The sequence below is a fragment of the Cyprinus carpio genome, chromosome B2 (genome assembly GCF_018340385.1).
Source record: "Cyprinus carpio isolate SPL01 chromosome B2, ASM1834038v1, whole genome shotgun sequence".
NCBI classification, from domain to species: domain Eukaryota; kingdom Metazoa; phylum Chordata; class Actinopteri; order Cypriniformes; family Cyprinidae; genus Cyprinus; species Cyprinus carpio.
In genome coordinates, this window is record NC_056598.1 from 21,360,004 (window position 1) to 21,420,850 (window position 60,847).

At 36.4% G+C, this 60,847-nt stretch overlaps 6 protein-coding genes across 7 annotated transcripts; 3 read left to right on the forward strand and 3 right to left on the reverse strand.

Moving 5' to 3' along the window:
- Positions 1-1,450: 1,450 nt before the first annotated feature.
- Positions 1,451-22,566, forward strand: LOC109056921 (protein FAM163A-like). The gene is made up of 4 exons (XM_042718594.1): positions 1,451-1,936; positions 18,558-18,657; positions 18,782-18,896; positions 20,803-22,566. Exons 3-4 carry the CDS (start codon positions 18,804-18,806, stop codon positions 21,160-21,162), a joined length of 453 nt encoding a protein of 150 aa, XP_042574528.1. The 5' UTR covers positions 1,451-1,936; positions 18,558-18,657; positions 18,782-18,803; the 3' UTR covers positions 21,163-22,566.
- A 1,723-nt stretch (positions 22,567-24,289) lies between these two features.
- Positions 24,290-28,627, forward strand: LOC109056920 (rab GTPase-activating protein 1-like). The gene is made up of 8 exons (XM_019074112.2): positions 24,290-24,773; positions 25,722-25,790; positions 25,935-26,045; positions 26,151-26,255; positions 26,338-26,421; positions 26,508-26,579; positions 26,672-26,863; positions 28,277-28,627. Exons 1-8 carry the CDS (start codon positions 24,663-24,665, stop codon positions 28,493-28,495), a joined length of 963 nt encoding a protein of 320 aa, XP_018929657.1. The 5' UTR covers positions 24,290-24,662; the 3' UTR covers positions 28,496-28,627.
- Positions 28,628-29,347: 720 nt separating this feature from the next.
- Positions 29,348-32,949, reverse strand: LOC109056909 (interferon-induced protein 44-like). Of its 2 annotated transcripts, none has more exons than XM_042718595.1 (8): positions 32,436-32,949; positions 31,745-32,228; positions 31,599-31,650; positions 31,169-31,364; positions 30,899-31,051; positions 30,544-30,715; positions 29,886-29,986; positions 29,348-29,794 (listed from the first exon to the last, which is right to left on the reverse strand). In XM_042718595.1, exons 2-8 carry the CDS (start codon positions 32,220-32,222, stop codon positions 29,618-29,620), a joined length of 1,329 nt encoding a protein of 442 aa, XP_042574529.1. In that variant the 5' UTR covers positions 32,223-32,228; positions 32,436-32,949; the 3' UTR covers positions 29,348-29,617. The 2 variants fall into 2 exon arrangements, with proteins under 2 accessions (XP_042574529.1, XP_042574530.1); XM_042718596.1 differs by lacking the exon at positions 32,436-32,949 and having other exon boundaries at positions 31,745-31,830; positions 31,923-32,054.
- A 251-nt stretch (positions 32,950-33,200) lies between these two features.
- Positions 33,201-41,695, reverse strand: LOC109056917 (microtubule-associated protein 1S-like). The gene is made up of 7 exons (XM_019074109.2): positions 41,498-41,695; positions 39,887-39,988; positions 38,640-38,722; positions 38,175-38,315; positions 34,842-37,962; positions 34,553-34,758; positions 33,201-34,382 (listed from the first exon to the last, which is right to left on the reverse strand). The coding sequence occupies exons 1-7, from the start codon at positions 41,643-41,645 to the stop codon at positions 34,224-34,226; spliced, it is 3,960 nt and encodes a 1,319-aa protein (XP_018929654.2). The 5' UTR covers positions 41,646-41,695; the 3' UTR covers positions 33,201-34,223.
- A 259-nt stretch (positions 41,696-41,954) lies between these two features.
- Positions 41,955-43,242, reverse strand: LOC109056919 (cocaine- and amphetamine-regulated transcript protein-like). Its single transcript, XM_042719315.1, has 3 exons — positions 42,756-43,242; positions 42,561-42,644; positions 41,955-42,176 (listed from the first exon to the last, which is right to left on the reverse strand). Exons 1-3 carry the CDS (start codon positions 42,882-42,884, stop codon positions 42,069-42,071), a joined length of 321 nt encoding a protein of 106 aa, XP_042575249.1. The 5' UTR covers positions 42,885-43,242; the 3' UTR covers positions 41,955-42,068.
- Positions 43,243-45,119: 1,877 nt separating this feature from the next.
- LOC109056907 (growth arrest and DNA damage-inducible protein GADD45 beta-like) lies at positions 45,120-46,983 on the forward strand. The gene is made up of 4 exons (XM_019074094.2): positions 45,120-45,341; positions 45,458-45,559; positions 45,665-45,890; positions 46,333-46,983. Exons 1-4 carry the CDS (start codon positions 45,289-45,291, stop codon positions 46,435-46,437), a joined length of 486 nt encoding a protein of 161 aa, XP_018929639.1. The 5' UTR covers positions 45,120-45,288; the 3' UTR covers positions 46,438-46,983.
- Positions 46,984-60,847: the final 13,864 nt, after the last annotated feature.

The window sequence follows — 60,847 nt, forward strand, 5'->3', positions numbered from 1 at the left end:
ATATAAAAGGTAAGATAGAGATGGTTCTTTAAAGAACCTTTGATTCAATGGTTCTTTGTGGAACCAAAAATGGTTCTTCTATGGCATCACTTTGAAGAACCTTTTAAGCACCTTAATTTTTAAGAGTGTAACATACTACAATTTGTAAGTAATGTACCCAGCACTGATTATCATTTATACAAAAAAATAATAATAATAAAAATAAAAAAAAAATCTATAAACTCTACAAATGTCTACAAAAATGGTAAAATCATTTTTTTTTTTTTTTGTGTTATATACTGTTATGTGTTTTAAGAGTCTTGTTTAAGACCTTGACATGCTTATCGAGGTGGCATTTTAATGAAATAATTTCTTCATGTCTAAAGACATAGTGTAATGCAGTCAGGAAGGAGGGAATGGCATTCCCGTGTTGTGTGTAATATTTAATTAGAAAGATGTCAAATAACAAGTATGGCAGCTTTGCACTAAAGCACTTTCCCTACATTACATGCATTGACACAGATGAGTTGAGCAGGCTCTAATCTCCTTCATTCAGCATTGCTACAGATCCCCTCTGCTGGTACTATTCTAATTTATGTAACAAATCCCTGCTAGCCCTCATAATTAAATCTGTCAATGATGTGGCACCTTGCTGTGTGTGTGAGCACACATGAATGTGCATGCATGCATATAAGAGAGGAAGAGTCTGTGATGGGATTTGCATATGTGCATGTGATTGTGTCTTCATTTACGTCAAACACCATTAATCTTTCCACATTAGTTTTGCTTGTTGCCAAAAACAAATTGAGAAATACTTAAAGGGACAGTTCAGTTTTGTCCAGTCATGTAATATGAAATATGCAATAAAGAATCAGTAGATCATCACGGTCTGTTTTAAATAAGTATTCTTAAAAAGTAAATTATAAAGATCTATCTGCCAGTTTCTTGCAACAACACTGATACATGAAAAAGTCTGTTAAAGTTAATATGTAATATAATATGTTATATATAATTATATTGTTGTTTTTATATATAGTTATTTTGAGATAGATAGATAGATAGATAGATAGATAGATAGATAGATAGATAGATAGATAGATAGATAGATAGATAGATAGATAGATAGATAGATAGATAGATAGATAGATAGATAGATATTAATGGTTTGATTTTCATCAACATAAAACATAATTTACAAAGCAGACAAAGTCAACAAATATATCCCTAGATAAGAAAAAAAAATCCTACAAAAAAAAAAAGATAAATTCATATATGCAGCATGAAGAATGTGTTATGTAAATTTTCAAGAGTCAACTGTCAGTTTAAAAAAAAATAATTTCATTCAAGCTTCCTAATTTCCTAACTATTATAAACTCACAAGCACGTTTCTAAAAGATAAAGCCAAGTGTCATGTGAACGCTGTCACTTTTCTTTCTATATTCTATGGACGGTGGTCATGTGAAACATGACGCACGCTCATAGGCTGACGCTTTGCTCTCCTTTAACGCCTGTAAAGGTGTGGGTTCAATTCCTGACCCTTTCCGCGCGTGCAGCATCATCTCCTCGCAGGCTGTTGCATCCTCCTGAGGGACCGTCGGCGCACTTCACTGCACACTACATACCGGTCTCTGATTCGCAATCTGGGTAATGCCCCTCATTCATTTGCGTGCTCGGATGTGTTATATTGTGTCTCACAGGCACAGCATACACGCGGCTGTACGCAGGGATACTACGGAATTACAGCCGCAACAAATGATGTGACAGCCATCCGTTCAGACAGATAAAGCTCGCTGTGCAGTGGACGCTGCATTTCTGCTAACGAAGCAAAGCCTCAGACGAGCCTTTCCCAGATGAACAGATACAGTAGTGTTCACTACTGACAAGCATCAGTCATTTGGAATAATACACTGCACGCTGCATTACAAACATTCCGGGAGGAGGAGAAGCAGGTTTTAAGGTAACTGATGTGTCCTTCTATATGAGTAGACATGCACGTGTGCTGAAATGGTCTGATTTGGATTTTGCAGTGTAATGGAAGTGTTCAAGTGCCAATAAAGTCTGTAAATGTGTCAGGTTATGGATCTTGGTGCATGCTTTGTTTGCATGAATATATCTTACATATAGTAGTAAGTAAGCATGCAACAGCAATGAAAGTGAGGACACTAAACCATAGGACACAATACATTTATAAAGGTGGGAGAATCCAAAAATATGTTGATGCTGGCACCAATTTTTATTATTATTATTTTATTGGCCTATATATATATATATATATATATATATATATATATATATATATATATATATATATATATATATATATATATATAGCATATACGCATACGCCCACTCAAACACAGTGTGGTTAAACTATCCTGGATTAAGATATTTATTTTTTTAAATTTCTAAACAATAAATAAATAAATGTTCTATGTATATAAAGTATGATCCCAGATTAAGATATTTAAATTGCATTTAATTGAATTTGTTTATTTTTTTTTATCTATCTTTGTTTTTATACATAATGGCTAATTCAGCCAGATTGATCAGAGATGTTTGGAGCAGCTTTTCAACTGTTTGTTTTGCTGGATTTACATGGCAAGCTCTCCAGCAGTGTGCACTTGGCAGATGTACTGCTTGAGGGAGCATGTTTGTTTGAGTCAAGCTATGGTAAACCACGCAGTCTGAAGTTTTTAAAGCCTCACTGTGAGTCGCCTTGACAGTGGAGAGCCCATCGAGGGCTTTTTTGGGAACAATTCTTGTCTGTTGCAAGAAATGCAGTTGAAAGCTAAAGGGCGATGACACGTGTACAGGAACATGACATAATACTAATATACTATGGTTAAAAGGGAAAATGGTGGAAGATTGTTAGCTGTTTACTGTAGTATTTAGAGGAATACTTCACCCAAAAATTAAAACTTGCTGACCTTCAGGCCATTCATGATGTAGATGAGTTTGTTTCTTCATCAGAACAGATTTGGAGTGATCACTTTTTTTAATCTAATTAATGGCTTGTGAAGTGAAAAACTGCATGTTTGTATAAGAAACAAATCCATCAAGGCATTTTAACTTCAAACTATCAGTTCTGACCAAAATATGAGCCCAAATTCCATAACATTCGCTCTCACATCTAAATCCACTGATATATTTGTTTTGAACTGTTTTGGACTGTTTTTGCTTGTAACAATGCTTGATTTGTGCATATTTCACTCCTGACTGAGACAAGATCACTTTTTCCCTGGAGAAAGCAATATTGTGGATAAAGGACTCACATTTTAGCTGGAAGCAAAGGTTTAAAGTAAAAAGCAATGATGGATTTATTACAGACACTTTTCACAATATGTTAACTGATGAACTGGAGTCATGTGAATTACTTGTGGATTATTGTGATGTTTTTATCAGCTAATTGGACTCTCATTCTAACGGCACCCATTCACCACAGAGGATCTATTGGTAAGCAAGTGTTGTAATGCTAAATTCCTCCAAATCTGTTCCGATGAAGACACAAACTCATTTACATTTTGGATGGGCTGAAGGTGAGTATTTTCAGCAAATTTTCATTTTTGGGTGAACTTTTCCATTAACAGGACTGTAAGCTTCCATAGACAATAAAGGAGACATATGACCCCTAATGTTCAGATTAGATGGCAATTGAGATGGTTTTCCAGTGGCAGATTCCTAATGGTATAAATGGACAGGATTGCATTTATGCTTTTTGACAAAGAAAAACGAATGATGATATTCCTCTTCTCTCTGTTCATTTTTTAAATCCATGCAACTGCCCCAGATTTCGACATAAATATATTCTCTCCATACACAGCAGAGATGAGTGCTTTTTGAAGAGAATGGGGTGAAAAATCCTTCCTTCACTACCTAGCTAAATGGCCCGGTGATGGAAAAATATTGTTACAGGAATGATATTTGAATAATTGAAAAGGGCTGACTTAAAATTGCAGACTTGCCTTGATTTCAAGTGCAAAGTTAGAGGCTTCCTCACCGAAATATTCATGCCATTATTTAAGAGTGGATAAATCAGGAGAAGGGATTCATTCGAAAATGATCAGAGCTGCTGCCTCTCCATTTCACAGAGCGAGAACCGGCTCTCGTGGCTGCGGAGGAGAGATTCACTTTAATAATGAAGAAGGACGTTCACCTTACTATCTCCCCAACGTGTTGTTATAAGTGACATCATAGATCAGGCCAACAAGCTGTGTCAAGAGAAGCCTCTCAGCATTGTGATTGCGGCGGTTTCTGTTTGTTGCTGACTTATGTAGCACACATCAAAAACAAATTACAATGTGTTTATGGTGAACAGAGCACTGAGTCATCTGCTCTGTATTGCTTGAGTTATCCAAAGTGAAAGCTTTAATACTTACTGCTGAGTTGGACGTGTGCATGCTTCATTGCGTTGGCATTTGCACTTTGTATGACTTGTAAACAGTGATTTAAAAAGTTCTCTTTCTACTGAATTGACCCATTAGCATGCCACCTAATGTACTGAAGGTTGGTTTTGAATTTTTGTCAGTGGTCATGACTGAAATGTGGGAATAAGCAAAAATGCATTTAAATGTTTGTTATTTTACTATTAATTTTACGTGACTGATTTCTTGTCCTGAAATTGTTGTCTGCTTATATATGTTAAGTCGGGACAAATGTATAGCACTTTTCATGATGTTAATGTTTATATCTTAATATCTTTATGGCTTATTGTCGCATTTATCAGATTGGAGCTGGGTGATAATATTTTACATTTTAGAATGATACAAGCAATCAAGCTTATATCTGTAAGCAATTCAAGCAAATATATATGCATTTTTGCCATTACCTATTTATTGGAAAAAATCAGCTTAATATAGTATATAGTAATTTATTTTTTTCCCGTTTGATATAAAAATATATTTTGGCAATTTTAATTCAGTTTTGTTGCCACAACACTGCTAAATCAACTATTACATAAAACTTTGTGTTGCTATTATTTTTAGAAGTTCTCATCTCCAAACACAACTGATATTTATAAAATATTTATGGAATAAAAACAAATATTTATATATGTGGCCCTGGACCACAAAACCAGTCATAAGTAGCACGGGTAAATTTGTAGCAATAGCCAAAAATACATTGTATGGTTCAAAATTATAGATTTTTTTATGCCATAAATCATTAGGATGTTAAATAAAGATTGTGTTCCATGAAAATATTTTGTAAATTTCCTGCCATAAATATATCAAAACTTAATTTTGGATAAGTAATATGCATTGCTAAGAACTTCATTTGGACAACTTTAAAGGTGATTTTCTTAATATAGAGATTTTTTTTGGACCCTTAGATTCCAGATTTTCAGAGTTCTCAGTTATATCCTTACAAACCATACATCAATGGAAAGTTTATTTATTCAGCTTTCCGGTGATGTATAAATCTAATTTTCAAATAATTGACCCTTATGACTTATGACTAATTTTGTGGTCCAGGGTCACATATAAAGAAATCATATATATATATAATGTAAAAAAATCTTTTTTTTATTATATTATTATTAGTTTTAGTTAAGAGTCTTTTAGTCTTCTTTACTCTAGCATTTGAACAGATTGTCTGTCCCCCTAAACCATGAGCCTCATGTCCATCAATATTCTTTTTAAAAATCACCCTACAATTTGTGATTGTCTCTCTTTGTGCTTTAAATAAACGCCAGTGAATTAAGTGGGGTAGCGGCAATTGCTGAATAAGAACCCAGTCAGCAGCTGCTTTATAGCCTGACATCTGAAGCTGTCTCTTGATTTGTCCTTGGGGCAGGATGTGCATGCTGGCTGTCCATAAATCAGGCAACAGAGACCCGCTGGCATATACAGGCCCAGCTGGAGAGAGAGGCTAAAACTAAAGCTGCAACATAGGTTTGGAGGTTTCATTTGAGTGTTTGAGGTTTCATTTGAGGTTTCATTTCATCATGAAAAATTCTAAAATGTTGTGTTTTTATGTCAATTTTGCCCATATCTACTGATTGGCTTCATCACTCTGTCTCCTCTCCACCAATAAGCTGGTGTGCGGTGGGCGTTCTGGCGCAATATGGCTGCCGTCGCATCATCCAGGTGGATGCTGCACACTGGTGGTGGTTGAGGAGATACCCCCTTCTATGTAAAGCGCTTTGAGTGCCAAGAAAAGCGCTATATAAATGTAAGGAATTATTAATTATTATTATTAATCAGTTTCTCAGTCAGCCATCTCCAAAACTCTCACTGTTACCAGAGACATGGGATTTGATTTGATTTGATTTAAGTCAGTGACTACTGTGATTCCTTTAAACAGTTCCTTAAATATCTCTCATTGACTGTGTCAGAGCCCACTGAGCTGATCTGAGTGCTTCTATACATCAGGTAGTGTATGCATGTATGGTGCTTCTTACAACTGTCAGTTAGTTAATTGATATTATTAACTGTCACTTATCCAAAACAACTTACAAGACAGTATTCCCAGAGCAATCTGGTGTTAAAGGGATAGTTCAATCAAAAATAAATATTATTTCTTCCTATTTTCTCATCCCCTCATGTCATGACTTTCTTCAGTGGAAAATAAGAGAAGATATTTTGAAAAATGTCTCAGTGATTTTTCATCCATACAATCAGTGGGGTCCAATATTTATTTATTTGTAAAAGTCATGCAGGGTTCAAATGACATGAGGGTGTTTAAATGATGGCGGAATGTTCATTTATTTGACAGATAGAATCAGTTATGGCATGTTACATTTACAATTTACATTGTCATTTAGTAGACGCTTTTATCCAAAATAACTTACAAATCAACAAAAGAGCAATGATGCTATAACAAGTGCTATAACAAGTCTCAGTAAGCTTAACGTATACACGTAGCAAGGTTTTTTTATTATATAATAAATAAAAAGAAAACTGATAGAATGGATAGAGAATAGGGGAAGCTAGTGTTATATAATAAATAATAAAAAAAGATTGTATAATAAATAAAAAGAAAAGGAATAGAATAGAATAGAATAGAATAGAATAGAATAGAATAGAATAGAATAGAAAAGAAAAATAATAAAGAAGCTAGTGTAATCTTGCTGCCGCATTCTGGATTAATTGTAAAGGTTTGCTAGAACTGGCTGGAAGACCTGCCAAGAGAGCATTGCAATAGTCCAGCCTGGACAGAACAAGAGCTTGAACTAGGAATTGTGCAGCATGTTCCGAAAGAAAGGGCCTGATCTTCTTGATGTTGAATAAAGCAAATCTGCAGAACTGGGCAGTTTTAGCAATGTGGTCTGAGAAAGTCAGCTGATCATCAATCACAACTCCAAGGTTTCTGGCTGTTTTTGAAGGAGTTATGGTTGATGTACCTTAATGGATGATGAAATTGTGATGAAACAATGGGTTTGCTGGAACCACAAGCAGTTCTGTCTTGGCAAGGCTGAGTTGAAGGTGATGGTCCTTCATCCAGCAAGAAATGTCTGTTAGAAAAGCTGAGATGCGCGCAGCTATCGTCGGATCATCAGGATGGAATGAGAGGTAGAGTTGAGTGTCATCAGCATAGCAGTGATATGAAAAGCCATGTTTCTGAATGACAGACCAAAGTGATGGCACTGGTGATGCCATGTAGACAGAGAAGAGAAGTGGTCTGAGAACTGAGCCCTGAGGCACCCCATTAGTTAGATATTGTGACTTGGACACCTCATCTCTCCAAGATACCTTGAAGGACTTATCTGAGAGGTAAGACTCAAACCACTGGAGTGCGGTTCCTGAGTTGCCCTTTGCCAATAGGGTTGACAGGAGGATCTGGTGGTTAACCGTATCAAAAGCATTGGACAGATCCAGCAAGATAAGTATTGAAGATTTGGATTCCACTCTTGCCAGTCTTAGGGCTTCAGCAACAGAGAGCAAGGCAGTCTTTGATTGAATGTCCACTTCTGAAACCAGACTGGTTACTGTCGAGGAGGTTGTTCTGTGTGAGAAAGGAAGAGACTTGGTTGAACACAGCTCGTTCAAGTGTTTTTACAATGAAAGGCAGAAGAGAAACCAGTCTGTAGTACTCTAAAAGAGATAGGTTAAGGGTGGGTTTCTTAAGAAGTGGGCTTATATGAGCCTATAATGTTAATGATATCCCATGTTAATGGGAGTTGTATCCCACAATGATATAAAAGGACTATTATTATTAATTTATTTGCTGTTCTGGTCTAAAAGTCTGGTAACAATCCACAGTTTTTAAAAAAGAAAGAAAAACACCACAGTGACCTGTGATAACAAAAATACATTAATATAAAACCTCAGCTCCCAAAGAGAAACTGAATATGATCACTCTAAATCCTTTAAGAAAGCAGCCCACTGTAGGAGAATTGAAGAAGGATTATGAGAAAATTTACACTGAATGGGATTTGATTTCTGTCTCTTTTTATTCTCTTATTATACCCAGTGGTTTAAGTGTATGTTATAAAGGCTAGAACTGCAATTAGAGTAAATGAAAGCTCGGACTGTTCCAGTAATGGCCCTTAGAGCTGTCCATAGAGAGTGCAATCTCAGCTCTTTGCGAGATGTTTTCTATTAGCGCCACACTGCTGTGCTTGTTTTGTTGCAAAGCTGGCGTAATCATAAGGCAGGAAAATGAGAATGTTGAGGGAAATTAGCTGTTTAATAGTCACATAGTGTTCAACGTGTCAGAACTTGTCAAACAGGGGTTCGTTCAGTGCTAGTCATTTATATTTAGCGTTTTCTTAACCATGGGACATTTATTTTGTCATGTTTAGCTTGCTCAGTGACATGAACCGTCTTGCTGCCACTTTAAATAGTGATATATGAGGTTATTTACACTGACAAAACAACACTGCCACACTGAAAAGACCACCATAGTTGCTCACCAGCATACTGTATTTTGTTTCGGATGCTGGTGCCCAGCATAGAATGCTGATTTGTGATTTTCCTAGCAGGCATCTTAGCTTTACCAACAAAACTACCATGACATAAACCAGCCTGGAAATTCATATTGCAGGCTGGTCTTTTTAGCAGGTTTTCCATTTTAGCATTAGCTTAGCTAATCTTTAGCATTTTATTAATGTTCTTTCTGTTTATGGTGCTCTTCAGTTTGCAAGGAGCACATGATGACACTTTTCTGAGCATTTTCTGATTTCCTGTTTCCCTTTGAGGAGTTTTGAACATCTAGGACTTTGGAGACATTAATGTGACCTCTTCACACTAGATACTAAATTAAGTTCAGTGTTGTTTTGCTGTCATGTTTGATGTGATTTGACTTTACTTTTCACATTGCAGACATATTTGTGTCGTAAACATTTGGAACGCCCAGAGCTATATTGGGCCTGGTGTGCGGTCGAACAGATAAGAGGTCAGACAGAGCTTCCAGATAAAAAGTCCATAACTTTTCTGGAGCAAAGGCAGGGAGGACAGATGCCACACTCTAATTGAGCTCTTAGGGGAAGTGTCATCATGTGCTCCTTTAAAAAGAAGCAGAGGGGAAGCTAAGGAAGTAAGAAGAGTCTTATTTTTGGCAAGGAGAGAAAAGCAGAAATTAGACAAGACAACTGAGCAGGTGAGAGGAAGTGAGCAGGTGGTAAGCAGGTCTAAAGATCTAAAGATGTCTGTGTTATAAAATATTATATCCTAAATGTTTGGTTCAGTAAGATTTAGTTTAAAGGGCACCTATTATGCAAAATTCACTTTTATAATTGTTTAAACATAAACGTGTGTTGGCAGTGTTTGTACACAATCAACCTATAATGATGAAGTCCACATGCTCTTGTCGGTGCCAATAGCCTAGTGGGCAAGCCAAGTGTGTCGACATATAGTGCTGTTGCACTATGGGTGTCCCCCCACACACACACAGACACACACACACACACACACACACACACACACACACACCCACACACTTCACTTCCTGTCTGCTCACCAATGTTGTATCATAACAAAAAGCAAAAAAAAATAAATAATACATCTTAAAAAATAAAAATAATCATTTTTTTAATTCCCATAAATCATAAGCAGTGTCTCAGAACAAGCCGTTTGCAGAATCCGTAAAATGTGAAATCACATTTTACAAGCCCTGCCCACCACTGTTGATGGACACTGCCATGTTTATCTTCACACTAGAGCATTAAAAGCTGCATTAAAGTAAGAAATGTCTTTTTATTACATGCATAGATGTTATTCAGTTAAAAGCAGTGATTGATTTTCTGGTTTTATTTTATTGTTTGGGTCATAATAACAGCGGAGACAGCAGTATAGGTACTGTATATTACGCTGCTGTCACTTAAAGGCACAATATGTAATTTTTTGCCACTAGAGGGTGCGTATTCAAAATAAACAAAGAGTGTGGAATCATGGGAGTTGTGGTCTTCATCCCCACAGCCGACACAATCCTTCAGGACTCGGGCAGAAATCATGCTTGTGGATGGGATAATGATTTATTAACGTAGTAGAATGAAGCAGGGTGAGAAGTGAAAAGAGGCAGCTGAATGAGTGCGACACGGCTCAAATGCAGCGGAGCTTTTATTATGCCACAGTTGACCGCTTCCGCTCCTTCCGGTCATGCGTATGTGGGGAAAAAAGCAGCATGTTTTATCACGCAAGATACATTTGAAAGTTCTGTTACAATGCTACTCTGTGTGGTCATCGCCTGTCTAATAAAACGCACAACATATAAAAGCGTCTTTGGTGTTTCCATGTTTTCTACAAATGTTTCATTTTATTTATTTATTTTTCTCTACAAAACAAAACCGGAAATCGAGTGTCTATAACGTCATTGGCAGGTGACACAATGCCACTATGGACACAGTCCGTGTCGCTAATTAAAATAGCTTATTTCTCTGGATTTAAACATTCTTCGGAACATTTGGGATAATGTAAGTTCACAAGTCAGCAAAATATATAACACTGTTCTAGTGGTTTCTGGATATTTTCATTTAAAAAAATCTTACATATTGTGCCTTTAATACACAGATCTAATATAAACATGTAATCTTTCCCAGACATAACCAACTGTGTTTTTGTAACTTATGCATGCTTTTAACATAAACTTGTATAGGGTTGTGCGATATTGAAGAAAAATGCGATATGCTATACCTTGTTAAAAAAATGCGATATTCAATATGCGATATGATATTGCTTAAAGTGTGTAAAATCAATTTCAAATATATTTTAAAATATTTAAAAATGAAAATTATATAACCAATTTGTTTCACATTCTTTCTTGGAAAAAAAAGAATCACTTTAACTTCTGAAAGTGACCAGCAGTGTTTAAGCATTACATAAAAAGTAATGTTACAAATCAGAAAATGTCATTTTAACATTAGTGTGAAATATATATATATATATATATATATATATATATATATGTATGTATATTAATGACACTAATTTTATACCATTGTAACTTTGCTTTCCATACACTTCAAGTACTTCTTCATTTACCACAGCATAAACTATAGTCAGAGAAAGTTCAAACATGATTAAAGGCAAGTGTAAACAGTAGTATTTAGGTACAGAAATTTAATAATTAAGTGTAAAATAACACTGCATAGTGTTCACTGTATGAATTAAATTTAGATTAATCTTTGTTATAGCTGTTTTGTTGTTTGATTAACATTAGTGACATATTCAGCAGCACATATTTATAGGCCGCTGTCCCTTTAAATCCTTCTGCACAGATCCAGTATAATGATACACATCCGATTTCTTTCTCAGCTGTTTACATTCATTTAAAACATAACCGACTGCGTTTACGAGAATGGTCATCGAGACGAGTACTATTGATATAATTCAGCAAGAGAGACGGCAAAGAGTTGTTTTCTGCAACTTATTGCACTTTACTCTTTTTTACATCAAGCAATTCTCTGTTTGATTTAAGTAGCCTATTATTAAAATGATTTAGATATCGCACGCCCTTGCAATATGCATATTGCGATATTTACATTTGCAATATTTCGATAATTTTGATATATTGTGCAGCCCAAAACTTGTATGTATTTGACAGTTTAAGCGCAATAAGACATGAAAAATAACTCAAAATAGTCATTTTCAAAATGATGTAATAGATGATCTAGGGATGTGCGATATGACGATTTTTGATCGTGGATGATAAAAATGTCTTCACGATCTGCTTTTGAAGAAATATCGTAGTATTGTGCTACAGCGCACATTCTATCAGCTGCAGTTCTGGCACCTCCGTCATATACTGTACAACGCCACATGCATTCACATCAGTGTTGACTCAGCGGTAGCGTTACTCTCACAGGAGTTACGCTCTCATTATTTTGTTTTTTTTGAAAAGGTTTTGGATTTAAGGTAGCAGTTAATTAAACTGTTTTAATAATATTGATACCAATCAGTAATCAGCTCACGCCAAGGTATAAAGAACAGCAGAACCTACCTCCGTTCATTGACAGTTTTCAGCATCCCTCCTCCACCCCATTTCTCCTCACTTATAGATCCATCTACTCTTACCACAACCGGGGGGAGTACTCTGGGTTCGGGCCACATCCCGAGCTCGGAGCCCTCCACCCGGACAGCACGCCAAATACGCATGAACTTACAGTATTAATATACGTAGATGTGAACTCGTGAATTGCTTTTAAATGTTTCATTCGCGCACTGGTCTGACCTGTGCTTTTTCTGAACGCTGCATACACCCGAAGCGCACGCGCTAAAGCCTGTAAAACAGTGCCTGATTATTGAACTAAGTTATCTTTTACGCTAATACTGTCAAAACACACAAGGTTTGCATGTAGACTCAGTTGGATATGAATAAAATGAAAGTAAACAGTTGAGAGAAAATGTATGCTTGCCTGTATATTAGATGCGTGCAGGTCTTAAAGTGACAGTAGGCCTATTAAACATGCAATCGACTGTCATTAGGGATAGTTCACCCTAAAATGTCATTTCTGTCATTATTTACTCGCTGTCACGTTGTCCCAAACCTGTATTAATTTCTTTCTTGTGCTGAAAACAAAAGAAGATATTTTGAAGAATGACTATAGGAGAACAGCTGACTATGGAAGTCACTGTGGACCTGTTTGGTTTTCCACGTTCCTCAGAATAGCATATATGTTCAGCAGAAGAAAGAAACTCATTCAGGTTTAAAACAACATTTGAGTGAGTAAATGGTGGTATAAAAATAAAACACTATGACAGAATTGACAGACAGCTGACAGAATTTTTATTTTTGGGTGAACTATTCCTTTAACGTTAATAAAACAGCAAAACACAAAGAGAAAAATCACTCGCTGCTCTTGACTGAAGAAATTTAATACAGTTGCTTTAGGAATCCGTTTATATAGGGTTTTATTTTTATATTTTTTCATTCAATTTCTTGAATGCTCCTGCTAAATACACCTATTGTGCCTGAAAATAAAACTGTTTTATTTGTATATTATGTGTAGTTGTAATGTGTATCTTTTTCATTCTTTTATCTTTGTTATTAAAAATAAGAACAAAGATTTTTGTTGATAAGAACTAAATATCTGCCATTCTTTTTTTTTTTTTGTTACCTTGAAAGGCTTTGTCTTTACAAAAGGGATATTAGTTTGGGCTGTAATGATCAGACAACTTGCAAAATAGTAAAACCAAAATGAGAAAGAATCGTGATAAAATCGTAAATCGTGATATTTCAACAACAACAACAAAAAAAAAGTGTGATTTTTTTTTTTTCATATCGCCTACCCCTAAGATGATCTGTGGGGTATTTAAGGCCTACATCTTGTAAAAAAAAAAAAAGAGCATAATATGTGCCCTTTAAAAGAAATTAATACTTTTATTCAGTAAGTGACAAAAAGCATAATGTTTCAAAAAATTTTCAAATAATGCTGATCATTTAAACTTTCTGTTTATCAAAGAATCCTGAATATATCTAAAAAATATTAAAAAACACAATTTTCAACATTGATAATAATAATAATAATAATAGATTATTCTGGAGGACCAAATCAGCATATTAGAATGATTTCTGAAGGATCATGTGACGCTTATAATTCAGCTTGTATCATCACAGGAATCAATTACATTTAAAAATATATTCAAATACAAAACAACATTTTTCCAATACCAAAACACATTTTTATAGTATATGTTCAGCGTCAGATGTGTTTGGCAGTGTGAAGATGGCTGGCGTGTGCTGATGATGCTCAGAAATATAGTGGTAACTAGTAATGAAGGAGGAAAGGGAGTAAAAGGAAAGGAACGATAGAATGGATGAAGGAGAGGGGTGTTGGGGTATTTGGGGAGAAGAGGGTCAGCAGCCCTAGGTACCATGGCAACGGAGATATACGAGCATCTGTCTATTGATCTGCAGACTCATTGGTGTAATAGAGTGAGCCAGGTGATAAACGAGCATGCTGACAAGGTCTGCGCCAGGTCACACTTCCTTTTGCAGCACATCTCCGTCAGCATCTCCTCACATACCTACATAATATACATGGGATCTCATATTATGCACGTTTCATGAATAAACTAAGGAAAACTTACAACAGACAATCTCTCAAACATGTTTGTGGGATGGGGAAGCCGTCATCAGATTGTGAGTCTGAGCTAAACTCAAAAACACTGAAATGTAATCTGCCAAATGAATGTTATGGTAGTTCTATTATCACAGTGTTCATTGTGCCCAGTGGTGTCTTTTTCTTTTCACTGTGAATAATTGATTATCCATTTACAAAAAATCTCTCCAGGGACTTGAGGACCAATTTAATGCATAGCTTAATTTAATGGCTCTCCTTTTTTGGCTTCAGTGTACACTGCAGTCAGTCTGGTTTTATCTGTAATATGGTTGTGCAGTATGTATGGTCAGAGACACATTGGGTGTAGGAAGAAAAAGACAAGCCATAAATAGGAAAATGAATGGTATTACTCTATAATGTGGCTGTAGGGAAGGAAGTCACATCTAGCTTTTAGTTAAAAAATCACCTGATCACCTTATTGGTAAAATCTTCACAGGGAGTGAATTCAGAGTAGCATAATATTCTTACTGGTGTTGTGAAGTTTATTTTACAGATCTTTGAATCTTGTTTGGCAAACTGTAACAATCTGCATTGAAGTCATTTTGTTTGAGCAGTAAATTTAGAAGCAATTTACACATTTAAAGTAAAATGTTAAATTTTCAAAAGCCAAATTCCTCCAAATGCATTCATGTTCACGAATGTTGCTTATGCAGTTTCCACAAGACCAGTGAATGAAAAAATCGGACCAAAACACTCAGGAGTTTACAGAGTTAGTTATGTTGCTTTAATGTGACAAATAAATGAAAGGTTGTGCATGAGCATGAAAATTAACAAATCATTCTCATAGACAATTCAAGTCACAAAATGAACTAAACGTTCTTGAAAGACCCACCACTAATTCTTTTAGATATGATTTTGGAAGCACTTAGCATATTAGGAACCATTCACACAGGAAACAGAAAAATGTGAAACGCAAACAGTGGAATAGGAGAAAAACAAGGTCTTGATATGTATTTTTTAAGTTTAACTTAGTTTAACTTGAACAGCGCAAACTTGAAACTTAACATTAAAGACATAAGTGTGGTCATATTAGATAAGACTATTAAGTAGGCTTATCATTTATGGGTAAATAAGGTACAAAGATGTACCTTAGGGTACCATCCCAGTGACAGCTTTTGCACCTTTTTTGTTTTAGTGTACAAACACGGTTAGCTGCATCTTGCGTTTTTATTGTTTGAATTGAAAATAACAAAGGACATTGTTTTCATACGTTGCAGTGTTTGTCTTGTTGCAATTGCTTTAAGATAATATATGAATAAAACTAAAATAACCCTCTCAAGGCAGGCGTTGCTGATTTGCAACAGTTAAAAACAAACTACCTTATTACTCCAGATACATATTTTATGAGTTTTTTTTACTCAGAAGTACCACTGCAGGACATGGTTGTCCATGGTTGTCCATTAGCAACAAACAGTTTCCCACTTGCTCACCAGATGGCAGTGTAGTCTCCCTTCATGTCTGTTTCCATGGGTTCCCTGAAACTGATTTTCTTGGCATCAATTTCGTGTAAGTATCACTATCAACCTCCATTAATTTGAAACTAAAACTGCATAAGAAGAATCATAAGTGTATATAGACACAGTAAATGCCAATTAGTAGATTTGATCTCTTATGGATTTTTCCCCTGGTGCAGCTCTATTTCAACGTAGCAGATTTGCAACGTGTGCCCAGATAGGTACCACTGGATATCACATGCTTTATCTACTAGTTTGCCTATATTTTGAGCAACAGTTTATACTAGGGTTATTTTCCTATCACCAGTGTTTACGTATTACTTTGAGGTGTCACTGAGGGTATATCATATGGAAAATGTAATAATTTGGAGTGAAGTTACAAAAAATCAGAGGCAGATTTGATCAAAAGCAATGGCACAATACCATGTTCATTTGACTGTGCAGTGAGGAAAACTGATGTAGCCTAAATTCCATGGCACTTTTATTAGTACAGATCATTGTGTCAAAGCATTTTTTGGCAAACTACCTTACAGAATACTCTCTATGCAGGATTTGCAGTGTGTTATGGCAGGCAGGCGAAAGTTTTACTCAGCCACGGAAGTCATTGAGTACATTTGCCTTCCTGATGGTGCTTTATCTGACACAGAATCCATTCCAGACGATTAAATTGCTGATCCAGATTTTGAGGAATCTCCTGAAGCATACGAGTAGACTTAGCAGACATGTTTGCAGCTCTCTATGGCATTGACATCTGCCCACGTCGTTGGTATCTGCGCATCTTGTACTACTTGATTGACCTATCACTGGTCAATGGTTGGCTCCTCTATCGCCGTCATCTCAACCAGAAGCAGGAGAAGAAGTGTATGCCACTTCTTGACTTCTGTGTTCAAGTTGCAGATGCCCTCATCAAGGTTGGCAAACAGGCTGACTTGAACAGTAGGAAAAGAGGACGACCGTCATTGGAAGATGATCCAACGTCCCAGTTCAAGCTGCCCCACCTCCACCTCCACTTCAGAGGATCTCTGCACCATCAGTTGATGTCAGATTAGACCGATGCGATCATTTCCTCATTCATGCTGAGAAACGTGGACGATGCAGACTGTGCAAGAATGGCTACACGCAAATGGCCTGCCTGAAGTGCAAAGTACTTCTGTGCTTTACAAAAGACAAAAACTCGTCAGTGTCTAATTACCACACTGGGCCAATGTTGCAAATCTGCAACATCCCAGAACGTCTTGCATGTGAAGGTCTCTCTAAAAAAAAAGTCAGGATTCTATTGTACTACCCCATATGATAATTTTCCCCAAATATCAGATTTTTCCTGTTACTAAAACTTAATTTGAGCCCGAGAGGGATAATTTAAATCTTTTGTTGAGTAGCTGCTAGTCCATTTTGTGTCTAGATTTATTTATTTATTTATTTATTTATTTAATTAATGGCTGACTGCATTTATGCATTACGTAAGCTTGGCACCCTTTTTTTCATTTTGGCCTATCCTTGTTCTAGTAGATAACAGAAAATAGCTGCATTGGGGTGTTGCCAAGATGATCACCAAGTGAGCGGATTTGGATTTTGGTATTGTGTGCAGAAATGCCATTACTTTGATATTAAATTTCACAGTTCAGTATCACCACAAATTAGCACAAGAAATACTCGGATAAACACAAACATTCTCCAATTCCCACCCGTCCTTGTTATTCAAAGGGTTCTCAGTGTACTTACAGTGACCTTGTCTAGCTCATCAGCTGCGTGTAATTGTCCAAACATGTCTATCAGTGGTCCATTGCTGTCAGTGTTGCAGTGATAGAGGGGTTTGACCTCCAGCTGCCCACCAAAAGATCCTACATCCGTACTTTCTTAGAGTTTAAATTCTGGCAAGCAGCACAGGGGACAGGAACACACTGCTTGGCCACATTCCAGGGAGAATAGATGGCACATTGCTTTTAACAGCATTAGCATTCCACCATTCCTGTATATAATTTAGTGCTTTTACTCTGAGAAAATGGACAGGAAGAGGACTTGTGATGGGTGGGATAGCATCCCTGATTTTGAACCAGATAAGCCTGGGCTCTGTTTAAGGGGACATTAAATATTTTATTAGTTTATTAGTTTCAATTGTATTTTAAGTCCTCAATAATAATGTTGCTTTTAAGTTTATATATATATATTTTTTTTCATTGGTTTTTATACAGTATTTTATGTCAGGCTTCGAACCAAAAAGTCAGGATAATATTCTGTTCATGTTTTCCACCATGTTTGCTCTCTCTTTTTTCGACCATTTTCTGCCAGTGGGTTCTATTACATTATCCTTGATTACATGTTTATTGCCTTGAATTATGATCTTGGTATCAAGATCTGTAAAGATTGTGAAATGTCTCCAAACTTAATGTATGCTTACAAACTTTGTAGATGTCAAAATCCCATTAACACATTAATCTTAGTTGAATAAATGTTAAAAATGTAATGTGTACAGTATCTCTGTGATTCCATACAAGTAGCCTGTGCATATCTTATATTGTACTGCCTCCTTCTGGACAGAATTGTTATTGTGGCTGTTATACTATGCTGAAACAGAAGTTCTTTAAATAACTATCATTCACACCACATTTAACTTCTGTGACATCCAGAAACTGTACAGCTGAGTGTCTGCAACCCATGAGCCGTGTGTCAGGAGAAGCAGCAGTACAAACTCTCTGTGGCCTGTCGTCCTCTCTGCTCTCTTCTAATGTAAGTGCTGAGCGCAGTCCATCAACATGATTTTGTGTTGTGAACTGTTTTTAGTATCTGTCTGTTTTTACATATGGAAATGAAGTTTCGGTGAGACAGTTGACTCCCTCTCTTTTTTTCTCAGGGTTTGATGGAGATCTGGTCGGATGACAGCTGGAACTGTTGTCATAACCGGAGGAATTCTCGCAACAGTGATACTACTGTGTATCATTGCAGTGCTTTGTTACTGTAGACTCCAGGTGAGCATTGCATTTACATTTCATTGCAGGGTTAAGGAGCCATTCACACAGAACATGTTTTTGCATTAACACAGAAGGTCTACCTTATTTACTGATTATCAAGAATCACTATTCTAAAATCCCAAAGAAAATTCCTGAATGTCAAATTAGGAGCTATTCACACAATACAGGTTTTTGAGTTTAAAAACAAAAGACGCAGGGCAAATCTCAAGATAGTTTAACTTGAGCACCATGTTTTTTTTAGGTCAAATATGTATGTCTAGTGCATATTTACATTGAAAGCAATAGAAAAGCAGCGTAGTGAAATGCAAAAACGTGATCTGTGTGAATGACCCAAAATTGGTTGATCTGTTTAGAATACCGTCCTAAAATCCACCAAAAATAGCATTTTTAAGATTCCCCTTTAAGAATTTCTAATGGGGTTTCAGATTTAAAATGACATATCTTTGATGATTATCAAAATGTTTTCAAAATTCACACTTATAATTTGACTTGACTTTATGTATAAAAGTCTCTTCAAGTAGTCCTTACCACAGATCCTGTTTCATAATTAAAAATAGCTATTCTGGAAAAACCTACATGTCCCCTAGTAAAAAAGTAATATATTTAAAATACATTTATTTCATACTAAGTATAGTTCAAATCTATTAACCTATTTATGGACATATCGCTTGAGACTTACAGATATAAAAATTATAATTAAACTTTATATGGAGTACTACTTGTGCACAATGTACGTTTCTTAATATTAATTCTAAAATGTGTTTTAATGTCACTGTTGATGAGGATTGTATGATCTTTGAATAATATCTGTATTTAAATGCAAGAGATTTAAAGTGTACTGAAGTATACTTGCAATAGTTCCACTTTAGCACAGTCAAATGTACTTAAGTATACCTTTAGTTGGACTTTAGCACTACTTCCGCATAATCAAAGTGCATAAAGTACAAAATTAGTTGCAGGCATTAAAGGGATAGTTCATCCAAAAATGAAAATCTGTTATCTGCTTACCACCAGGGCTTCCAAGATGTAGGTGACTTTGTTTCTCCAGTAGTACACAAGAAGATTTTTAACTCAAACCGTTGCAGTTTGTCAGTCCTATAATGGAAGTGAATGGGAAGCACGGCTTTGAGAGTCAAAAAAACATACACAAACAAAACCAAATTAAACCCTGCAGCTCGTGACAATACATTGATGTGTAAAGACACGAAATGATCGGTCTCGGACGCGCTAAGGACTGTTCGGACACTCCGGTGAATCAGAGGTCAAAAAAACTATATAAATACTGTTCAGTTTCTTGCACAGACTGATCATTTCGTGTCTTTACACATCAGTGTACTGTCACAAGCCGCAGGGTTTAATTTGAATTTGTTTGTGTTTGTTTTTTTGACTCTCAAAACCATGATTTCCATTCACTTCCGTTATAGAACTGACAGAGTGCAACGCTTTAAGTTAAAAATCTGAGTTTGTGTTGTACTGAAGAAACAAAGTCACCTACATTTTGGATGCCCTGGGGGTAAGCAGATAAACATCAAATTTAAATTTTTGGGTGAACTATCCCTTTAAGTATACCAGTTCAGTATACTAAAAATACAATTGCTGGGTATTTTTATTAAGCACATACATTTTTTAATGTATGTGTCATATACTTAGCATGAAATAAATGTATTTCAAATACATTTTAGTATATTTATTTTTCACTAAGCTCAGTTTTAGCTACTTGTTGACCTAAAAATGACCTCATGACTGAACAGCTCTATTATTTAAATAACTAAGATCCATCGCAGAATCATTCCGTGCTTAAAAAAAGTTCTGTGTGTTACTCAACAATTTGAGGAAGATCTGCATTGAAGGCCCAGTGTCTAATCTAGTTTCCTCTGTATATCAAACCGTCCTTCCATCCTAGTATTACTGCTGTAAGAGGAATGAGTCAGAAGGGGAGGCGGGCTCGGTCGGAGATCCTCAGCCACAGTTCGCCTGCAACGCATGCAGTGCTCCGGGAGTGGACGGGGCGGCCGTCACACCTCTCTCACTGCCCTGCGACCCAACTCCGCCTCACAGCTACTGCCCGACTTGCTCACCTTACTACCTCCGTGGCACGGATGAGATGCGGAATGGCGGCGAACGCCTGTCCTACATGCCCACTCACTACGAGAACCATGGCGCCACTGCCCTTGGTCTGGCTGCCATGTACGGCCCCGTGCTGAGCCATCGCAGTACGCCAGACTTTTACACCAATACACGAGCCATCAGCACTGACGTCTGACCCTCACAGACTGGGAGATGGACCCAGGGACAGAGCTACCTCTGTGGACCAGAGCAACTGGGGCAGTTACATCTCCACACGCCAAGAGTTAAAAAGACCTACAGGATGCCATGTTATTCTTCCACAGAGGTCTAAGGCCATCTTTAGTCTTCCATTGTCTTTTGTTTTACCTGCTGTTTACCTCTTCTTCTTGCACATCCCTCCCTTTTGTGCTTTGAGGGCCGTGTGTTATATGACATGAAGTGTTTGTGGAGTTTTTGGCCTTTTTAATGTAAGTTTTAAAGGTTAAATCCAAATAGGGTGTTTTATTTATCTGGAAAAGTCAGATAAAGCATATATTATAGTCAGAAAATCGAAATAGAGCAGGCCAAGGAAGCTTTTTAGGCTCATCTCAAGTATTTTGTTGTTAATCATGACATAAAAGGCAAACATTCCACACAAATTTTTAATAGCTTTAAAAAAAAGTATCTTTGTTGAAAAGAGCATGACATTCAGCTTTATCTACATATCCCCTGATATACTGAATCTTTGTCTTTGCAAAACTTATTTTAGGATGAGAAATTAACCAAAATGCGATTGTCTTCATGTGTGTTGTACTGTTGGGAAAATGTTAAATGAATAACTGATGATGATTATATCGGTCAGTTTATATTTGAATATATGTGTCACATAAACTAAAATTCATGATGGCACACAGTTGGTGAGTTATCAGATAAAACTGAGGTTGGATTTGAATTGTTAATTCTCACTTTTTGTCCATATCCACTACATACTACAATTAAGAGCTTTTTAAAGTAGCATTGCAGAAATCTCAGATGGCATATAATTTTCAAATTTATATGCAGCATTTTAAAAAAAATTCTGAGGCACTGAGAGGAAATCACTGGAAAATATTGAAAACATTTCATTATCTTGTCCCTGTTTGTATGATATTATGGCAGTGGAAATGATACTTATCTGCGTATCTACTATGATAAAGATAGTTTCCTTGTCTTTGCAAATGTGTTTATGTAAATTATTATATTTTCTCACATATTTGTTTCAGTAGCCATTGGTTTATGAATTGTGCATTCTGATGTCTGTGTTCACTCTCTCTGTGTTCACTCTTTGTTAGTAACTGGATCACATTACAAATCACAGGATGACACTTCTATTTTACATGTGAATACTTTTTGGCAAAAATGGGAAAAATATTTAAGTATATCAGTCTATGGTTTAAAATACTGAGGGGGAAAAAAAGAGTAGCCTATTGTCCACATATTTCACTGAATGCTTTTGAATATAATTGAAGCATTTATAAATGCCTGTAGACTTTTTTAAAATTGGTCAGTTGTGATCAGAGTAATAAAAGCCATTTCACATCAGTACAAATACATGTACATAAAGATCAAATTATTTCAATGATTGAAATGTTTCCTGTCAAGTCTATATCTATCTGTATCTAAAAGCTGACTGCCAATGCTATATTCTTCTATATCCCTATTCATGGAGCTGCTTTGGAACTTTAAGTAAAACCATAAAAAACTGGTTGTCTAACATTTTAAAAAAACGAATGAACATTTTCACTTTTACTCCCCAGTTCACTGAACACATGTTGACATTTTGTGAAAACATGCCCCAGTAGCACATCATATATAGGGTACGTTTTTCAGCAAAAGTTAAATAAGTACAAAGTTGACTCTGATTGCCAGTGTGCCTTTTTGTGTTCACTTATTTACTCAACAGCTAGCAAAATATGATGATAGTGTTATTCTAGCTTAGACAGAATATACTGTATAGCAAACACATTTAAAGGGGTTTTGAAGCAAGTATCTGAAATCAACATTTATTAACACTAAAAATTTGGGGTCAGTAAGTTTATTTATTTATTTTATTTTATAAGGCTGCAATTATAAAAAAAAAAAAAAACATTTGTAATTGTGTAAAATATTATTACTATTTTTTTATATTTAAAATAATTTATACCTGTGATGGGAAAGCTGGATTTTTCACCGCCATAACTGTGTTTTTTTTTTGTTGTTGTTGTTGTTTTTTTTGGATGTTTTTCATCAATAGAAACTTCAAATGAACAGCACTTATTTGAAATAGATTTTTCCAAACAATGTAAATGTTTTACTCTCAGTTTTGAATAATTTGATGTATGCTTGCTTAATAAAACTATTAATTTCTATGAAAGTATCTTACTGACCCCAAACTTCTGAATGGTATAGTGTACAGAACCACTGCTTGAGGAAACACCTTTTATGTAATTTTGACAAAATCTTTAATTATCTTACACTTTTCTATTTGTAGCCTGTTCTTTCACTTTTGTATCTTAAAGCACTGAAGACATTTGACATTTGGGAGTGCCAAGCAGGGCTGGGACTGCATTCTCTCTGTTTATTGTGTTAAACTACTAGAAGGACCAGTTTAAGATCTTGTTAAACAAATAGCTGTTTCATGCATTTCATTTGCATTGCAGTTCAGCAAATGTAAAGAATTTCACTCTCAGCATGATGAAGCTTTCCTCTGAGCTTTCAGCTATAATAAGCAGCACACTTAACAAACTAATGAGAGAGTCACTCCCCCTGGAGAGAGTTGTGTGTTTGTTTGCTTCACAGGATCATGACGAAACCTGAAGACTGAGAGCACTACAAGAACCTTTGAACACTGTGACACTTTGCTGTTTGTCTTTATTGCTCTCTTTCCCTCCCTTCTTTCAATTACTAATAACATCCTCCCCCACTTTTGTTCACTTTTGTCCCCTTCTCTTTCCCCCTTATTAGCTTGGCTTTGTTCAGGCTGATGACAGATTATCTCTGTACAAAAGACAAAGAAGCAAACATAGTTTTACAAGACACTCTAGTGCTTTTTAACCAGATGAATTGATTTGATGAATAATATCTGCATTATGCCTCCCTGAAGCTGCAGTGAGATGATAAAAACCAGTTCACAGCCTCCATCAATCCTGCTGAACATACAGCGGCCAGATATAAGCAGCTTAAGGACTGGAGGAATGTACTGGCACCTGCTTGTCCCAGGAAAACCACAGTGTTTTTGTGTAAGAGGCGACATACAGGATTAAAGCAAGAATTTCAATTTCACAGTCTTTAGCCCTGAGCTTGAACGCGCAGGCAGGCTAGCAAAGTCAAAACGTTGACTCTAAAAACTCTTCTGAAAAATATATCTGTTCCAGGTCCTACTTGTGTTGGATTAATCATTTTAACTGAGTTCTGCTTCAGAAATGAGGAAATTGTGTGTGGAAATAATTAGTATTGGCTGCTGGATTGTTGAATAATATTGTAAAGAAGTTGAATAGGAGCAGTTGGAAGAGTTTTGGTACCTGCTTATTAGGTGAAGATCCAGAGGACAAAGGTGGACTGAAATGAATCCCCTCCCATAGTCTTACATTGGGGCAGGGCTTGCGTTGAGGCAGACAGATATAGACTGCTGCCTGTCAAACCTGTTGTCATTTCTCCAGACAAGTTTAGCTGCCTGCTTTGTTCTACTCACCTGCCAAAATGATGGAAGAAGTGTCTATTGCTGTGGCCTATGATGCCCATATTTTTGACCAGATGTCAGAGGAGGAGATCCTGGCTAGTCTAGTAGTGGAGTCTCTACCAAAGCAAGTGGTAAGTTCAGCAGCCTTTGACCTCTGATGTTTGTCACGTTGATTCAAACCTGACATGCTGGAATTTTTAAGGCGTAGCAAGATAGCATGTTTTGATTCAAATCTGTTTACAGCAATGTTGAAATATTAGTGGATTTGCAAACATTTGATTTTTGTGATCGTATTCTCCTTAGTGCTTATAAGAACAAATATATTATGTATAATATTATAATAAATGCATGATGTACAAAATATATATTTTTAGAATGTTTTAGAATTTTATCATTAATTTATTAATTTACATATATAGTTATATTTGTGTGTGTGTGTGTGTGTGTCTGTGTGTGTGTGTGTGTGTATAGTGTGTGTGTGTGTGTGTGTGTGTGTGGTGTGTGTGTGTGTGTGTGTGTGTGTGTGTAAAATAAATTATCTATTGTTATTTTACCTTTTTATCATTTTTATTAATTTAGGTATTTTATTGTATATATATATATATATATATATATATATATATATATATATATATATATACACACACACACATGAATACATACAAATAGATGTATAGAATAAGTTGATGCTATTACATGTCATTTAAAAAGTAAATATTATTATTATTATTATTTTGTCATAAATACTGCAATAATGTATGAAATAAATTATCTAAATTATTATTATTTTACTTTATATCATTTTTATAAATTCTGATATTTTATTGTTTTATATATATATATATATATATATATATATATATATATATATATATATATATATATATACACAGTATATATTTAAAATGAAATAGTGTACAATATATTTTAATAAAAAATAATAAAAATTTCAACAAATAAGGCTCTTATCAATCCTGAAATCATTACTGTATAATATGTTACAGTACATTAATTTCATGCCTTTAAGAATTGCACACATGATATGATCCGAAATGTCTTTGAATCTTCTTTTTGAACAGGTTCCCTCTAAAAAGCCAAAATTAAGAGATAACCAAGTGCAGCCAGAAGACCCACTTGACAGGTATGAGGTAAGATAACACACCCTGACAAAAACCAAAAGCTTCTGTCCTCCTCCACAACACAAGTCTTTCAACATTTACGCTTTGTGAAAATTGCATAATCATGCATTGGGTTTGAGATCTGTGGAATAAAAGAATGCTTTCTCTTTCCAGAGAGAAAACCGTAAGCTTCAAGAGACCAGTTTGCGCCTGGAGCAGGAGAATGATGACCTTGCACAAAAACTCGTCACCAGCAAGATTGCACTGAGGAATGCTCTAGATCAGGTCTGTCAAATTATCAAGAGTCATGCATGTCATACGCAACAGACCAGTTTCATCTTCTGTTTTAATTGTATGTATATGTTTAGATACATCTGCTGTGTTTTTCAGACCGAGGACCAGGTGGATGAATTAACCACAGAGCTTTTGAAAACTAAACAGCTTCTGATGATTACAGAGGAGGAGAAAAAGGGAAAGGAGGAGGAGGCTTCACAGGTGAGCTTTAATGACACTGATGTCCACAGTAAAGTGTTTGGACAATCTCTGGTCTTGTGTAAAGTACTGATGTGTTCAACAGCTGAAAGAGATGTTTAGGAAAGAGCTGGACAAAGCAGAAGCAGACATTACGAGATCAAACAACATCATTGCCGACTACAAGCAGGTAAACATTCAATTAGAACTCTACACATTCAATAAACATTATTGAATTTAATGTTAACATTCAACCCAATTTATTGCATCCTTTAGATTTGCTCTCAACTGAACGCTAAGCTTGAAAACCAGAAAGCTCAAGCAGACAAAGAGCTGGCAGTTGTCAAGGTAAGAATCAGACTGACTTCAAAGGACCTTGACCTTATCCGTTAGTCTTATTTTGGTAGCATGATATTTACTGATACATGTAACTATTTCAGAGCAAGATGCTGGAGTGTGAGCATTGCAGGCACATCTTTAGTATGGATGGATCAATTCAGCTGTGTTCTGAAAATGAAGATAGAAGTGCTCAGGATGAAGGGAAAGCCTCTCTCAGAGAACAGGTCCAGGAGTTAGAGAGAGAGCTGGCCCAGACCAAGCTACAAATGGTGGAGTCTAAATGCAAGATACAGGTAAGGCAAAGGAATCTTTTTGTTATTATTAACACTGTATGGAAGTATTTCTTAATTAACCAAGAAAAGCAATATTAGAAGTTTTCTTAAAATAAAATAAATGAAATAATTAAAGGTGGAAACTTTTTTATCCATTACATAAAAAGTAAAAATAATTAATGTATAAATATAAAACACTTTATAATAAGGTTAAATTTTGTTAGTATTCCTTAATGTATCAGGTATCATAAACTAATAACAAGCAATATTTTACAGCATTTATTAGACTACCTTCATGTTATTTTCTGCATATACTAATACATTTTTAACATTTCAAGTTGTATAAATTAACAGTAGTTTGTGTATTATGAATTACATGACTCAACACTCTCAGAAAAAAAAGATAAAAATAAAAAGATTCAAAAGCTGTCAATAGGCTGATATCTTTTCAAAAGCAGCACATTTGTACCTTATTTACCCTTAAAGAGTGCATTATGTACCTTCAAGGTACATACAGTATCAGTACCTAAAGTGTTATTAATACCTTAATGGTACATATTTGAAAAGGTACAGCCCCAATGAATACCTTTGTTACTGTTTGTCTGAGAGCGAACAATGAGCCATAGTAAATTTATTAACATAGATAAATGCTGTTAAAAATGTTGTTCATTGCTCATGATAACTAATCTATTACTTTATATTAAAGTTGCAGTAAGCAATTTTTCAGATACACTGTTTATATTTGAAATTACCAAAACAAACACGCCCCTACCCAAAAGGATGACATCCAAATCTTGATAGCTCCGGCCCTAAAGTAACAAACATGTTACATGCAACATGCAACAGGCAATGTGATCGGAGAAACGACAAACAACAAGCTCTACTCTACACTGCTCAAAACTTGCATTTGAATCATCAGTGGAAAATCCTTTAAATATAAAAAATGTACTTACAGTCTGTGAGTCAGAACAGCCGGCAGATCAGGAAAATGTCGAAGTTGATGTATTTCCTCAGCAACCAGCACGGATCAGCTCTAGGCATGATGAAGCAGATATCATCCTCTTTTGGAAGGCCAAACAAAGTAGTTTTGCTTTTCACACAGCATCTCCACAACATGATGGCCTTCTTTCTTTGCATGAACATTTGGGCAATGTTATGCAAATCTTCCCACATCGTTACGTAGACATGGCATTTTATGAGGGTGTGGACAAGTCTTAACTTTTATAAAGAATATCTCTTTGGGTTTGAGACTTTAGTCTTTGCAACTTTACAAATCTTCTTTATGCACCAAGAGCTTGTAACACTCCAAATAGAAAGGAAAATTTGAAATCACATCATATGACCCCTTTAATGTGTCTTATCAATGACTTTAGATTTATATTACAAAATGTATTTCACTTTTTCATCATTTGTCTGTCATCTTGATTTCTTAAGGAGTTGGAACACCAAAATGCAGTTCTGACGACTGAACTTCAGGCTGCTAAAAACACATGGCTCAGAAAAACTCTGGGCTCTTTCAGGACAGCTGCCAGCGGCCATCAGATCTCCTCTCAAACAGATCCTGCCTGGAGCCCCGCTCATAACCCCCATTCCAGCTGGGTCACCAGAAGGCTCTCCTGGGCCCATCGAGAAGGGAGAGCAGCCAAAGTATGAAAAGGTTGAGGATACTGGTGGAGAAGAAAAGTATTCAGTAAGAGCACTCCTGAAATGAGTCTCACAAATGATGAGAATGCTATTCCCTCAAACAAGTGGACATTATAGATCCGTATGGTTGCAAACATTGGGAATAAGAGGATTCTCAAAGGATAGGTGACAGCAGGAAGCAATATCTGCCCTTCTAGAGATAAGTGCAACAGATCAGTTGCTCTTAAAGGGATACTCCATCCCAAAATGAAAATTTTGTCATTATTCACTTACCCCTATGTGTTTAAGTTTATGTTAGTGTTTGGTTCGTATTTTGAGATGGGTTTATGTTCTGATGATGCTTTTCATACCTTCCTGGACCTTGACACTGTTATTTATTTGGCAGTCTATGGAACAGTCTCAAGCCTCCAGGTTTTCATCCAAAATATCTTAAATTGTGTTTCGAAGACGAATTAAGCTTTTACGGGTTTGGAACGACATGGGGGTAAGTGATTAATGACAAAATTTTCATTTTTGGGTGGAGTAACCCTTTAAGGCAATCTCACATGAAGACTATATGAAGTTTTTGTATAACTGTGTTCAAGCATAATGTATTTCAAAAATCATCACTATAATAAGTGTTTTGCCAGTTAACCTACAATTTATGTGGTAACCTCTAAGTGAACTAGGTCACCAAATCCACCTACATCAATAAAAATATTTTTGAGGGTTAGATCAAGTACAAATTTTAAGATAATAATTTAAGGTAATAGTTGTCTTCTAATGCTTTTATGGTCCACTGTTGGTATTGTACAGTGTGAATGCATTTCTTTCGTGACCTTTTCCATCAAATACACTTTATGAAGTAAGGACAATTATCAATTTAACTGCAATAGGGCCTTTATTTTAATTAAGAACCATAAATTGTTCACTCAAACTGACAATAAAGCTTTGAATATATTAGCCATCTGGTTACATGTTTTGGATTACAAATAGTTTGCATGTTCAGAACAGAGCAACGGAAGAAATCATTGAACCTCATAACACATAAATAGAGATGAGCATGTCACCTAAAACAATGTAAGTAGAGAGAAACAATTCTAATATATACATTCATAACATTTAGGTCAGACAGGGAAATAAGGCTAAGCTCTACTCTTGTGCATTGTAAAGATCATCAAAAAAGCCCTCAGCGGCTCTGAGCATCTGAACCACAGCATTTAGAAGCAGTATGTCAGTTTGAGGGTCTATTTCCAGTTCTTGGCAGTAGTTTTTCACTGGGACCACTGCAGACAGGGAAACTCCAAGCTGAGTGCTAACCTCCTGCATCTGTCAAAAAACAGTTGATCAGAAATACTCAAGAACGATAAGTGAAACAAAATAGGGCAGAATATTGACTAAGTCATGTATTAATTTGTACCTTTTTGTTGATATAGTGGCTCTGGTAGACATTTTTCAGGTCTTCCGCCACTAAGGGGCAGGCCTCATCCACCTTAGTCAGCAAAACCAACTGAGGAATACCTGAAGTACAGAACAAGACTTTACTCTATATGTTATCAAATCCCAGAGATTGCTATCCTGTGGGTGATATAGCCCTAGTGGGTAAATATTTATGCTAGTAGTACACTCAAACCCCACAAGAGTTGCTCTTTAGCAAGGGACTTAAAGAGACAGTCCATCTAAAAATCAAAAACTTTTACTTTATGTCATTCCATGTCATTCCAGTTCTTTCTTCTGCTGAACACATAAGAAGATATTATGAAGAATGTTGATAACCAAACCGTTTTGTTGTTGTTGTTGTCTACAGTGAAAGACAATGGGAACTGAAATGGTTTAGTTACCAGTTTTCTTCAAAATATCTTTGAGTTCCATGGAAGAAAGTTAGTCATACAGATATAGAATGACATAAGGGTGACTAAATGAAAACAGAATTTTCATTTTAGGTGCCCTATCCTTTTAACCTCAGGTTGCCCTTGTAATAAGTGTACTGTAAATTGAATTTCCATCAATTAAATGACACAATGTCACTTTATCAATTTAATTCATTCAAATCTGCTTCATTATTGTTAATCCCTTACCCAGCTGGTTGGTTTTCCTTCGGAAAACTGCAAACTTGTCGACCATTTTTTCAGAGAGGAGATTGACTTTGCTAATGTCAATCACATACACCACACAGTGAATCTTGTCCTTCAAGCCAGGAGATTTATTGAAATGGGGGGAGTCTGGCTGTAGAGGCATCGATGGGTTAAACTGAGAAAGAAACATGTAGAATATCGTTAAATCATTAAGACGTGAGACAGAAAATATTGAATCAAAAATGCAATTAATTACAATAAATGTGAAGCCCATCAATATTTTGTTCCTGTAATTAGCTAGTAAAACATCTACCAGACCTATTACTGATTATGATCACCCTTTACCTAAAGTTCTCACCTGATACCTGTCTGGAATGTGACCCTTCAAAATGCTGGCAAAATCATCTACATCCAGACCGTTGTTCACACTTTCCTCCAGACCCATCGAGTCACATAGAGAAAAGGGAACATGGCTGACAACGCTGCCTGGCTTGATGTAGTAGGTACGAAACTACATGGCACAAACATATGCCAATTATTTTCAGATACATACAGAAACTTTGTTTAACTAATGCTTTGCACAGTATTTCACTCCATAAAACATCAGAGGTGGAAAAATCATGTGTACCTGAGTAGTCAAACTGGTGCCAGCTGTGCCAGTGTTGGCCTGCATGCTCACATAACCCTTGAACACAGAGTTGATGGAGTTGAAGAAGCTTGATTTCCCAGCACCAACAGGACCCACCAGTAGAAACCGAGCCTGTTTGACTGAGCTAACAGAAGGCTTCCAGCCAGAGATGGTGCTTAAAAGCACCTTCCTTCTCCTAAAAACATTATCATTTTCAAAGCATTTCTAGGAAATCAGTAAGTCAGATTTTTTTATATATATATATATATATATATATATATATATATATATATATATATATATATATATATATATATATATATATATATATATATATATATATATATATATATATATATATAAATGAAAACAGACCAAAGTAACATCTGTACTATTACAGAAGAGAGTGAATTTGGTTTACTTTACTTACTCAGAGTTCCACTGCACATTTCTCCAGGGTTTCTCCATGAGTCCTCCACAGTCTGGTGAGAATCCAAACCAGAGCACAAGTTATTCACACAACCATTTCTAAAAGGGCATCACTCTCTCTGAAAAGTAGCACAAAATAATACAAACCTTCCACTCTGTACACCTCACATTCTGTCAGCTGTAAGTCATTCCCATGCATCTTCTGTGGATCGAATTGATATGTTCCTGGATTACTGTAGACAGTGGCTGAGTTATTGTAAAGAAACACTAAAGAGTTGAAGTTTAGACCATTGTCAACGAAAGCATACTGCGGATTTCCACTGACCACACGCAGAGGATCTTCTTTCATTTCTTTGTCATTAAAGCTGAAGAGAAAAGCTTTGTCATCCAAAATATTTTGTCCTGACTGTGCAAAATTTTTGCTAGTGAAAGCTCCAAAAACATATCCAGACTTATTGTAAGCTACAATGACAGTTGGTCCCTGCATATTGCATTTTTGGTGAAATATAGTGGCATTGAATCCATGCACACTGGCTTTAAACAGCAGGCTGAGGTTGGCATGGTTGAATAATGAGCAGAGCTTCTTCCTCTGCCATTTATTCAAGCTGGATGTCACAGTGCTCATAATGATCTGAAAAACATTCAATAAACATTTTTAAAGCATGCGTTTATGATTTCATTTTAAAAGTATTTAGAAAAATATTTAGGCCACTACACATACAGTAAAGTACAACGTATAGAATTGCCTCCAACCAAATTCATGTGAAAGAATTAGTAATTAAAATTGTCACATTATATTAAACATGCAAAAGAAATGTATTCATTTAAATCAGCACACCTTGGTACAAGACGTCTTATTCGTCTGCTTCCTTTCGCTCAGTCTCAGTTTGGCTCAGATGACTTTCCTTTTAGCAGAAACGAAACTCACGTCGTACGTCATAAAAAATAATACGTCATTTGAGTGGCAGCGCAAGATAGCTTGTGCCAGTTTACAGAAAATCGGTTTACAGTGTAAAATCTTTCTAGATTAATTATACCGATTTACTTAATATGTAGTCACAACAGTGCATGTGACATTTGTATCCCAATTGCCAAATGTTTTATCATGACCCTTGAACGCCTGACTTTTTTCACATACCTCTTAGGCGCAAACCCCGCCCTGCAGTAGATCTCTTTGTTCAGCTCTGTCATGGACTCACCTGCCAAGGTCAGTTCGGGGATATCATGGGTGGATTCCATCAAGGCAAATACTAATAGACTACTATAAAATTTCTTTATCTGAACCCAAACAGAACCTCACAAGTGACTTACTTAAAATGCTAAAATTAGGCATCAACCACTGATCTACATTACTACACTGGAGAACCAACCAATATTTACTTAATATTGTTACGCTTATATACTCTAATATGCATAACAATACACTGCACACATACATATTTGGTAAAACAGTCCAGTTTAATTAGCTTGAACTTTAGATTTATATTATTTCTATCAACTCTATCCACCATATTGGTTGATTGTTTTCAGTAATCATGTCTCTATGCACTGCGCGTTTGTTTTATCTGATCATACTGGCAAAAAATCAGCACAGCATTTGCAATGACATTTTAATGTTTTAATTCATATATTACATATTACATATACGTATACACACTTTCCTCTATGTGAGTGTAGCAATACATGGATTCAAAATTATTTTGCACCCCACAAACTTACCATTCTTTTTACTGAGCTGAATTAAGGAGATGCATCTGAAAAATAAATTACTAAGGCAAGTATGCCCTACAGCAGTCAGTATTTAACAGAAACACAGTAGGTATATGGTAGATATTAGAGCCTCTGCACAGCAGTTACAAGTTACTGTATACTTGGTGTGCAGTTGGCACTTCTACCAAACATCATTTCCAAATTGGATGAACTAAAATATCCATTTCATGCCGTTATATTTCTACAGATTTCGTAGTGTTATTCTTTTATAGTGCACTGCATTCATACAATATTTGTGTGACTTAATGTGAAGCTACTGGTCCCCAAACAGTAAAAGGGACTGGGAAATGGCTTAAACACCATCCTCTAAGAGTAGGCTAACCCAAAACAAAGTAAATCTCAAAGTTTAAAAAAAGCTCTCTTTGTAATCATGTTGTGTGATCTGATCTTTATGCACAACTGAAACAGAAATATATGTGCCATCCTTAATCTAAGCTCCACTGGCACTGCTAATTTGTTTGTCTGACTGAATTACTGTTTTTAGTGGTCTTCATGCACAGGTATAATGTGACAATGCAATCTGATTTGAACTCTGGGCTATATTAAAGTTTGCAGTATTTAATTATGACTATTTTTCAAAGTGGGAATCTAGTAAATACTCTTTTTAATAATGAACCAGTGCAATTATACTTCTAGAGTAAATACATCTATGGGTGTTTATTTAATACTTGTGATTTTACTGTGTATTTTTGGCCTTAGCCGCCTGCTAAGGAATCTTTCACAAACACAATATTTGTTTGATAAATCATCTGCCAAGAACATACATATCTACAGTGGTAAAAATGTGTATGTGTGACTTTAAATAAGCATGGGATACACAAATGGTAAATGTAAAGCATGTGTCATTACTGTCCATCTAACAGAACTCTACTTTACAAGCAGGGAATGTCTCCTCCTGCATAGCCACAGTGCTGTTGCTGCCTAGGACTGTAATTCCCAGTTGCCGTTGTTTTTCTTGGGTTTCCCGGTACCACTCATGCATCATCGGTGATTCAAACGTGGGAATGAGGGTCACCTGGAAGATGATACAGACTAAATGTGTGACAGTATTCCCTTAAAAATTTGTAGATTTTAAAGGTGCATTAACTCTACAAGTAACTTGCATTTTTATATATTAACCACAGGTGGTGATAGAGTGTAGTGCATCTAAACTGAATTTTGTCACATATATATACTCATACATACCGGCACGTCATCAGGCCATAGAGATTTTCCCTCTAACAATGCGTCCAGAATGGACCTCATCAAGCCTTCCTTGAGTGTGTCATTCCCACTTATTATGTAACAGGACGATCTCAAGCGGCAAAAGAACTCAACATCAACAGTGGAAGCTGCATGGCTTGATGGAAGGTAAGCCAGGTCCAAGTATATTGAAGTGCCAACCTTGCTACCTGTTGATGAATCAAGACACAGGTCAGTGCTAAATAAATATGTACTTGCATACAAAAATTAACAATGTAAGATCAGTTCAAACCTGTTGTTGATCTTTTAGAAGCGGAGCCTGTGCTACGACTAGCCATTATGTCTCCTACTAAGCTGCTTCTCGAGCCACTAACAGAAGTACTCTGACTTCCAGCTCTGGTTTTGGTGCCTTGTGTTGAAACACTAGAAGATGCTAACCTCTGTGTAACTCCTGCAGCTTTTCTGCCTTTTGTTGCAGACTTTACACCGCTAACAGGATCAGGCATACAGGCACCAGGCTGAGGGGGAAGAGGAGGTAAGTCTTTCACAGGTGCGGGTGGGGGATCATTTGGTGAAAAAGGGTAATTTCCTCTGTAAGAATTCAAACCATCGTTTAGGTTCTGCGTTTGCAGGTGGACACCACCTTCTTCATCAGAATCCAGAAGTCCGTCTGCTGAAATGGATGGGCAATCCTCTACACCCGGATGTATATCTGAATCTGTTGCCATTGGGAAATAGTCACTGCTAGAAGTAAGAGGGGTCTCCTGAGCTGGATGAGTGGCCTTATTACCTGAACATGAAGGTGGAAGGGGTTTAGCTGCGTCTTGGGAGTGGTCACTATCATCAGAAAGGTTCAACGGGCTGGTGTTACTAAAACCTGGTGAGACTGGATCCTCTTGATCACCAACCGGTTTGAAATGTTTAAACTCACATGGAGAGACCAAGCAGAGGTCAACATCATGGGTAGTATCAACCAATAGACCCTGAGGTCCGGACGGACACCCGTCTGGACCATCATGAGGTGCCCTCTGAGTGTGAGGCTTCTTTAAAGACAAAGACATCCCTACTTTAAAATCAGAACTGACATGGTGTCCATTGGAATAAGATGTTTCGTCTTCATTGGTGGACTCACTCACCGTTGGCAGCACTTGTTCAAAAGACATCGACAATGACTCATCAACCTCAGTGGACTGCGGTGAACTTACTTCCGCAGGCATTGAGTGAGTGGTGGTAACAGTGGGAGATATATCAGGCATTATATCCTTGAAAGAGCTAAGAGACAGGAAGCTAGAATGCTTCTCTTTGGAAGAAGTTGAGATGCTCTCTTGGTTACTTTTAGGGCACCCGGACTCTGAAAACTTGGATAATCCCATTTGCTGGCTCTCTGAACTGAGACACATTTTAACCCCAAAGCTACTATGATCTTTTGAGGCCCAAGTCTCTTCAGGTGACAAGTGATAAGGAGTATGACCAGCACTATTTGGTCCTGATTTAGGAGATGTTAGCTCTAACGTCTTTTCATCAGGACTGACACAAACTTCCTCAGGCCCATTTGTTGAATGATTATCTTTCAAAGCCCCATCGAGTAAAGTATATTCAGTGGGAGTGAGGTCTAGATTCACACAGCGCTCATTTTTTATTTTGACAGAGGGTCTTGCAGATGCTGCAGCGTTGCTAGGGTTTACTATGCTACTACACTGAGACTGCACACTACCCGTCGAGACATTTTTCAGGTTCCCAGAGTCAACAGTTTGCCTTTTCACTAGTAATTCATGTTGCTCTTGATCCATTTCCAGAAATGCTGCTGTCATATCTTCTGGTGAAGACATAGAGCGATTTACATCTTCGGAGTCTGTTGACAACTTCTGATTTTGCTGCTCCTTGTTAGATTTAAAGTTTTTAGCTTTGTGCTCGGCCTGTTTGTTCGATTTTGCTTCATTTTTTACATTACCAGGCTTATTTGAGTTCAGTAATCCAGTGGAGGTTTTCTTGATATCTTTCCCAAGAGACTTTCTCTCTTCGGTTTTACTATCTAACTTTGGTCTTCTCATCGAATAATCCTTGCTACCTGACATTTTTTTCTGTCCATTTTCTTGTTTCTTTGAGTCTGATATGTTTGTTTTTCCATTGCTTCTGTCCTTCAAAGACTCCTTTCTTGTAACTTGTCTGGAGGGTTTATGTTTCACATTGCTTTCTACAGATTTCATCTTTTCTTCACTTTTTTGATCATTCCCATTTATGCCTTTGGTTTTGTCTTTTAATTCTAGATCTCCATGAAGAGCTCGGTCCTTTGAAGCATCATTGCTTAGTCTGGATTCATTTTTACCAGATTTGAGACTATCCTGACTGTCTGCAACTTTTGGATTCTTTTCTGATTTTGATGTTTCAAAATCTTTAGAGCATACTACAGGCCGCTTGAGAAACTCTAGATGCTTCAGTCTCTCCAGACCATCCATTATCTTCCCTTGTGTTGTAGAGCCAGGGAAGAGGACTCTGATGATTTTCTCCATTGGGTTAGCAGGATGCCAAACAAGCAAAGCACATACAGAGACCAAAGAGGTTAGGTGACCATCTAAACTCTTGGATTTGGAACTGTTATCTGGCCAGTTATTCATGAAAGACTCTACTTCTTTGCTACGTTTGACTGGATTTAGGATGTAAAGTTCAAGACATCCCACTCCCATTTTTTGGAAGAGAATAACTGGTTCTATGGAGCCACTTGAATTGCGTAAAAGTGATTCTGGTGAGATCTTTAGTTTTTCCAAATGCTGTAAAACAAGTGCTGCTAGATCACTGCTTCGTAGTACATTAGGATCACCATGAAGTTTTTTAAGTCTGTTAGGGGCATTGAGGAAAACCACACCAAGCTCTGGAGAGATTAGATTCTTTGCCCATTGCTCCTTTTCCTGTGAGTCAGTTTTGTTTTCCTCAAGCTCTGCGACCTTCCTCTCCAACAGGCTGTTAACTCCCGGCAGGTTGTCTGTTCCAACATGTGTAAGCAACACTGAGTCAACACGGTCCAAATGCCTGACAAGCTTCCAGAAGCAAGAGCGTGGATCTGCTCCACCATTGACCAAAACATTGAAGCCATTGACAGCAAAAAAAGCACAGTCGCCTCTCCCGCCTGGAAAAACATAACAACACGGACGGCAAAGCTTGAGAAATCCCACTGTCCCAGGAGGCTCTAAGAGGTCAAATGGAGACTGTGGCTCTGAGGACTCAAAAAGGTGGTCCGTGAACTCCTGAAGGCCCCCCATTTTGGGCAGTACCATTAGAGGGTTCACCTTAATGTCAATAATGTCATGTATGTTGTGCTTTCCTAGCACAAAGTTTTTCCATTTGTCAGTTTTAGGGCAGCTTAAGGTGAGGTTTGCTTTGCCATGTATGCTAACAGAATTTAAAAGAGCTTGAATCTGTTGGAAATGTACAGAAACAAGGCATGAATTGAAATATATTAATAAAAAAAAGCTATTACAGTATATTACTGTACAACAGAATCATTTGTAATGCTCAGAAAACACATATTATAAACAAAGATGGACAATTTTTTCAGATCCATAGCTAATGTGAGAACAGTTAAAAGGACATTAAAAATATTGGCATACACATTTACAGTAAGACAAACCTCTTCATCTGAAAAGATCTGGGTGAAATCATTTGGAGTGAACTGGCCTGTGTGCAGAACCAGATCACCGGAGTCCTCAAGAGACTGTCCTGTGAGCACCAGCAATTTGTGTCGAGGTGTGGATGATATCAAGCTGTGGACCTGAATTGCAAAAAATATTTATAAACTGTGAAAATATTTAAATGTATATTTAACAATTAAAATAATTATATGCATATTACATTTCAATTAAATTTCAATCTGTTATTACTGTAAAAAATGTGCCTCTAAAAAGTATTACAAAATGATACAAAAAGATTCAGCAATTAGAGTTAATCATTTTCAAACATTTAAATTAGTTATGTTATCATACATATAATTTTAGGCCTAACATATGTAATGTGACCCTTGTCATTTATTGATTGTCATGTAATACAAACAAATGGAATTTAAGAACATAAGAAGAGATGCCTTTCAGTCACACACCTCAGAGTAGAGAAACCCTTCAGATGGATTTATTACAACTTTAATGTCCAGTACATCTGAACTGAAATTAAATGTCTTCTGACCTATGATGGGATCATTGGGAGACAGACAAAATTAAAAAGGGAATTCATTAGAATAAGTATACAAATACTGTATGTCATGCATATGTGCATTTCTCAATAGCAAACATTAATGCATTGCTAATCTACTAATAAAAAGGAATGCACAATAAGTTAAATCAACTAAATTTCCACTAAATTTTAAAGTGGAAAAAAACTGCACTATTCTACAGCGCAAAGAGCTTAAATATTTAGATGTGCCAGAATCTTTTTAAATCATCACTTCAAAGTGTTCTGATGCTGACAGTCAATTCTCAACCAGAGTAATGCAAATGTTTCTCGGAGTATTAGAGCTCCAAACCTCTATTTAATTTGTCAGCAAAAATCACTTTCAAAACTACTGCAACAAAATGTTCCAGAACTGTTTTTCCACAGCAGCCAAAGTCTGAACAATTGGTAGAAAGCACTTCCTTCCGTCTTTCTGCTGTGTCTACTGAAATAACAACCTACAACTTTTACTGAATAATAGAAGCTGTACAGAAGCTGCAACTGTGTGCAGTTTAGACAGTTCTCATTACACAATATAAATATTAAAATGATATTAAATAAATGATTCTCTCCCAGTAAAAAAACATACTTCTGCCTTTTTACATCAGAATGGCTGTAATGAACAAGTATTTATTGGGTTTCTACATGTAAACTAAGCAAGAAACAGATTTATATAAACATATATATATATATATATATATATATATATATATATATATATATATATATATATATATATATATATATATATATATATATGGTAATTAGCGTATTCTGAATAATCTAATGCATTTATGTTTGTTTTCTTGTGTTTGCATGACCCATAATTCTTTCAGTATAGGAATATGCCTGTTTTAATTTTCAGATGTCTAGAAACTGAAATAGTGGCTTATTAGGACCATATCTAATTATTTACTGGAATAATGCTGCATGTGTTTGCGCATGTCTGATGCTGTATGGAGCTGTGCTGGGGCTGAACTACACAGTTGCTTCTTTGTTAATTCTTAAGATCGCATCAAACACATATATCATGTGCTTCAAGTGGGCACCAAAAGATAGCCCAATATTCTTTAAAAGTGTAGTGTACTGTACTTGAAGCTCATTTCAATCACTGCAAACCCAAAAGAAGGTGACCCTTACCTCTTATGTCTTTGGATTGATAAGAAGAATGCTGGGAAACAAAAAGTTTCAGCTGCTCATCCAAATTACACACTGACAGGTCCACATCCCATGCACGGATACCTGTGTTAAGGCGATGCAGATATATGTCAAATTTAACTGCTAATGTATTTTTTGACACTTGATGTACTGTGTTTATTGCAAAAACAATAAATGTTGATTGAAATGAACTGCTTTGTAAACCCCCCAGAGCAAAAGCACTGCAGTCAGCACGTAACTGAAACATCCTGTGAGACACAATGTGGCTTTCAGAGACAAATGAGATGGTTGGCTGACTAGCCCTCAAAAAAAAAAAAAAAAAAAAAAAAAAAAAAGCCTAGTTTTGTGGCTCTGGTCTCTGTACTCATGAAATATAAAAGCCTCTGAACAGCATGTTCTCATCACTTATGACCAAAAAAAGAAGCCAACTCATCACTGCTAGAACTGAAATAAAAAAAACATCTAATAAATAGCAGTTAAATCAGGTATATTTCCTGATATGGATAGGAAGGGGTGGACTGACAATAAACCAAAGAAATATTGTAATATTCTAAGTAAAATTTAAAACCTGGCGAATTGCTCCTGTGTTGAGGCAAAAGCTCAAATAAAACATGTTTTCTGTCCATATTTGCTTTTATGTATTTTTTCTGTGAACATTTAAACATCTTTCTTTGTAGACAAATTTCCATTTTTGCCTGATCACTACCATGGAGACAGGCTTCACAGTGTTTTGATTGCCCACACATCTGTCAATATCTGACATGTTGTTAAAGCCTTCTGTGGTCACAATAAAATGGTACCCAAAAAAATCACTTTTCTGTTACTGTTATTGAAATCCATGTTAAGCTAGTAGCTGTGTTTTGTACCATGTAACGTTAGCTGGTTTTTCGCTGGTCTAAGATGATTATTAATTGGCAAGCTTAGACCAGCTAACCATTGTTAAAAAAAAAAAAAAAAAAAGCTCGTTTAAGGTAGAATTCTCATTATTTTAATAATGGCCACTAAAGTTACATGCAAGCAAAAAACGATCGCTGAGGTGGGTGTAAACCTGCGCCGGGTCTAAACTGTTGTGCACACTGAAGAACACGTCATGACTTAAACGACAAATTAATTTATATATAATCACTATCAACATGTAAAGCAAATAATGTAATTAAGCTTACTAGAGGGCTGATGCACAAGGAGGCTATTTTTGATGTTTACTATCTGGATGCTGTAACACTGCAGTGCAGAGAGAAGCTGCATGAATATTGTCCCAGAGCGTGGTATTATTGCTTTAAAGGCTACATACAGTACGTAGGAAAGATTGTGGAACTATATTGTGTAAATAATAATAATAATGGAAAAAAATATATCATTTATTGGTGAAGGCGAGAGATGCTGTCTGGCGCAATAAGTAAGAATGTGATTGTGTTTGATCTCAATTCACCAGGCAATCGGTGAATCTTCGAATCAAAGAATGAAATATCCAGAATGCTCGCAACCTGTTCTATACGAGAGATAATGGTAATCTCTAATGTAATATGATAACAGCATTGATTAACGGTGTTATTATTAATTTCTTCTAAATCAAAATTTGTAAAAAAGCAATACCTCGTTCAATCTCCACCACAATATAGTCCAGTATATGCGGTCTATAGAGCGCACCGATGACAATCAACATCGAATATTTGTCATTGCTGAATCCAGGATGGGCTGTCAGGTCCTCCGATTCCATCGCTGCCGTTACACCCGACGCCATGTTGGAAAGTTATTCTTATGATGTAATACACAAACAATCAAGCATTATTGAAGGAACAGGCGGATAGTTTGAATGGAACTGAAGCTGACCAATCGAAGTCAGTATTCAGACCGCCTTGTTGCTTGCCTTGTTTAAGGAATGTATTCAACAGCCTATATAATCATATTAACCTGTCAAATAGCTAATATATATATATATTTATATATATATATATATATATATATATATATATATATATATATATATATATATATACTCAAAATAAGGAAAGCAAAACAAGTAAACCTGAATGGTAGATCATGGCTTTATTTTACATGTCCATGCATTTACACAGCAGTAATATGAAAAATTAAGTAAAAGGCAACACAGCAACACGCATCAGGATTTTTTTTTTCTTTTTTTTCCCAGATATCCCTTGTCTTATTAAAGGCATTTCAAAATAAAAAAGTGGCATGATGTTCCTTGTGGACAGTCGCAAAACTTGCCAACTCTTGCACCTTTACGTTCTGCACACTGCTCACCTGCATCACACTTTAGATAAAAAGAAGTACACATGTGAGTAATGAAGTGGTCAGTGTAATAACCGTACATGAACAGACACACATATTGCAGTGTATGATGTCATGAATAGCTTACATCTTATTATCTATGTAAAAGCATTACAGCATAATGTTAACATGTTTGATTCCATGCATCTGACTTGTCACAATATGTACTCATTTTGTTGTCAACTGTATATTCTTTGTAATGATTCAATTCAAAGTTAAAAACTGCAGTGAACTTATAATTTTAATTAAAAATCAAAGCTTATTAGAGAATGAAGTCACATAATTATGATTAAAACAAAAGGGTGGAATTGAAAAAAAAGGGGGGGGGGGGGTAAATGTTCTCCTTTTGTGTGAAATGCTACATTACCGAAGGAAGTAGGCTAAACTTTTTTCCACTTTGTGGCAGTTGTTTATTCTGTAACTTCTCAAGAACCTCTTGCAGTGCCTCTATCTGTAAAATAATTACAATTTTTAAATCCATTTCCTGAGATTATTCAAGATGATTGGTTCTTCTCATTTCTTTTTCCAGTGTTCCATCATGAAAGAAAAATACGTAACTCACCAAATTGTTCTCATCCTGTGTTTTTGTGGCACTCTCCAAAGAGCGACTGTCAAGTGAATCATCACAGCTTGTGAGAATGAAGGACAAGGCAGAAGCGGCAGCAATAAGGATGATCCGTCCACTAACCATGATGCTGAAAGTTTCCTTGGTCTCCACAGCAGAATGTGGTCAGTGGTCTCATAGTGTGATGAAGAGCTGCTCTTAATAAATGGATTCAACATCACCTGCTGCAAAATTCATGATGACGACCCTCAGTGACACGTTAAGCTCATGCAAGGACATATTCCCATATTTCTAGTAGTTTATGAGGGAAAAGATCAGCAGAATGCCTGATAATGCAGGTGCAGTTTGAGTTCTAACTCTGACCATGTATTCTGTATACATGTCTGCTTATGCCTATGTTTGTATGCTGTTATAAACCCCAAGTTTCCTTTTACAGACTCAGGGACCCCACCCAAAATTTCAGAAAACCCAGGAACCCCCAAAAGCTACATTTTTTCGGTAAATCTTTACAATAATTTTCATAAATAAGCATTTTACATAGTATAGGCCTACTTATTAGTTGAAGTCAGATAGTTTGAAAACTATAGGAAACTTTTATTTATTGCTTATGTTTTTACATTTATATGCTGTTCTGTTAGGTTTGAAGTGTTATTTAATTTCTTATTTGTTATTTTTTAAAGAAACTTCTATATATTCAGTATTAGCCTTTGTCAGTGCAATACCCTTACTCACCAGCAGGGGTTGACAAACCTCTGAATAAAATCCTAAACAATTGTGTGGCTCTTTGGGCTGATAATCAAAGTAAATCATTTAAAAACTTATTTTCATTATCATTTTTAAATTCATCTATTGAAATTAATATATAAATTACTCAAGATATGTGACAGACAAACTCTGGAGGATTGCATGGTCTGAATGATTGTGAGTCAAGTCCAATATTGACATTGATCTAGCAAGGAGGAACAGATGATTGGGGGCATGTATGAAGAGTAACCAGGGTCAGTGGCTTTTCTTCATGTACTAATGAGACAGCCTGTAAGGTACAGACCCAAAGGCAATGGATGTCTGGGGTGACAGAACAGTGATGGAATAATTCTAGCCTAATTCAGAAAATTAGAAATAAAACTCCAGTCATTTTAATCCCATGTTTATATTTCTTAAACTAAGCACAAAGTACATGTAATCATATTTACAAAGCTGAAGAGCTATTAGCTGACTCTGCTTGCAAGGCCATATTAATGTCACTTGATAAAGGATTAAGATAATAAACACGTTGTCAACAGTTGATTTATGGCCCTATAGACTTTGTCAAACTAATTTTATTCAACTGATGTAATCATGACAGCATTGATTGAGCAGATTATTATCATGCAAAATGATTTTCCTCTAACAATCAGGTAATCCTCCCCTCCGTGTTTCGATTCACAGCTCTTCTTTATTTTGTTGTAGGCTATCACATTATCACTAACATAACATTAAAGCTGAACAGTTTAAACGTATGATATCCAACCATTATCACCGAAACCAACTAAGTTCGTGTAATTTTAAATGTAGTTATTAGTTTTGATGTAATCACCGAATGAGTACCTTCGGGATCATCTTAATTTCTGAGGTCCACGGCATGCCCACACATGTTCCTGTCCTCGCGCTCAGGCCTCCACGAGAAGGTAAATTTCTCGCCACCAGATGGAGCGCTGGACGAAGATTACAGTAACAGGGGCTCATGACTGTTTTATAAATGCTTTTCATAGTAGTTATGAAAATTGATGACCTTTGCATCAACCAATGAATTACGCAAACATTAATAAATGTGTATTTCTCAATTGAGTCAATATATGCAGATGGTTAAGTAATGCATTTTAATGCATTCTATTAATGAATATTTTTTATTTTTGTGAAATGATTTAATGTGCAAACAGTTGTGTCTTTTGCACAAAAAAAAGCTAATACAAAAATGTTTTGTGAGATTGATAGAAATGTCAACTGCAAAATAAACATAAATAAATGGTAAAGAAAAATTCGTTCAAAATAATATACATCTATATTATTATGTAGCTTGGTATATTATATAATCATGTATTTTTTATCTTTTAAAAGGTTAACAATATTTAAAAACTCAAAGGGTACTTCGTGTAGACTGGGTTGCAGTTGACAGAAAACAAAGGAAAAAAAACAGGATTTCAAGATTTCATTATGGAGAATAGCCCCTTGATCGTTCCTTACACAACTGCAGTTGACACAATACTTCACACAATAGGAGACTCCATAGAAACCTCCGTGGCCAATTAGCGTGAGGTTTCGGCTGCAGTTTCAACCACGCCTACTACGCTACTCCTGCTTTAAAAACCCCGGCTCCCACAGCTTCAAATCAAACACGAGTCGAGACAGTGTCGCAAAGAGAAGTATCTGAGCAGTGCGAGAGAAACATCTCAAAATCTCCGTGGATTACTACTGCCGTCAAAGATCGCCGTATTCACTGGAATTATATTATTTTGAGGAAATTTCCATTTCTGGATTATAATATAATTTAATGACAAACATGACTCTGGAAGAAGTTGTTGGATGCAACAGCACTGACAGAAAGTAAGTTAACGTTACTTGTTTTTCTTAGCATTTCAAAAGAATGAGTCTCAAAAATATTTGGTTTCATTTTTAAAGGGTTTCAAAAGTTAAAACCGTTTTTTTTTCTTTCTTTAAAGAATGGAGACTGTAAGTGAAGCTCTTGAAGAGCTGCTAGTAGCTGCACAACGACAGAACTGTCTGACAGTAGGAGTCTACGAGTCTGCACAGCTCATGAATGTGTAAGTATTTTATTCAGTCTACAGTATAATTCAGTGATATGCATTAGACCAAACTGCAAAAACCTAAGTGCATATTAAATTAAACGCATTTATTGACTTGTACAGGGATCCAGACAGCGTGGTCCTCTGCGTTTTAGCGACAGATGAGGAAGACGAGAATGATGTTGCGCTTCAGATCCACTTCACGCTCATCCAAGCCTTCTGCTGCGACATCGACATCAACATCGTGCGCGTCTCCGGCATGAAGCGTTTGGCACAGGTCCTCGGGGAGCCGCTCTCCACGGACAGCAACGCTAACGAACCAAGAGACCTCCACTGCATACTTGTAACTGTAAGTATTAATACGCATATTACAATTACAGTTAGCCTATAACATTTGGAAGAGGGGTGCAGTTTGTTCATATAGCATCTTTAAACTTTTTAAACAAAATACAAGTGTTTTTTTGTTGTATGTAGCCTAAATAGCCTATATATTCGAATGAAGAATGACAGTTTTGCCAATGTTCTGTCTGAAAATGAGCTTAGCGAAACGTTTTCAAAAAACACGTATGGTTCGCGAGCTTATGGCAGTATGTTCAGTGACTGACTTAACTGGCGGAAATGTTTTAAAACTCACTGGAATTGTATTTATACTATTCATAAAGAGCTGTTTTGTAAGACACCCACTCTTCCACCCCCACCTTAATTCACACCCTTAACACAAACGGGGGTAACAAACAAGCTATTATCAAAGAAGATATGCAAAACTAATCATATTTCGTTCCTTCTCATAGAACCCACAAGCCGAGCATCTCAAGCTGAAGGAAGTGGGGAGTTACTGCAAGGAAAGCCGTTGCAGGAACCAGTGGGTGGCCTCCATTGCCCTGCAAGAGCGTTGAGGTGTCCTGCACTGAAATGTGCTGAAGAGAACCGGAATATTGATGTCGTCCTTCAACCGTCATGAGGACATACTCATCAAGTCAAGGGGACTGTCTAAAAGTCCATTACGAAGCTTCCACTTCCATGATTATGGAATTCTAAGTGTCAGAGGATACTAGAGACATTCGTCCTCGTTCCTCATATTGCATAATCAGTGGTGTCGCCCTTTGGAGGGACCAAAGGAGCACCAGGGTGGTCGGTGGACTGTGATGCAGCAAGGATGATAGGGGAACTGGACCGTGGCATATGGCTGCACTTTGCACTCCACGTGTGGGGAGAATGAATAACACATGACTCAGACCTGACAATATTGTGATGGGCCTACAGAGGAAAAGAAGCTCTGCCTTAAAAAGAGACTGCTATTTAAGGACTGAATTGTCTTAATTTTTATTTATGCATAACACTGATGTCATTCACGACAAATAATATATTTGGTTATTTATAAATTTACAAATGTTTACTTTTTTCTTATGAAATAAATTTTATGCTTAAAGATTTAAAACGAACAGTTCGTGTTGTGTTTTTTATGCCAGATTTAAAAACAAAGTGAAACTGGTTGGACATTATAAAAACTGTCACATGTGTTGACATGAGTTCAGTTCAGAGCTCATAACAAAAACAAATTACTTAAATATATTCTTGCTTCCTTATAGTCAAGTATTATCATTTCATGTTATTTTAAGCTCAACAATAAGGAAGAAAGGGACTTAAATTGTCCTGTGGGACAGCAGACAGTTCTGATTAAGGGTAAAGAAATATTATTACCAACAAGATAGCTGTTCACATATTGACACCTGTTTTTCCCCCTCCTGGATCATAAATCATGCAGCCTAGATGCAGCACAATGTGTACAAACGTAAGAGGCTCCTTATCTGTTTCTCAAACACAGGGGTTTGTTTGCAAGAGGTGCAAAATGTACATAAGGGCACAACTCTGCAGATAGACATTCTGCACTTGCTTTTTAATATCTTCCTGCATAAAAGGATGAAAGAGCAATTACCACCATACAAATCACAACAAACTCATAAAATGCTTAGCAATTGCATTTCACTGATTGATTCCAATACTGCCAGTCAGACAAAAAACAAAGTGGGCCAAATATTGGCCAATATATATATATATATATATATATATATATATATATATATATTGTACTTATGTGACTCAGATCTGTTATACATAGTGTAAGTAGCATAAATCATATGGAATCTTTTGATACTGATTTGTTTCACTTCCATATTTGGTAATCAGATACAAGTCAAATGTTTTACAATGCAACCTCAGTCTGAATAGTCATATAAGAAAACATGACTTTTGCGGCACTCTAGATCGACATTCATCACATATAAGCTGACAGGATTCACTCTTAAGAGTTTACATACTCATATTCATTCTTGAAGACAGGGAGTCATTGGAGCAACACTGAAGTGTAAGTTTTACAGTAACAACTCCATACAAGCAAAACTTGAAGGAAAACCAAACAAAAAAAAACTTTGCTCTCTTTCTCCTCATCCTTGTCTCCATCCTTCTTATTGCCTGCACACCAATAACCTAGCTTCCACGGTACATCACTTTATAAATTCTGCCGTGTTTAATTTCGTATTACAGCATACTCGTGCTGTCTTGTTATTATTCTTTTGCACATGCAGTTCAGTTTGGGACTGTATCCAATTCACACTTGAATCTGATATTGGCCACATTTAAAAAATAATGTGAACAGCCAAACAAATCAGAATTGAGCACTAAGCCTTGCAGTATGAACATGGCCCTAGTCATATAGTGATATTTCTTTCAAAAGAACAATCAGTGTCTTTATAGTCTTGTCATGAAAACATGCACAAACATCTTATTAGTCGCACACTCGTGCTGTTCTTCAGAAGACCAAAAAAAAAGGGGAAAAAATAGCTTGATCACTCTGACTTCAGTGACCTTTTCTTTGTTGACTGTTAAAGGTCAGGCTGCCTGCAGGCCACAGAAAACATGCACGAGGGGTCTGCTGTGATGATTGTCCCATTAACTTTGCAGACAGTGAAGCAGACGGGATGAAAGGTTCTGCCCTTACTGCACGTGTTAGACCCCACATCTTCAAGACTATGGGTGTGCTCTGATTTCCCACAAGACTGCACTGACTCACACCATATTCTCTTAAACTCCAGCTAAGACGTCTGGGGATGATTCCACAACTTTAGCAACATGAAGTGAATAATGTCATACGGATGACTCAGAGACATTTACATCAGTATCAGTCTTTTCTTGAGAACATATCATGCCATACGGAAGGGTTTGAAAGGCATGTCTTTATTTTCACAGGGAGCCGTGTTCTCACATGTGGCAGTGTTTACAGTTTCCTTGTGCCAAAAAAATGTTCACTTACTGAACGAGAGGTTAAAAAAAACAATGGCACAATTCAAGAACGGTGATGAGAAGAAAGTTAGTGAGCAATAATCACCCACTTTATGAAGTCATCAACAGGGGCCATTGTTTGGGTGGGTTGGATCAGTTAACAACTGACAGATATATTTGTATCTTCATTGTAAAAGTCAGAGAGAAAACAGTGTTTTCTGCCCCAAGGCTCTCGTACGTGTACAAAGCCGACGTTGACGGGCTCCTCTGCAGACAGACATGACTAAAGCATGGTGCGAATCCTGGGCGGCTGCTGGGCTAAGCTGCGCACTTCAGGACTGTGCTGACGTCAAGCCAGAGGGAGAAAATAGAAGAAAAACAGGAACAGAAGGCTCTTATTTCCATGGCAGCAATAGCACAGCCCTTTAACAACGATACTCACTATACTGAGGTAACAGCCACTGCTATGAATAGTCTGACTGCATGTTCTATTCTTAGACTGAGCTATATTTGAGCATGTCACTGACTCAAATATTCACTGAAAAGCAAAAAGTGGAGCATGGTGGGGTTTTGACATCAGACATAAACATTATAGTCTAAATCTGAACACAGCACATTAGAATTATGGTGTTTTTAGTGTGTATATTCATAGGGCAGGCTATTCATGAAATGAAGAAAATCACAGGCTGATCAACAGGTTTAAAGATTATTTTCCATATTTATTCCAACAGAAAATATTCTATGAGCTTTATAAATATACACCGTATATGTTGTACAATATAATGCAGAAGAAAACATACTGTAGATATTATTTAGAATTAAGAATTTGTTCCCACAACTTAATTTATGTCCATGTTTTATAAATTTGTTCCCTTGTTTTGGTTGAATCGTGACCTACTAATTTGTTAAACGGTCATCGGATGCTACATGCATTTTTACAAGTTGTTTGAACTGAAATGTGTGTTGGCAGTGTGTGTTCTCAACCACCCCATAATAATAAAAATCCACCCAGTGTTTTTTTTTTTTAATCTCCTTAAATCATGATCCCCTTGATCATGATCTGTCTGTCCTCCCATGATAGTTTGATTGACAGTAGCGTTTCAGCACAGACTGAACTGGCATCTTTCCTTAGACCCACCCTGAGTGATATGTCATCAGTCCGCCATTGTTTCACCGCTGAAGCAGATGTAGACAAGAATGAGGTGTTCTGTTGTTGGATGTAATAATGAACATAGCAATCGTCATTTACTCCTGACATCTGAGCCGCTAAAGACGCTGCGGATTACGTTTTTTTTTCGAATCGCCCCCGATCTACATAAATGTGTCTATGTTCGCGCAAATCATTCGTGATCCAGCTTCACCAACAGAAGAAGTGAGTATAAGGTTTTTTTATGAATCTTTGAAAATCACCTTTCCTAATATGCTAATTAGCAAGTTTCACTATGAATGCGGCTGTAGTAAACAGTTCCTCATAGAGCGGCTCGGAAGAGAGGGGCGGGGTCAGCAGAGCTCATTTGCATTTAAAGGAAAATGCTACAAATTGGCTTGCTCTGAAAAGATCTGTTTTTGACAGGGTAAAAAGAGTGTTGTTTTACACTTCCATTGAGAAATTTTAACCAAACTATGTTACAGACTTTTCATTAAGACCCTAAAGTATTATACCAACTTGTGGAAAAGGGGCAACCGATGACCCCTTTAAGTCATTTGAATTAAAACATGCCCATGTTAATTAATTCCCTTCATGTTTTAAGCTCACCCAAAAATGAGAAAATTTGCTAAAAAAAAAAAGGTACACACCCTCAGGCCATCCTAGATGTAGAAGAGTTTGTTTCTTTATCAGAACAGATTTGGAGAAATGTACAGTAGCATTAAATCACTTGCTCACCAATGGATTCTCTGCAGTGAATGGGTGCCGTCAGAATGAGAGTTCAAACAGCTGATAAAAATATCACAATAATCCACAAGTATGTATAGGAAATACAAGTGTATATATATATATATATATATACAAGAAATTATATAGACTATACAATCAAAAATATAATATTGGATAGAACCATTCAAGATGTGTGAAGGATTTTAATTTATTACTCAGAAAATATATTTGTATTTAATCATAAGTCAAACATAAAACATAACAGATTCAAATGTGCCATGCATAACTGATAACTGGGGTCAGAACGAGTGTCATGTGCAGCTGGGTCATCCTCTCTTTCGGACACACTAATGAGTTCATGTGCTCTGCTGAGCCCTTTAGGTCAGGGGGCGAGAAAAATAAGACCCTCTCATCACTGTGTTCATTATGTAGTCCACTTTTGTGCAACAGCAAACAAAGCAGTCACATGACTTTTAATACTCACAAGACATCTAATGTCTGTTCGTAGATTCAATTAGTTCTGACTGAATGTCAAGGTCTGTTTAACAATAGCCTAAAGCAGAACTGCACATTTGTACATTCATATTTTATTCGAAAGTGCATTAATATATCATTTTTACCTATATAAGTGTTCTTAAGCAGAGATAGTAGCCATATGGGAACTAAACAAACCTACTCTCCTAAAATAAAAGGGGGGTTTTGCAGTGATGCCATAGATTAACCATTTTTGCTTCCATAAAGTACCTTTCAATAAACAGTTCCTAAAAGATCCTACAAGATTTCTTAGTTTTAATAATCTAAAGAACATTTTGTCCAATGGAAAGATTCCATGGATTTTAAAGGTTCTTCATGGAATGTCAATTAAGAACAATGATTTTTAAGAGTGTATAGCACACTTATTTTAGTCAATACAGGTAAAGACAACAGGTATCAATTGATAAAGAGTTGAACTTGCGTCACATATCATTAACCATTAAATCTTAATGGTGCATCAATCCACCCACCCTTCTCCTTGACGCAATGGGACCTTGTTTGCAAACACTGGGCCAGTCCTATGATAAATAAACCCATGAGCATATCATACACAGCTTTACAGCCCACATTTCCTGTTGTCACCACAACATGTTTCCTTTTTACGACACTGGAGATGAATGGTCTGCAAATACAGAAGAACTGAAAAAGAATAGCAACACACCACATGCGTGGATTTTCTGCGACTGAAGGGAGCCACATTAAAATCAATACAAATATTGATCTCTTCATTCAACAAAAACAAGGTTATATCATACCGATGCCAAAAGGTGTATCGTCAAGATCATAACTTGTCAATTAGAGCCTACTTCAAAGAATTTTTCCATTCTAGGGTGAATATTGTGTAGAATTTGCTAGGTTAATTATTGTCTGTATTGTGTGTGTATAGACAGAATGGTGCTGTATTTTATGACTGCTTATATTCTGTGATGCCAGTCAGCGCCGACCATACCTTGATAAGAGCACTCAGTGGTTTCTTCACTTCCTCTGAAGTCTCTCACTCAGGAAACACCATATCTGTCTGACTGAGGGTTACCGGTGTTAAAAGAGATTCATTCATTAGTCACCCTGTGCCTTTAAACTGAAACTGGGAACACATTTGACTCCCTCCTGTGACTGATTGATTAGCAGAAGTTAAGTGCACCGGAGCCAGTGGGAAGTCAGGCACGCACCCGTCAGCCCTGAGCCTGTAATCTGACAGCACACGCTGCACAAATACAATGCCACACACAAAGCCCTGATCAGATGAAGTGGGTTGCAAAAGTGGGACAACTTAATGCAATGTCCACCTCACCAAGACACAGAGTATGTTTATCAGCTTTAATCAATGTCACAGGCTGTTTGCATTCTCTAAATGCAAGATGTTTTTCACTTTTAGTTGTATTGCACTTCCACTAATAAGCAGATTTAACTTAGGCGTTGCCCGAAAACAAATCAATCATGCAAACATTTCTAAAGCCACGTATCACACTCATATGTGAAAGTAATTATTAGGCTCCTGTTTCCTCTGCAGAAATCAATCAGTCTGGGGGCAATCAGCAGTGGCGGAGAGAGACGACTGCTAATGCCAAACCTAACATTTCTGCAGGGCTCAGGGTCAGAACCACAGTGGCAGAGAGGAAAGCAGTCACAGGTTTTAAGAACTAGTCAAAACACAGTGCACAAAAGCTGTAATTATTGACAAAATTAAAGATTTTTATCTTCAAACCCTTTATAACTGTCAGACTTTTAATCAGATCTGTAGTGCAATGCACTGATTATTGTGCATTGTAATGCATCTTTAATGTACGGTTAGATCAGGATCATAGCATATACTTGCATTAAATTTATGCTTCTCTGTCTGAAATCATTTTATGTCAATATTCATGAGTATAACTTTAAATTTCAACTAACCTTTCCCTTGCTCAGGGTTAAATAAATATTGTTAATTGCTCAGATAACACTGCAAAAAAAAAAAAAAAGAAAGAGAGAGAGAGAGAGAGAGAGAGAACATGGTAAAATGCTACAATAAAAGCTTGGAAATTGATTTTATTTGCAAAAAAAATGACAATAAGATAATGTATGTAAGTAAAAAATATCGTAAATAAAAAAATAAGTATTAATAGATTCATATTTTTTCTCTTTTTTGTCTTCTTTAAGCACTGAGGTCAAAGGCCACCTGATCATTTTAGGTCATCAAAGGTCATCTTTTTCAATGAGTCTCTCCAAAAGTCTGAGTGAGCAGGTCATTTTAACAGTGCTTGCTCAGGAGAGATAAACAAGAGGGTGGCTTAACTTTCACGTCCTGCTGTTGAGTTGCTCTTCTCTAAACCAACTGGAAGTGCAAGGGTCAGTGTTTCATAAAAACAGTAAACAATCAGGCAGACAGATGCGTGCAAACATATATTATACAGTACTATTCCATTAATGCTATTTTAAGGGTGCAGTAAAATCATGTTTACAGTGTTTTGATATTGTTTGAAACAAGTACAAACTGGCAGTTCCAGAAGAGAGACACTAAATACTGTTCCAGCGAAGTTTCTTTTCTGCAACGGCTCATTCAGACAACAGATTGTTTAATAACCACAGTGACCCAATTCCAGAAATCAACCGTGAGTAACAGCTAAAAGTTTTTTTCACCCAGCTGAGAATGGGTTGAAAAGCATATTTACAATGTTCACAGCAGGCCGTCTGAACCGCCCTGACTTGCTGGCTCGCAGCCAGGCGTCTGTGTGCATCGGTGTCTGGGAGACTGCATGATCCACAACGGTTACAGCTCTGATCATGCAGTCATCACAGCGACTTAACAAACCTTCAGAGGCCCCAGCTAACTGTCTAAGTCTGGCAGACTCCAGCTAACTGTCTGGCTATGCAGGTAGTTTCTGCACTCAAGAGACAAATTAGGCAAACAGACTAGTAATAATTGTAGAGTGTACTGTCTGTTATTTTGCTGCCTGTCTAGTGCATGTGCAAAAACTGGCAGTATACGTGAATGACTATGAATTCTATCTTGCAATTATACTGACATCCCACAACACAGTGTTCCTTTTAAAGATGCCAGGAGATGAAAAACTATAAAAATAGCTTATAAAGCTCAACAGAATGTACCAAATGTTATATTATGTGACTACAGGTTGGTTGTGCTCTAGTACAGAAGTCTCACTCTTTCCAAAATGGCAAAAACAAGCAGAAAACAGGATTACAGCTAAAGAGACAACCAAATTACATAGTTGTTTCACTTTGTCTGAGCTACGTAGGCACTTTTTGACAATATCATTACAGAATAAACAATCTGAGTAATTAGCCACTCCTCGCATTTGGACTTTATCATATTTTTTCAGCAGTCATTACTCCAGTCTTCCACTTTTTGACTATTGTTACTGAAAATAGTCATATTGCAACTTCACTGTAAGTCCAGGGAGTCTCCAAACGTATACTATGCAATGCAAGCACTTTTTCCAGGAACTGTCGCTAATATTACGTCATTCGTAGAGCTAACAGGAAGTGGGCTTTGCATGCTGAGCTGAAAAGAGTTCCAGATAAACTGCAACAATGCACAGAAAGAGGGAAGTGGCTCTTCTCATTTCTTTTGTACGAGAGGTTAATCCTGCACTGAATACAGATGGCTAGGGGGTGACAAAATCTGGCTCAGCATGGGGCTCCCCTGCAAAGAAGCTTCATTAGTCAGTTACTGGCTGCACAAATTGAAATTCAGTGCATCTTGGTTAAAAAAATGCATCAAACTAGACCTGAAAACTAGATCTAATACTGCTGTAGATCTTTAAAGGTACACTTCAAAGACAAAATGCACTGCTTTGGTAGTAAATACTCTGAAGTTCATTTTTAAGAAAGAGGGAAAACCGATGTCAGAATTCCACACCACACTGTCACGTGTTGCATTCCATGCATTCCACATTCCAAAGGTCACTGCAGGAGGTCGGTTTACAGTACTGACTACACCCTCAACAAGTAACTGCTTGATATGCAACTGCACAAGTCATATTGCCTCCAGAAGTTTGTGCAACGTGTCCAGCATTCCTGTCATGCATTAGATGACTTTGACCATGCTAATTATCTAATTTCATGAGTTTAGATGTCTTTATTTAATTAAATCCTAAAGGCTCACAAAGCCTCGTTAATTGTCTTGTCATTTGGCTCTTTTCCCCGTGCAGGTGTGCCTATTTTTCAGCAAATAATATTAGCAGAACTGCAGTAAATTATTGCATTTAGAATGACTTGTTTCACTTGTTGACCTGTTCTGAACTTGAAGCGGATTAATACACGCAAAGTGACCATACTGCAAGAAAATCATACATCCAACTGCATAAACCACACATTTGACCCTAAGGTTTTTAAAGTTCAGTGTAAAATCTCAGAAAATAATTTTCTTACCTTCATGTCATCCAAACCTGTATGGGCCAATTCTCACTATTAACTAGCTATTAGCTATGACTTTTGCCTCAATAAACTCTTAATTACTGTAAATTAATAGTAAGGTAATTATTAAGTTTAGGTATAGGGATTAGGGATGTAGAATATGGTCATGCAGAATTCTAAGTAGGCCTACTAAAAACAGGCAAAATATGCCAGTAATATACATGCTAAAAAGCAACTAGCTAATAGTGAGAACTGGTCCCTAAACTAAAGTGTTCCTTTATTACTTGATTTCTTCTGTGGATCACACACAGAACAAGATGTATTGAAAAAATGTCTCAGATTTTTTTTTTTTTTTCACAGTCAGTTCACAGTCAGTGTTGTTTTGAACCCCAATGCCTTTTATTATATGGACAAAAACAGTTTTCCTCAAGAAGCATTTTTCAAAACATCTTATTTTCTGTTCTACAGAGAATTTTTGGAATGACATAAAGGTGAGTAAATGATAAAAAAAAAAAAACTATGAGTGAAACTATGAGCTATGTCTTGCCGTACAGAGAGTTAATGTACCATCATATATCAGTAATTCATAGACATACACAAAGGAAATATCCCAACAAAATAGATGTACAGCCATTTAAATGCATAAAATATCACATTAAGACATTTTCAGGTATTTCAGCTTGTACATTCTTATAATTCTTTATACATGCCATTGATGTGGTTGACAAACTCAGTTTCTAGACACATGCCGTTACATGTCTTACTGGTGCATAATTGTTAACTGTTACCCATATATGGGTATAATTTATAACAGAAACTTCCTGGTACTTCATTGTCTATATGTAAATAATTGACTTCACTCAGGATGATGTACATACTTTATCTCTCTGTCGTTTTTTAACATGCTGTAAATCTGACATGAGCTTCAGAGAACTGCCATCTAAGGTAGTTTGTTTTAGACCATACTTATTGGAGAGAATATATTTTCTTTTAAAGCATATTTAATTATTGGAGAGATTATGAAAGTGCCCTTTGCGGGCAGATGGAATCCAGTGTAGAAGACTGTTGGTTATTGAGCAGGAAGAAGGCGCTAATGTGAGTCAGTGTCAGCAGGGGCCGAGGCCTCATTATCTGAAGCCCACCTAATCTGCAATGAGAAGGTTTATAGATTGTTTATGTAACCTTCCATGTGCAGCTACTCATGGTTAGTGAAGTCTACTAGTTATACTGGAATTATGCAGCCTAACAATTTAATGTTTGCTTTGATTATCATAATGGCACCTCAAACTTCCACAGCTCTAACATGACCCCAAAGGAAGGATTTTTTTTTTTTTGCACTTTTAAAGCTCAGCCCCATTTAGCCACTTGTTAGCAACCACCTTTTGAATCCACTGTAAAAGCTTTAAAAGGTCACAAAGGGGTATTACTGATGTATTTTATGTTGCAGAATTAAGCGTGAAATTGTCTTGAGTTTGTGTTAACCACAGAGATTTCAGGCATTCAACCAAAAACCCATTTTTAAAAATCCATTGACGATGGTCCAAAAAAGTGCTAAAATGCTAACTTGCTTCTGGGTGTTGGCCTACAAGAATACATCATCCCTGCAGCACTCTATTGTACACTCAGATTATTTTATTTTATTATTTTATTTTATTTTATTTTTCAATTATGATTTTGTTTTGTTGGCCAGTAGTGGTATAATACAACAGTGCATGGGTGACAGGTCATTCATGTGATCAAATATGTTGGGCCCCTATCAGGTGACCCACTTTATGTAAAAGAAAAAAAAAGCATAGTTTTTGAGGGGTTTTTTTAGTAATTCATTTTAAACGTGAAAAATACTGTCATAACACTATTACTGTCATTATATACAAATTACTGTACATGCAGAGTATATGAGCACACCTCCAAATGCACTGCATTTAATCTTACTGCTTTCTGGGAGAAACGTCTTAAAATATACAGTTGACAGCACTGACGCATTGTTTAAAGTGCTAGTTTACTCCAAAATAAAACTCATCTACTGACTCTCATCTCGTTCCAAATCTATATGGCTTTTTTTGTTTCTACAGAACATGAAATAAGATATTCTGAAGAATGTTAAACAATGATCAACAAAAATCCTATGCCCTCATTGTATTGACAACAACCACTGAAACATTTATTTAAATATATTCTTATGTGTTGCACAAAAGAAAAGAAATCACACAGGTTTTGGTGGGTAAATAATGACAGAATAATCATTTTTGTGTGAAGTACTGTAAGTGTGCTTAATTAAATTTCACATTGACATTTTCTGCACAGAAGTGCAGAATTAGCATTACAGAAGTAGCATCTTTTATAAGGTCAAGGTAAGGTAAAACATTATTTTTCCAAAGGATTACTATGAAGAGGAGAAAATTAGTTTGTAAGGAAGGATGTGTCTGCATGCCAACTAGAGGAAGGCCTGTTGTGAAAAAAGATGATAAAAACTTGCTGAACTTGAGGAGAAACAGCAAGCAAATCTAAAATTCCAAAGCTTTTGTTTCCAGCATCTACCCATGCCCATCCTTTACTAATGACTTTAGTAATGCATGACTAGTTAAGGCTGTAGAGGATAGTAGTCTATCCTGAGGAGCCAGGGCAGGACGGCAATGGGTGCCAGAAATGCATTTTTGTCACGAGACTAAATGGATTTTACGGGGAGTGTCAGAACGCACAATGTCAAATATTCATAACACGTCTTCCATAGGAAACTGTAGGTGGAGGTGGAATGTGGCATGACAGAAAGCAACAGTATTCCTCTTTCTGTCTCCCCCTCATCTCGTCTCATCTGCCCCCTCCAAAATCAGGTTTGTGCAGGGCATACGACGGGCTTGGGGAATGTCTGCTTTGATCACCTGATAGTGTGATAGTAGTGTATTGTGTGTAGGCTGACGTAAAGCCATTCAAAATACCACCACCGATAAAATCATGCAGAATGCTGACCGAATGATTTAGTCATGCTGTACAACTGTTCACTTATCCGCATATCATGAGGAAACTCTAACACACACTGTACGTTCTGCTAGTTGCAATGAAAGTATGAATCATCATCACACATTATACTGTCCATACACATGGCAACCTTTTCAAGGGATGTTGCCAGGCAACATTACTGAACGTTTGCAGTGAGACACAGGACGTCTGTGCACTGCTGAGGCTGCTATTGCTGTTGCCCAATGCACAATCCCTTCTGTAAAGTGTATTTTTACATTGGATAGGAATATTCCAATATTAAAAGTATGGCCAATATCAGTAGCCTTAGAATTATTTTAATATTAATGGATGATAGATAAATAGATGACATTAGAAACATGCATGAATTATTTTGTCAACAAAAATAAATAAATAAATTGTAATTCATCCTATAAATAAATGTAGACATTACATGATTATAATATTATGAAAAAAATACATAAGAGTATTATTACATTATATGTGTCTTAAATAAATGTAAAGATCTGTAAATGAGTGTTAGCTGACAGCAAAAATAAAATATCCAATATCAACCAATACATCCAATATAAAGTATATTAAATAAAAAAATGTAAACTAATTTAATTTGGGGTCAGTATGATTTTTTTTGATTGCTTTTATTCAGCAAGAACAGGATTTATCAACAGCAACAGTAAAGACTTTTATATTCTTTCTATTTCAAATAAAAATAACTTTTGGTGACACTTTAGTTAAAGCCTTTATGTATAATGCATTATAAAGGTAGTTTTAATGCATTGATTATGCCTTGTAACTCACCTTATAATGCATTGTACAATCTCATGAATAATTGTAACCACAGTTTTTGACACTTATCAATTCATTGTTACACTAGGCATTTTAAATTCAGTTATAATTACAACAAGATATAATGTACCATGCACATTATGAATAATTATAATGTATTATACACTTTAATAATAATAATGAATTATACAAAAAGGGTTTAAGTGTTACCAAACTTTATATTTATCATAAAATATCAACATAAAATATATTAAAATAGAAAACAATTATTTTATATTGTTATGTTTCACATGATTATTTTCAATAAATGAATAAATAAATGGTGAGCATATAATATTATTAGAAAATATATTCTGTATAAAATACAACAATACAGGCTGATCAGCAATATGAATACAGTACGGATATATCATACATCTTTAGCATTGTACCTTAATATGAATATGCAATTAGACTGTACATAATCAAACATTTCTCTCAACACTGCTAAAATATTTCTAAGAATTCTTACTACTTTTGTTGTTGACATTGAATCAAGACATGATATTTTCCAAAACGTGTTCTAAAAATTGTTAAATGTCAAAAAAGTTACACAATCCTCTGCTTGACTGCAACTTTGTTTTGCTCTGTTTTGGCCGCTAAGACAATTTTTCCAGCATCTGCAGCGCACTAGCCGCAGTAAACAAAAGCAAGCAAGCATGCATACACTTGCACATGCTCACGGATCAGTCTTAAGCTCTTAAGACGTTAAGTATTGCTTTGCAACTGTGTGTTAATGATACAGACTTCATCCTAGCAAAACCAACACCTTTGCAGTGTGCAAAACAACAACAGTTGATGGCGGTCACTGTCATTTTTCACCCACAAAAACACTGTCTGTCCACTTGTATTTTTCAGCCCCACCCTGCTGTTTTCTCTTCATAAAGATCAGCTATTTTTGCATGGATGTTTAGTCACCTGCAGCTGATTACAAGAGTAAATGCATGCCACAACAAAACAAAGAACCATCTTTCCATATTTGTCTTTCTCTCTCTCTCTGTGTCCTATGGTTATCAATGTTTGCACACACACACACACACTCCACTTATGTAACATCCCCAGTTTCATGTACCACCCTGAGCTCTGTTGTCCTCCCCTGAAAAGAGCAGCTGGTTTGGAAGGTGTTTTGGCCCTACCCAGCACTTTCCTTTAATGTGTATTTGACACATGCTCGGACTCCACTCCCTCCATAATCACATGTCAGGGCAGAATACTACGAGAACACTGTCACCTTCACTCACATGCTGCTCCAGGTTGTTTACATCTACCAGCCGCTGGTTGGCTGAGTCACTCTGGCTTTTTTTAAACACTCAGACTGTTCCAATTTCACTTTAGCACTGTTTATTCTCTTTTGTGTCTGTTTTAAAAAAGATATATGTGCATTGGTGTAAATATGACCTTCGAAATCTGGTGCTAAAAAACTGAGATCTGCTGACTTGTTTTACAGATGGCTGTCATCAGGA

Coding starts and splice junctions, on each gene's coding strand:
- LOC109056917 (XM_019074109.2), bottom strand. CDS start 41,645: ATGGCGTCGGGTGTAACGGCAGCGATGGAATCGGAGGACCTGACAGCC. Junction 38,723..39,886: donor TCAATCCAAAGACATAAGAG/GTAAGGGTCACC, acceptor ATCCCATCATAG/GTCAGAAGACATTTAATTTC. Junction 38,316..38,639: donor AAGGGTTTCTCTACTCTGAG/GTGTGTGACTGA, acceptor TTTGCAATTCAG/GTCCACAGCTTGATATCATC.
- LOC109056921 (XM_042718594.1), top strand. CDS start 18,804: ATGACAGCTGGAACTGTTGTCATAACCGGAGGAATTCTCGCAACAGTG. Junction 18,897..20,802: donor TTTGTTACTGTAGACTCCAG/GTGAGCATTGCA, acceptor CTTCCATCCTAG/TATTACTGCTGTAAGAGGAA.
- LOC109056920 (XM_019074112.2), top strand. CDS start 24,663: ATGATGGAAGAAGTGTCTATTGCTGTGGCCTATGATGCCCATATTTTT. Junction 24,774..25,721: donor AGTCTCTACCAAAGCAAGTG/GTAAGTTCAGCA, acceptor CTTTTTGAACAG/GTTCCCTCTAAAAAGCCAAA. Junction 26,256..26,337: donor AGGAGGAGGAGGCTTCACAG/GTGAGCTTTAAT, acceptor TGTGTTCAACAG/CTGAAAGAGATGTTTAGGAA.
- LOC109056909 (XM_042718595.1), bottom strand. CDS start 32,222: ATGAGCACTGTGACATCCAGCTTGAATAAATGGCAGAGGAAGAAGCTC. Junction 31,365..31,598: donor AATGTGCAGTGGAACTCTGA/GTAAGTAAAGTA, acceptor TAATGTTTTTAG/GAGAAGGAAGGTGCTTTTAA. Junction 30,716..30,898: donor ACATTCCAGACAGGTATCAG/GTGAGAACTTTA, acceptor TTTCTTTCTCAG/TTTAACCCATCGATGCCTCT.
- LOC109056907 (XM_019074094.2), top strand. CDS start 45,289: ATGACAAACATGACTCTGGAAGAAGTTGTTGGATGCAACAGCACTGAC. Junction 45,560..45,664: donor TCTGCACAGCTCATGAATGT/GTAAGTATTTTA, acceptor TGACTTGTACAG/GGATCCAGACAGCGTGGTCC. Junction 45,891..46,332: donor TCCACTGCATACTTGTAACT/GTAAGTATTAAT, acceptor TCCTTCTCATAG/AACCCACAAGCCGAGCATCT.
- LOC109056919 (XM_042719315.1), bottom strand. CDS start 42,884: ATGGTTAGTGGACGGATCATCCTTATTGCTGCCGCTTCTGCCTTGTCC. Junction 42,645..42,755: donor CACAGGATGAGAACAATTTG/GTGAGTTACGTA, acceptor ATTATTTTACAG/ATAGAGGCACTGCAAGAGGT. Junction 42,177..42,560: donor AGTTTAGCCTACTTCCTTCG/GTAATGTAGCAT, acceptor TTTTATCTAAAG/TGTGATGCAGGTGAGCAGTG.